This window comes from Thermobia domestica, chromosome 3 (genome assembly GCF_964235325.1).
Source record: "Thermobia domestica chromosome 3, izTheDome1.hap1.1, whole genome shotgun sequence".
NCBI classification, from domain to species: Eukaryota; Metazoa; Arthropoda; class Insecta; order Zygentoma; family Lepismatidae; genus Thermobia; species Thermobia domestica.
This window is the reverse complement of record NC_137456.1, coordinates 154,037,399-154,109,487: the sequence shown is the minus strand read 5'-3', so window position 1 is coordinate 154,109,487 and position 72,089 is coordinate 154,037,399. Positions and strand designations below refer to the sequence as shown.

The window sequence follows — 72,089 nt, the reverse complement described above, 5'->3', positions numbered from 1 at the left end:
GAAAAGAAAATATTTTGATTAAACTAATATAGGAAGATCTTTACAAAAATTTGCCTTTGCATAACCAAATTCACACTTGAAAGCTTACTTGTTAAAGATCTTAGGAAAAAGCATTTCAAATTTTAAGTTTATCCCTCAAACTGTGTTCTGGGGTCTTTTAGGCACCATCAAATATTCAAGGTAAGATATGTAAATTATACTTTGTTTAGAAACATTGGTAGTCTCGGTACCTTCAAATCAGTTCAAGACCAATGTGTGAAGAGAGTGGTTGCACGGTTTAGTCAGTACGTCGTTCAAGAAAGAAAAAAAAAAAAGCTTTTCTTTGTGCTGGTGCCAGAAATGACCCCACATCAGAGTTGCCGTTCACCTTTTTGTAATAAGACACTTTAGCGCTGCCGTTTATTTAGAAGTAGCTTTTTGTTTCAATTGTGTTATAAATGTGATACAATGACTTTCACTTTTAGAGAACTATCACCCATAATTAGAAAACTTTGTAACTTCCATTCTAGAGGACATAAGCGATAGAAATGAATCGGATGACACATATTCAGAACTTAATTCGGAACATGATACTGGGTCTGAGAGTGAGCAAGAATATAATAATTATTTAGACTGTGTAAACAACAACGTAGTAGACAGTTCTGAAAGTTAAGTGTTGTTTCATGGACGTGATGGATTCAAGTGGTCCTCGAAAGAACCTATACGGAATGTTATAACGACGGGTCACAATATTGTTGTCAAACATATAAAGTGCCAAACTGCTAGGTGATTCTTGTCCTCTATTACAAGCTAGGGAGTGTTCATTTACTGACGATATGGTTAGAGTCGGATTTAAATTTGATGAGCCCGTAAGCTATTGAAGGTAATGAGGCGCATTGCCTTTAATAAATGTCAATCAATAACATATTTGGACATCTTGGGCTTTCGTCGGAATTGCAGAAAATCTCTACAGAAATTTGTTCTTAAACTTTTGGAGAAAGCACCTTTAAGAAATAAAATGATTAAAGCTCTTTCGTGTTTGAATCTTAATGTTTCTGCAGGATCTGATATTCGAGCAAATCCCAAGAAGTCTCATTTAGCTGAACTAGTTGTAAATAATTCATTAGATGGCAATAGAGCAGTTGAGTTGTGAGGCACTTCAAAGAGTTCTGTTCGAATCCAAATTTAAAACAATTATGAGTCGATATTCTAGAACTGGTCAACGTTTGAATGACTTTTGGCTAAAAATTTGGATACTTCAGAGTAAACTGATGTAAGGGTGTTGAGAAGAGATTTAAGAAGTGCTGAATCAAGACGACGTGATTTCTATCATAAAAATTCGAATCTTGAAAGAGGATTTTAAATTATGCTCATTGTGAGGAGATTAGGTAAAAGAACAAACTTTAATAACACGCAGATTGTACAGTAGCTTCTTCTGATGACCTTGAGAAACTACACATAAAGAAATCCAGAATTCATTATGCACGAATGCTCATGCACGTTTGCAGAATCAACAAATCAACGACAGGAAGAAGAGGAAAAGAAACGGAAAGAAACTGAAGACAAGAAAATATAGATTAATTTGAACAAGCTTGAAGTTAAAATGACTAAAAGAATTCAACATATGCACAATATTGATAAATAAAGCGTTTGGAGAAGTGAAATGAATTACATGATATTTTAAATTGCATATTTTTTATCAAGATATGTCGTTAATTTAGAACAGCAAGTTTTATTTACTTACATCTACTCTTTTGAGGGAAGATGTTTACTTTCTTGCTTTCTGAATGAATTTCTATTAGGTAAGTGTTCTGTAATTTCATAATAAAATACGTTGTATTTGTTTTTATATTATTCATTTTCTAGTTTTCACAGGAATATCTGGTCCTAGTAACCGGAGGCTTGGAGAGAGAGATGTTGTCCAATTGAAGCATTCACGGAAAAGCCTCGATGGATCATAAAGCATTCAGAAAGGCACTGATAGGAGACCAGCTGAAGTTTGGAAAGACACAGTCAAGAATACGTGCCGGGCCAACTCCTCCAAAGCAGAAGACCAAAAGCGAAACTGACATTGTTGCGCAACGCAAACCTCAAAAAGTGAATAATACGAAAAGAATAAGATGTTGGGCATGTTCGCACGTGGGAGTAAAGAGGAAGCAAGTCTCGTTTCTGTGTTGTGCATGCAATGCTGTATTCTGCATGGACTACTCCAGAAGTAGGATAAGAAATAAGCAAGACGGGGACGGAGTACTAAGCACAATATGTCCAAAGGTAAGTACTTGTATAATGAGATATTTTTATTACACGCTTAGTTTGTTAGATATCGACATGATACTTCTAGAAAATATTAGTGGTATACAAAAGTTTGGTTTTTGATGGTTTGCATATGGCTAATAGCAGTGTTTCTAGTCATTAAAAATTTTAATTTCCGATTTTAGGTGAAAAATTCGAAAAAATCCCGTTTATCCCTCTGTAATTTCCCTCTTATTGACTACACTGGAACAAACCTACCAGCATCTGAAAGCCTCATCTTTGACCTACACAACGTACCATAGAAACTTCCAATTGGATAATTAGAGGAGATATACAGGTTTACAGTAGACCTTCTCAGAGTGGAACTTTTTTTTTTTTTTTTTTTTTGATATAATGAAATATTTTTTAATTACATGCTTAGTTTGTTAGATATCGACATGATATGTCGAGGATATATTAGTGGTGTACCAAAGTTTATTTTATGACGATTTTCATCTGTCTAGTATCAGTGTTCCCAGCCATATAATAATAATAATAATAATAATAATAATATTAATAATAATAATAATTATTATTATTATTATTATTATTATTATTTCCGATTTTAGATTAAAATTTCCGAAAAATCCCTCTTATCTCTATAATTTCCCCCTTATTGGCTAGTTTGGAACAAACGTACCACCATCTGAAGGCCTCGTCTTTGGCCAACACAACGTACCATAGAAAGTTTCAATAGGATAATTAGGAAGCTGCAGCACCTGCATAATATTTGATTTTTGCTTCTGAAGTGGGAAAAAACTGTAAAAATTTCGTATGTACGATGTAAGAGATTTTTTTCTTTTAATCTTTGTATGACAAGCAATGACTTCACGCTTTCACTGTTTGTTGTCAACATACCAAAGAATATTTTGAGATTGCTTGGATCCATGTGGCAATAATGGTGCCAGCTTCAAAAAGTCCTAAAATTCTGTTAGGGATTTTTTGTGAATTTTCTTTCCTACATTTTTCTACATAATTTCCCTCCTTTTGGCAATACTGCAATCAAACTTACACCAGAAAATTGCCACATCCTTCTACTAAAAAAGCAAGATCTTAACCATATCAAATGGGTAAATAGTCTTTGAGCTAGGGCTGGTAGCCTTTTGACCCTGTAGTGACTCAACCTTAATCCAGCGACGAACCGGCGGAACGTGCTTAGCAGGACGCCTTCTCCCATCACTGGTTGTGGTTGATCCACAACAAGGTCAGTTTTTATATCGTCATGTCCCTCTCCATCTACTTCCTCCTCCTCCTCCTCCTCAGCATCATCATCCATTACGTTTTCCTCAACAGTTTAATCTCCCGATCTAGCATCTCTTCCATTTCATCAGGATATTCGACTCTAAGAAGCTCGATGATCTCTGCCTGCGTCAAGAATTGCCTCGACATGATCTAAATGTTCAGTAAGACACAGCCACTCAAGTAACTAAAGTTTCACACCATATAGTCGGGACTCTCGGGCGAGAAGCGGATCGCACCAGATAAAAACACTCAAAGCACATACGATACATACTGCGAAGAAAGACTGCTTTGTTGGACATATTTAAGAAAGAAGGAAAATGACTTGTAATAAACACACACTAACAATAAATTTATTATCTTCAATAGTGAACATAATTTCATGGCGCCACAAGCTTATGTGTTGACAAAAGACTTCCACACCCACATTCGTAAATGCTTGTAAATTATGAACAGGCAAGAATGACTAACACGTGATAGCTGACCTGATTTGAATGTGAACGTTACAGATAATATTATAGAGAACGGTGCATCTTCGTGCAGATTAGAGGAGAAATGATCTCAGAAGGTACTTCTTTCATTTGTTGAGTTTTAATTTAAAAATAATATCTCAGAAATTATTTGTCACACCGCTTATACCTTACTTTTTAAAGAAAAGAATAAGCTTTCATCTTCAGATGCTGGTACGTTTGTCCCAATATAGCCAATAAAAGGAAAATTATAAAGGTAAAATAGGTTTTTTTAAAAAAAAAAAATTCACCTAAATTCGGGAATTAAAATTTTCTATGGCTGGAAACACTGCTATTAGATTAGATACAATGCAACTTAAAACAAACTCTGGTACATGACTAATATATCCTGGAAGTAACATGTCGCTATCTGAGAAACGAAGCTTGTAATAAAAAAAGAGTATATTATGGTAGACAGATAAGTAAAAAAAAAAAAAAAAAAATCAAATTTTAGAATCTAATTCGAATTTTTCGAGTGTCCCCTAATTACCTAATTATAACGACCTCTACTTTCTTTTGTTCAGTAAGGACTGATGCCCAACCGGTGTAAGTTGACTTGCGTTTGTACATATAGGTACGGTTTTATAAACATAAATATCAAAAATTTTGAATTTTTTGACCTAAAAATAGGGAAATAATAACTCCCTAGTTGGCAACAACTAATCGGTGTTCAAAATGGTCTAAAACATTAAATATCCATATGAGGTATATACCTGACAGCTCGTAAGTAAATCTCTCTAAAACTAAGGAAGCTATAATGAAAACAAAATGGAAATTTTCCGAATTTTTTATTTCGGGCTCACATTTGGGAGGGAAATTGGACACTCAGGAGAAAGAAAAGCATCAGAATAAATTTTGGTCCAACTACGTTTGGCATAGAACAAAGCTTCCCGATATCTTAATTAGTGTTCCCACAGTAGAGGATTAAATGCGAGATTCACCCGTGTGAGTTACTTTCGGCCTCCAATATCGAAAGGGTTAAGGAAAAACTATACTTCTTATGTATGATCCTTGTCGTGTTTTCTTGGACTTATTTTTCCGTGAATATTGGAAAGTCTGTAAGGATACTTACATATTAGGAAATATTTTCCCGTAAATTTTGTTGCCGTCCTGTGTATAAAAGAAAGTCAATTTCCTGATTTTGAGAGTCCACCTTTTCAATATACAGTACTTTATATCGCAGTCTGAGAGTAGATGGAGAGCTCAAAAGTTTTAAATAATACGGTATTCAGTACTTTGTTTTGAAGGCCTTAATAAAAGCAGCATTGCAATTCTGTTTTAGAATCGGTTTTGTCCTTATCGGAAGTGTCTGTGAAAGCCGTTGCTACTCCTAGAATCTTAAAAATGCATTAGAGGGGTACGGCTCTCAGCGGCAGAGCTTTCACCTCAGATGCAAGGTGCTCCTCGATTCATCCCAAGTTGGGCTCCTTCGTGGCTTAGCGGTTAGCGTACGCGTCTTTGGTGTGGGAAACCTGGGTTCGATTCCCGGCGGGAGCTCATGTGGTTAGGATTCCACGTTAATCAGTAGATCCCATTCCATATAGCCTCGCTGCTGAAAGGGACGTTAAACTCACACTCAACTCAACAATTCATCCCAAGTCAAGTGAGTTTATGGTGGGCACCATCGCATGTATGGACTTTCTCAGAATTCTCTCTTTTCCTTCCACATTTTCATTCTACCCATTCTTTCATAATCATTCACTTTTATTAATCATCCGTCTTTTTTTTAGCTCAAAGGTGTAAGATTTAGAAACATTTGAAAATATATAAGTACACCGAAGTCTTGTTCTTTTGTTTTAAAGTACTCTTTTATGAGCATAAAAGTCTTTCAAGAATAGAACTAAAACTTTTCAATGAAAAAGGGGTCGGTGATATTTATTTTCAAACATTAAAAACAAATAAAAGTTTGCTATTCATTTCATAATGCTATGCTGTCACTATCGACAATGGCATAATGTATCCTAAGTTATTGCCTTCCTCCTAAATCACATAAATAGCTCAAAATGTGGAAAAACATCAAGACTCATGTATCAATTTTTTGGAGCATGTGTGCGTATGACATGAACATAAGCATACAAATTTCTAACATCAACTCAGAGAAAGAAGATACGTGGAGAGTTCAAAACATTTAAATGGTGACGGATTCGTATCATATATTCTTCAAAAGCGTTAAAAAAATATAAGACTCGTTTATCTGAGGAACTATTTTTATAAGCACTAGGGTTTTCACCCTCCGTCCCCGGAGAGAAGTAGATGTGGAAGCTTAGTTATTTTAAACGGCAAAAGGCAGACATTGTATATCGTGTTAAAAATTTTGATGAAATAAACATTTTGGTACAGCATTCAAAAATGGTTATCTTGTCACCTTCCTAAAGTGAAGGACAATGTCTATTAACATAGTGGTGACAAACCTGGAAAACCGGGGAAAGTCAGGGAACTTGAGGCAACCAGAAATGGTCAGAGAATTCTGCTAAGACTCAGAGAATTTTCGTTTACTGAGAATGATATTTCCAAACATTTAAAATGAAAATTTTAAGACGATTTGAGATGTAGTTGAGTGCTTGTTTTTTAATTGTTAACTTCATACTTAGAACCTTATCTGTCTTTGCCATTAATGGTGTGCAGCAAATTTATGTTCTATAGTTGTGGGCATTATCTTATGATTTTTACATGTGCAGTGGAATATCATATTAGTGAATCATCCACAAAATTCAGTTGGATCAACGATCCAATGGTAAATTGATATTCGCCACATGCATAATTCCATTTTTGTTTCTCTCTCTCTCTTCTTTTTTCGTTCCCACTAGTTTCGATTTTATTGGAGTTGTCTGTCCTGCATTCCTGTCCTGTCCTGCACACAAATAAAAGGATTTTCGAATACGGTTACTGGTACTTGAGTTCTGTGTTTTCATTGTAACATATTGTAATTCCAGAGTTCCTACTTGTCAGGGAAATCAGGGGAGTCAGGGAAAATCGTGCAGGTCAGGGAAACTCAGGGAAAATTTATAAAATATATTTTTTCTAACATTACTTGTACACCAATTTCAGCTTAGCCAACCACTAATGATAACAGTGTGGAACGTTGCTCAAACTTTTATGGGTGATAAGTGGAATGTACGTATGAGCAATTGATTATTATTATTTGTCTCTATAGAATCAATATTCTCATATATAAATATTCATCATTATTTATTTCTCTTTTTATGTCAACGTCATCCAACACTTGTAATGAAAGTCAGGGAATTTCCTGCCAAAGGTCAGGGAGAAGTCAGGGAAATAAATTTCTCCAGATCAGTAGGAATCCTGAATTCTCAAAGAGGTTTATTTCGGAAGTGCTTATGGGTTTACGAGAATAGCTGATAAAGTTGCACATTAGCGTATGCATAGGGTCAATGTAGTTGAGTGCACTCTATCCACTGCCATCCACTCAGTGGATAGCCGGAAATTTAAATATGGGATACGTCTATATAGATACCAAAGTGCTACTTTGTGCTTATAATGCAATATTTATTTGTACTACCTAGTTTTTAATAATTTTCCATCACTAATTGTACACTTGTTATGATTTAATTATGATTATTCGTCTCATGAGTTTTCAAAACAAAAAAAAAAAAAACATACTGTTTATTCTTAATGTAATATTATCCTGATATTAAAATTGATGCAACAGTTTGCAAACAATATTTAAGAATGTCAGTTGAAATAAAGTTTCTTTCTTTTTTTTTTTTTTTTTTTTCATTCTTTGAGCCAAATTTTTGTACGTTTTTTAGTGCCAATACAACATGTTCATAGTTTTATAAAACAAAACATTTTCAGACAAGGAGTGTAAAAGATATTTTGTAACTGGAATGTAGCTTTTGAGAAAGGGGCTAAAAACTCCAAACTAAGCAGGTTGGAGGGTGTGGCCCCATGAGGACACCCCTGCTAGCATCCCTCATCAAAAATACGTAACAAAGACTATATTTCTTTAGCAATTCACAGGGAAATGAATGACGAGGAAAAAGGACGGTTAGAACTTGAGATTCAAATTATCGTAAAATAATAACTTGTTTCAAGTCACTGTGGAAGTATCGGAGTTTTGTAATGTGCAATTCCTGTTTTAATGTTGACATCTTCATACCTTTGCTGAAAAAAAAAAAATCTCCATCATGTTGCTATGTTACTGTTCCATATCTTGTTTTTCGCCAACATCCTTAAGTTTTTAACTAGAGAAGCAAACAGATTCCTTCTTACTAAGAGTCCATTATCACTTGTTACGATGAATGATGGAATCTGACCCAAGCGACTACTCATATTTCTGATTGTGGTTTGAAATATTGTGTATGTAGATACTAACTTAAACATACATTTGCTGGCGTAGTCTGTAGAACGTTTACTTCTGTAGCTAAAGCTTCTGCATTCAAACCAGTGGTACGTGATATGGGTTTTGTGGTAAATATATAAGTTTATGGAATATCGTTACTAGAAGTAAATTATTTCATTTGTTGAAGTAGACATAAATCTGCGATTGTGAAGTAATGCAAAGGACAAGTGTGCACGCGTTAATTGACTGGCATTTTAAGGGATTTCTACCTCTTCTACGTTTTAATCGCATTCAGAGAGACGCTTTCACTGTTGAACTTTGATTTAAATTTCAATGGATCGTCCTACTGTAAGCTTTACATTTGTGCATCAAGACATCGCTAAATCATTCTATAATACTTGATATAGGAAGCTGTAAGTTACTTTGCATGGAACATTGAAGACTGCAATTAAGATAGCGAACTGGAGATTCGTTGAATTCTTAAGAGCTCTTGATAACTTATTTAATGTATTTCAGCACGCCGTGCTGAGTAATTCTGTAGAAGCTCAGAAAATTTTCCAGTAAAGTTTTGTTCTGTGTTGGCTTAAAAATAGCAGTGTTGCCCAGCAAGCCGTTAAAATTTATCCGTGTATACTGTTGTACACTCAACATATATCAGGAAGGATAAGAAAATTCTGTGCTCTTGGAGCTATTAGATCATGGCTGGTATGTTGGAAAAAGATAAAATGCTTATTCATAAACCTTCAGTTTCTAAAGCACTTTCTACAAAAAGAAAACTTTTCCTTACTGAATTTCAGGCTGACTATCTTCTCAGTTCAATTATGTACAACACTTTATCGAACATGATAAAAGGTGTGATGCAAAATAAATTTGTAAAAACAGAAGTTTCTGGTTATCCGAGTTCATATACATGAATTGACTGGAAAATGACAAAAAGAAAAAAATCTTCTTCATGTGAAAAACGCGACATTGACTTTATTATGCATAATGTCTTTAAGAAATGTCAACCAATAATGGATTTGGACATATTTGATGTGTCTACAGAGAATCGTTTTCAAACTTCTGGAAAAGTCACTTTTAAATAATAAATTGACTAGAGCTTTTTCGTGTTTGGATCTTAATGTTTCTGATATTGATATTGGAGTGAATCTCGTAAAGTTACTTTTACTGAACTAGTTGAAAATAATTGGATAGATGGCAATAGAGCAGATAGAGTTGTGAGGCAGATCAAGGAGTTCTGTTCAAATCTAAATTGTAAAACAATTGTGAATCAGTATTCTAGAACTGGTCAGTGTTCAGATGACTTTTGGCTAAAGTTACTTGAGAGTGAAATCAGTGAAAGATGCTAAAATGTCTTGATTTTTTTTCTTATGAAAATTCAAATCTAGAAAGTGGATTTTTGATCAATGCACAATCTGTAACAGATAATTTAGAAGAATAAACTTTAGTAGCTCTCAGACTTGTGTACGATTCAGTAGCTTCTTCGGGCGGTCTTGAGAAGCTATCTATAAAGCAATCTAGGATCCATTATGCACGAAATGCTTGTACTTGTTTCGCAGAAGCATCAAAGGAACTGAAGACAGGAAAACAAAAGTCATTCTGAACAAGCCTGAAGCTAAGAGGATTAAAATAGAAGATACGCGCAATATGATCAGGAAATGAAGTATTTGGAGAAGTAAAATGAAACACTTCATACTATTAACTTTTTGTAAAGATATGTTGTTTATATACCTCAACAAGTTTTATGTACACTTCTGCAAAATGTAATTGCGCGACTGAATTTTTCTAAGCCCCTTAAAATTGCTAGTTTGGCAACAACAGGTTCGAAGTAATAGGGGTGGAAGTAATAACAAAAAAAAAATCGCGAGACTTCCGAACTCAGCTCATAATTTATGCTTGAAATACTCAGTTTCTCTTTAGTTACTTAATGTAATGATACTTTTAGAACAAAATAATGTCTTGGAAAATACAGAAAACTTTGTTAAAGAAAAATACATTCTTTTCGACCTCGAAAAAAAATCGTGATAAAAAAAGAGGGTTGAGTTGAGTTGAGTTGAGTTTAACGTCCCTTTCAGCAGCGAGGCTGTATGAGACGGGACAGGCACGTAGCCAAGGGGTGGGTCCGGGGGGTCCGGACCCCCCCCCCCCCTTCGAGACCAGAAATAAAAAAAAATAAGGAAGGATAAAACAAAATAAAAAGCTAAAAATAAAAATAATTTTTCATCATCGCTTCTCTGTAGTATTAAACATCTTATTTCAGAAACGGTTTTCAACTGCTCCTTTAACTTGTCATTTGGAACAGATAGTATTTGACGTATATTAAAAACAAAAAGTTATGTGGAAGAAAGTTCCGTTAATATTTGATTCAATAGAGAAAGGAGCGCAAGTATTGTAAAATATTTTACAAGATATTATTGGATACGTACTTTTTTTTAAATAGTTGAGGTCGTAATGAAAGGAAAATTGTTATATTTGGATGAACAGAAGAAGGAACGTAGATATTGTAAAATCTTTTAAAATCTTTTTAATATTCTTTTATTCGACATTTCTTCATAGTTTGTTACTAAAATACGTAGTATCATGTCCTCATTTTATTGTCCTAACAAATAGTGATCAAGCCCCTTGTGTGATAACCACAATATTTCATATGACACTGCCCCCCCCCTATTACGAAATCCTGACTAAACGAACCAATATATGTTACCAGTAAAATAGTTTAGAATAATCGAACTCTGGTGTGGATAACCACAGTATTTCATGTCTCGGACCCCCCCCCCCTATTACGAAATCCTGGCTACGTGCCTGGACGGGACCTACTGATTAACGTGGAATCCGAACCACATGAGCTTCCGCTGGGAAATGGTAAAAAGAAGGATCATGAAGGAGTTCGTTGTCTATTAATACAACTGAAGGAAAATTTTACAATTGTTTTGATATTCATGCGTATTAATTAGTTTATTTTGTGGTGATGCAATACTTTTGAACCTGGTTCGATTCCCACTGGATGATTTTATCTTTTTACCTAACTTTTCTGTTATTCTTGTCATAGATTTTTTTTTATGAATGTATTACGCAGGAGTAGTTGACAACTTTCTAATTTAATTAAAAATAAGAAGTCGCACAGGCGTGAAATCTTTCTTGTATTCCCCCAACGTAATCCTCCTTAGTGTAAGTCATTTCTTATATTGATCCATAAAATTTTCGTAAAGTTGGGGAAAAAATCTGGAGTTCTACTGTTCAGGGAATACCTGACAGCCATAATAACGGCTCTATCGCTAGTAGAACGTATTTCGTTATTCATTAGTTCGTTATTGTCAAAATGAAGTGACCTCGTTTTTATCCCTGTATTCAAACTTAACGGATACTTTTTAACACTGTTGCCATAAAGAAACATGATAAAAGATAGCTAGAAGTAGTCTCTTAATATGGGTTCAGGATCCTAAGAATAGGTTCTTTTTCCGCACTTATCTTTATTGAAAATCTTGAAGCTATAGAAATCTATGTAACTTCCGTTTTCAATTCTGATTTTGATGGATCAAAAATTGTAGTGAGTGCTTTCATATGGACTCAGCGTCTGAAGAATAGATTTCATCGTTAACCCCATTCTTTTATTGCAACCGGAAGTTATAGATTTATCACTTAACTGTTTCAACACTAAAACTCATAATTTGGAAATCTACCGTTGTTTCACAATACGCAATGCAGCTCACTTGTTCATTAAAGGGAAAAAGTTGAATTGAATAATAATTTGTCAGTTAATAGCACTGATAGAACTAGAAACTTTTAAAATCTTTAGCAGATAATCGCCCTGTACTATTCGTTTCACTCAAAAGGAATTCACCTGAAAAAAAAAAAAAAAAACTTTTCGTCGTAGTCGTCTTCGTCTTCTTTTTAAGTAAATCCTACACTAAATCATCTTTATCAAATTTCTTTGTTATTTCGTTTTGAATAGAAATCAGTGAGTCCATTCAAGCATTGTTGTTTCGTGCATATTCATAGGTTATTATTATTATTATTATTATTATTATTATTATTATTATTATTATTATTATTATTATTATTATTATTATTCGGTTTGAAAACTGCATTTCTCTAGACACAGCTGTAATAGAAATGGTGAGGAGAATGCGGTGGGTGACTAATATGATATTAGGATAAGAATTTCATAAGGTCAAGAATCACGATGTAGCATTTGGTGCGACAATAATTGGACGAATCGCTCCAATCTTAACTAACCGCTAACTTCCTGAACTCCTGCTAGATTCACCCTATATTTTTCTAACTCACTCGTTATAGATTTTAGCGCGCCTGCTCTATAAAGACTTCCCATATTCCATGTTCCAAATTTCATATCCATGTTACTTTTCTGAGGTAGTGCCAAGTTATTAGTTCTGATCCGAGACTGCTGTGAATGTTTTTGAACAAGTGCCTCTTTCACAGTATGAGGTTGTCAGCTTCACGCCAAACCCCAAATCGGAGAATCTTCCCTTGTCGTCTGTCCGCGACTGCCTGAATTCTAGTTAAAATACACAAATACTTTGTGTCAAAAATATTAATTATAAGTTTGTAATTAATCATTAATTATCATCATAATTTATTGCAGCCGTTCGTCGTCATAAAATGAAATTGGACGTGCAGTTTTAAATATATACATAAACATATATACAATTATTACATAAGGATTCTTCTAGATTCACTAATTTGCCGTACTATACATTGAAGTTTACGCATTAAAATTATCTTGAACATATTCTTCATACTTTTTAAGTTTGATTCTAAAGCTAGTTACAGAGACCTGATGTTTTATGCATGATGAAAGTAGATTGTATAACAGTACCTTTGTGAGTAACTGATTTATTGTATATGTCGGTTCTGTATGTATGCAAGCGAATGTCTCCTTTACTTCTTGTGTTATATCTGGGAATGACTGTTAACAATAAACTCACTATTATATTTTTTCACATATGGGTGAATCCATTCTAAGTGATCTAGCATGTGCCGCTCGACCATCTCCAAAAAAATCTATTTTTTTTCATGAATGTTTATCCTATATAAGAGTATTTCAAAACCACAATTAATTATTCGTTTCAGCATCGCATAACGACGCAGCGGCTGCCGCTATTTTGCGTTTTCTCGATTGTAAGCGTTTACATTGTTTTGAATATCTCAGTATGTATTTGTCCTACTAAATTGAAAATTGCTGGATGTCTCTAACTTGTACAGAGCTAAAACTCTGATCTCTTAACATTTTTGCCTAAAACTACTTAAAAGGGGTGAAATCAGGGCCTATAGTAGCAACATTTTTGGACATTGAAGATATGTTTGGGAAGAGGAAGCAACTGACGTAGAGGTCTGAATTTGTGTGTGCATGTAAGCCGGGGTCATAAGTTTATACTAAAAAATTTGCAGACCTGTAGCTGCTTCCAAAGGCCTGAAAAAAATCGTAAAGTTGGAGAATTATGCCAATATGACACATTTCACTGTCCAATATCTCCAATGGACCTGATAAGAAATCTGAAATTTTGGGAATAGTTACTCTTTTAGCATACCATAACACACAACAAAGCGCGTTTTGTGTTTTTGAGCGGAAGGGGGTCAAAGTATTAAGGAATGATGTCATAGCCTAGGAGGTGTTTTGTTCACAAATTCAAGTGGAAATTCGTTGTTGTGACGTAAAATAAAATAGGATGAATGGTAAGTCCAATCAAGGTTCTCAAGCTCGTTTCTTTCCTCTAGTTATGACTCACTGTCTTACCACACCCACAGCAGCACTAGTGAAGAATGCCGCTATCAGCAGAAGGCGAGAAAAGTCAAACTGTACACTTGACAAAAAGTCCGTAAGTACTCATTTCTCTTGCTGCTTACTATATCAATGATATTTAATCATGTTTATTCTTGTTTTAACTGACAAGTCATGCAGAAGACTCTTATCCTTTCGTTTGATCTACTGTGTTTACAGCGAATAAGTGTTCACTGACTGGGGAATGTAGATCAAACGAAAGGATAAGAGTCTCCTGCATGACTTGTCAGTTAAAACAAGAATAAACATGATTAAATATCATTGATATAGTAAGCAGCAAGAGAAATGAGTACTTACGGACTTTTTGTCAAGTGTACAGTTTGACTTTTCTCGCCTTCTGCTGATAGCGGCATTCTTCACTAGTGCTGCTGTGGGTGTGGTAAGACAGTGAGTCACAACTAGAGGAAAGAAACGAGCTTGAGAACCTTGATTGGACTTACCATTCATCCTATTTTATTTTACGTCACAACAACGAATTTCCACTTGAATTTGTGAACAAAACACCTCCTAGGCTATGATATCATTCCTTAATACTTTGACCCCCTTCCGCTCAAAAACACAAAACGCGCTTTGTTGTGTGTTATGGTATGCTAAAAGAGTAACTATTCCCAAAATTTCAGATTTCTTATCAGGTCCATTGGAGATATTGGACAGTGAAATGTGTCATATTGGCATAATTCTCCAACTTTACGATTTTTTTCAGGCCTTTGGAAGCAGCTACATGTCTGCAATTTTTTTAGTATAAACTTATGACCCCGGCCTACATGCACACACAAATTCAGACCTCTACGTCAGTTGCTTCCTCTTCCCAAACATGTCTTCAATGTCCAAAAATGTTGCTACTATAGGCCCTGATTTCACCCCTTTTAAGTGGTTTTAGGCAAAAATGTTAAGAGATCAGAGTTTTAGCTCTGTACAAGTTAGAGACGTCCAGCAATTTTCAATTTAGTAGGACAAATACATGCTGAGATATTCAAAACAACGTAAACGCTTAAAATCGAGAAAACGCAAAATGGCGGCAGCCGCTGCGTTGTCATGCGATGTTGAAAACAATAATTAATTGTGGTTTTGAAATACTCTTATATAGGATAAAACATTCTTGAAAAAATCAGATCTTTGGAAATGGTCGAGCGGCAATTTTCCATTTTTCTCGATCACTTAGCATGGATTGACAAACAAATACATTGAGGGAAGAGTCAGTATTTCAAGTTCCTTAAAACATTTCTGCAAGGAAAATTCCATTCTACTCCTGTTAGGGCCAATCCTACCATCTTCTGATATCTGTCTGATATAAATATCCTCCTGACATTTTTCCGATAAGTGTTCTACAATGTCCTGATAACAATCAGGTGGCTGATAAACCCTATCAGCTGGTTGGTACTTTGACAGGAAGTTCAATTGCCTGTTAACAGCTATCAGCTACTTGTTAGTTGTCATGTAGTGAATCATGGACGAAATCGAAGAATTGTTGATGGTGTCCGAGGACGATGAGGAGATTGTTCAATATATAGCGGGGCCTAGAAGACCATTTTAGCTCGAATATATGCCAATTTATAACGATAAGTAGTACCCGTTGGCTACAAGTGCCCGCACATAAGCGCCATGTAATTTGTGTAGTTAGAAGATGAAGAAATATATTCTATATAAAATATAGAGTTTAATTATTGAAATTGAATGATATATAAAAACATATCTACATTATTAATCTAATTTACATATTTTTAGAGGTGGAATATCAAATAAATGAATTAATTAAAAGCTCAGGTTGTAAGGACGAGCAGCAATATTTCTATGTATATAGTACCAATGCATATGTAAGTGTAACCTAAAAAGTGTTTATTACTTAAGTTTGTGTTTGCCTTTACGATAGTGTGCCCCTAGACAATAACGTGCATAACAAAAAATACTGGTACTCATTTCTGTTTTCCATGTTTTCAATAGGATAATTTAAACAAACATGCTGAAAATGCACTTGACGTTCTAATTGTTTTCAGTATGAGCAACAGAAAACCAACCAATCAAATGGTCCGTTAAAACCTTGCTTCGGGTTAACTATCTGACAGAGTATATATCAGGCACAGTATATTGTAGAACGAACCACGGGTTAAGGTAACTGACAACTTCCTGATATCTAATTCTGACTGATAGTAATCAGAAAAAATATCAGGATATTGTAGGACTGGCCCTTAGTATCCTTTCTTCTGTAGCCTAAAGATTACAAGACTTTTAGGTGTACATCCTCAGAAAATCAAGCCATATTTAGTATAGAATGAAATTAGATGTTACTACATTAATCTTATCTGTTAACACAGTTTAATTAACTTATTTCTTACATGTTCTGTGTGTAGTTCCCAGTTGATTTTTTTTTATATTTTAACTCCGAGGAAGCTACAGTTTCTACATATTTAACTATTATATGATGTATTTTATTGGTTTGATTACTTTTAACGTTGTGAAAATTTAAGGCTTATGTTTTATTTGCATTAATAATTAGGTCATTTCTATTCATCCAACTTGAAAGTTGGTTCATTGCCGTTTGGCAGTTTGAAGCTAATTCACTTTCATCTTTCCCACTAACTATTATATTTGTATCATATGCATATAAAGTCATACATGAACTGTTAATATTTTCGGAAAGATCATTTCCATATGTAAAAAAAAGAAATAAAGAAAGAGAAGTGGCCCTAGAATTGATCCCTGTGGTACTCCACGATTAATAATTTCTTCACTTGATACACATTTTTTATTTTTTATTATTAATTCCTGTGAGTTCAATTATTTGCCTCCGATCTTTAAGGCATAATTCAAACCATTTATTTGCTAGGTCTTTAATACCATAGCAACGAAGGGTTTTGTATGTATGTGTGTGTGTGTGTGTGCGTAACATATTATGATTTACTAAATCAGATGCTTTTGTTAGATCCAAAAATATTCCTATAGATAATTCTTTTTCATTCAACAACTTTCTACAGGTCTCAAGAAAATGAAAAATTGCTGTCTCAGTGGATTTATCTTTCAAAAAAACTATGTTGTGTATTGGACAAAATAGGGTATTTATAAATGCAATCCATTACTCGATCGAAAATTATTTTTTTTTTAGAATTTTTTGTTATGGGTAGCAATGATAATTGGTCTATAGTTTTCTATTTCATTGTGTTTATCTTTCTTATGTAATGGTTTAATTTTAGCAATCTTTAGTTTATCAGGAATGTGGCAAGTAAAATATTTGGGAGATAACAAGTTTAACTACATATTTGTAAGAATCAAATTGTTAGATATTTCATCATCCCAGCCGAATTCGATTTTTTCATTTGTTTTGTTATGATTATTTCACTCTCTGTTACAGGTTTTAGGAATACTTATTAAAAATTTATCACATTTTTTAAAAAGTAATTTCACTAAGTTAATTTTACTCGTTTCTTTGCTTTTATCTTACTGTCACATACCTGCCAGGAAGGACAAAAGAAAATTTTGTCATTTGAGTAATAAAAAACATTTTTAAAATAGTAGATGACTCTAAAGACTGCGTTTAAAGAAAACAAATCCTTTAAAATGAAATCTTTAAGTTTTACGTCCCACGATTTAAAGAAAATATTAAATGGCAATAAATGAAAACCAGAATTGAACTAAACTAAACGTGACTCCGTATGCTAACACCCAATCTTTAGATAAATAAATTTTAAAGTGAATTTTAACAAGATAAAAAGTAAACGTCAGGATAAACTTTCAAATAAAAAAGGGTGGGTGGAAGCAGCGGGGATTATTACATCAACTTAAAACAGTCGAGAATACTAAATAACAAGCATCGGACTACTGCCATAAGAATAGGACTGGAGGTTGTGGTGTGAGGTTTTTTTTTTTTTTTTTTTTTTTTTTTTTTTTAATCTTGAGCTGTGGATTAGGGTAGTAAAATTGGTATCCGGTGAGGAGACAATCTATACTATTTGTTACTACCACCATACTATTTGTTCATTCTGTAAGAAACGAAAGCTGCAACTAGCTCCTCCGTGGCCAAGCGGTTAGCGTACGCGCCTTTGGCGTGGGAGGCCCGGGTTTGATTTCCGGCGGAAGCTCATGTGGTTCGGATTCTACGTTAATCAGTAGATCCACGTTTCATATAGCCTTGCTGCTGAAAAGGGACGTTAAACTCAAAATGAACTCAACGAAAGCTGCAACTATTAATAAACATATTTTGTTTAAATTGAATTTATAATTCTATAGCTGGCCTTTGGTTTTAATTACCACCACCAAAGTTAACAGTTAAATATTGTATCTCCGAAAGATGTAAAATCAATTTATTTAAAGATTGAAACATTATATTTGTGAAATATTTATTAAAGGATGTTGCTATGTCCTTTGGATTTGTCGTATGTACGCCCTCATAAAAAATGTTGCTTGTATGGGTACTATGCGTTTGCATGTTGGCCCGTCCTTAATTATTTTACACATTGCTTTAGTTTTATTGTGTGACTACAGAATTTTCTTGCTATAATAATTTTTTTCGCTATCTTCAACATTTTTTTATAACCAGTTTTGTGTTATCTGTAATTAAATTCATTCATCCTAGTAGGGTAATTTTATTTAGTTGTATATTTAATATGTTTGCTTTAAAGATTTCAAGTGTAATCTATTTTGTTTTGTTGTTGTTTGGTTTTCACGAACATTAATTTTTCTAGTCCTTTCTCCTTTCCCAGTGAGAAAATAGATATCACCTTTGACTGAACAGTTGGAGTATAAGTCCATGAACAAAATAAAAACATCTGTGTCAGGTGAAAATACATCAACTTCTTTCTCAATATCATATTCCTGAGAAATAATGTCCAGTATGTGAAATAGTATCGAAGTATCGGCTTCTTCAAGTGTGTGCTCTGTTAAATTAGGGCTGAAATGACCTGCCTTATTGCTATATGTCTGGGTTCCATAGCCAACCACATTAAAATCACTAGCTGCAAAAGAATTTAGTACTGCTTTCCCAAGGTACAGGGCGCGAGGGATAGCATGAGCTATGACCTTGAAATCCGCAACCAACACACTTGAAAGGAACGGGCAATCCTAATAGTGTTGCTAACTGCCACAACAGTGAACTAGAATTAGGCGATTTGAAGCATTTCTGGGAAGGGCTGACAGAGACACTTTGAATCAATCTGCAGCCTTCCTTTTCTCATCTTCATTTAGAAATATCTGAACAATAAATTAGCCTATTTATTTAACAAGATGTAAAAGTACATTCCGTGCATTAAAGGTTTCCTTACTTTTTTTTAATGCATGATGATCGTAACGTAAGCTAAAGTAAGTAAAACTTACATCACATAACACAACCTATATATGCAATTCATTCATTCTGGGGACGACGAGTTGTCCTCGCTTTAGGGAAATCGTGGCTACAGACCTGTCAACTCCTTCCCCCCTCATACAAGGAAGTTTGTCATTTTTGCTGGTAAAACAAAGTGGTTCTATTAGTACCCTCCCTCCCGAGCAGGGATGTACGCAGGGTTGGGTCCTGGGGGTCCGGACACCCCGAAATTTCAGCATTTAGCCTAATTTTAGGGGCAATTTTAGTAATTTTAATATAAAATACTCTCATATTGAGTTTGGACCCCTCCCGAAATAAATTCCTGCGTACGCTACTGCTCCCGGGGTAGTTATTTATGACAAAGATGGGGGCGTCTTGAGAGACACATGAAGAAGCCAAACCGGACACAGTGTTCTTGTGTTCAGTGAAGCGTGGTTCTTTGTGTATAGTTCTGTGTTGTTTTCACTTATATTGGAGGTTAGTATCAGCATGGGTTAGAAACACTACCAAAAAATCTTCCTCCTCTCTCCACTGTCACCCTCAACAGCGAATAGCGTTCTTCCTGCCTCCCGCTTCGCATAGCTCATGCTATCTTTCGCGCTTTGTATTCTGTTAATTGAGCTTTCGTCTCATTGTGTGACAGAAAGTTTTTCATGGGAACTAGCTTTATGTTTGACGTGTCTTTGATGAGAAAAATTTTATGGAAATTGTTTGGCCTAGCCTTATATTGTAAGTTTGTTCTTTCAATGAATTGTCAATATCTGTCAATTAGGAATGATCATAAAAATGCATCAAAAGATTGCGATCTTGGCCAATAATTAGTTTTTGGATCAGGGGCCACAAAATTTTTGAACAGTCTCTAAATCGAGTTTTCGTATTTTCTACGGAATAAGCACATCATACTGAGTTAAGTGATAGTTTGGGTTTGGCTACACTATATGTAGTTCTCCAGATATAAGGCCTGCAAGAAAATTTTTGAATGAAACATATTGGATCTTTGAAATATATTGGATATATGATAGCCTGGCCTCATAACCAACTACCATATTTTGAATGAATTCAACAAATGCCTTTGCAAGATCTGCACAAGTATTCATTGATATCATTTTCCTTATAGACTGCACTATAGCCATACTATCAATCACACATTTACTCTTTTATTCTGGGGAGTAGCTGAAGAGCATTCTTGATAATGAAATGGCGATGCTTCACTGATAACTGAACATGAGGTTTACTTTTCTATGGCAGGAATGGAAAAGCTCTTGTTGGACGAAATATGAAGACAACCATCGGAAGAGAACAAGGACAATGGAATAACTAAAAAAAAAAAAAAACTCGTAATTTCCTATATCGTTTATGTGTGAAATACAAAACGCGACGGCCATGTTGGACGCCATCTTGGAAGAAATACGAAATCATTAAAGAAAAAAATGGCACCCAGAATTTTTGAAATTATATGCTGAAAAAATAAAATTAAACTTAGCATGTAAATCAAGTGGAAAAACTTATGAAAGAAAAACACAAAATCGTTAAAGAAAAAATGGCACCCATAATTTTTGAAATCTAAATACTAAATACTATACGCTGAAAAAGTAAAATTAAACTTAGCACTCAATTCGAGCGGGAGAACATATGACACCATACTATTATGATGTTGCTGGACAAATGACAGAAGGTCGTCAAACAAGATGGTGTATTTGTGGTTTCAAAATATTGTTTCAAATAACAATAACAGTATTCCCAATTTTGACCTTCGAAGGTTCAAAACTTTTTAGACAACCTAATAATAATAATAATAATAATAATAATAATAATAATAATAATAATAATAATAATAATAATAATAATAATAATAATAATAATAATAATAATAATTTATAACAAACAAAGAACACAAAAAAGCTCGTAAACATTGAAACAAGTCAATGCCAAATACATACAAGCTACCCCATTAAACTTCCTTGCAAAGATCTCCAAGCAACTTCCTTGTATGATACAGTATAACTCCTGTGTATTCAAAACATATATAGCTTAGAACGAACCTTAAATATAAAATAAATATATAAATTATCACAAAATTTCTACAAGCCGTACATTAAAACATTAAAAAGTAATAACAACAGTAAACTTTATTTCTACTAAGAAAATAACATAACCCTATAACAATTTCCGCACACATTATGATACTTCCATGTATTAACCACCTTTGTGCATTGTTGTAAGTCGGACCAAATGACACAGTGGAAATATTAGTCTCTGTGGAAATATAAGTTGTTATGTAGTCCTGTATACTATGATTCTGTTTTTGTATTTTTATTTTATTTATTTATTATGAAATGCAATTGTGACAATTAATATGAAGGTTCCTCAACTTCGTGAAGGTTATTGAATATTCACGGAAAGCTATGCAATGATGGGATTCATACACCTAAAAGAAACCACAAAAAAAAAATCAATAATGAATTAAAATAATATTCCATTAACATTATCCAGAATTAATAATCATCTCATGTTTGGCAAAAGTAAGAAGAATATACTATGTTCTAGAAATTCATATACCTCATTTCATAGGTTAAAACAGTTTTCATGTAATTTAGAGAATCTAAATGAAGAAGTCAAGGCTTAAATTAAATAAACATTAACCTTGCATCTTGGAGGAATACTCCGTTCTTTTATATAATTTCGATCTTCTCTGAAGTGTTCCTAAGTAACTCGTCTCTTGCTGTTATACCTTTTCTCGAATATTCATCCACCAGAGTAATATTCTAGTAACACCACAATAAAGAGTCTGACAAAATAGTAATAAGGTTCAAGTAGTTTGTAGAACCTCACATATCTTCAGTTTGGTCTGTCCTGAAAAGATGAATTTAAGCATCTAAATGATATAAATGATATACTGTAAATAAGGAAAATGTCTCCACTGAAAATTTTTATTCCTGTCTTTTGTTTAATTTTCGGAAATCAAAAAATGTTAATATTTTTTTCGCAATATCACTTAGTGTCAATCATTCTGCTTCTTTCAGTATTCTATGCTTGAGAAAGAAAGCTGTTTGTGCTTTTAGAAAAACACCATTTTGAGCAGAATTAAGAACCAGAATCAGATTAAATTTTTGCACAATGAAAGTTTTTTCTTTTTCGTACTGTTATCAATGAAAAATAAAAAATTCATATTTAAACTTGTAATTCTTTATAATTTTACTGCATTTATATATATATATATATATATATATATATATATATATATATATATATATATATATATATATATATATATAGTACTATACCATTTATGGTCCAAACTGTCTTAATCAAAATTGAGTTATGAGTTTTTTGTCCAGTTGAAAAAGGACTTAAACAGGGGTCTATTGGTGTTCGTATAACAAGGATGAAGTTCCATAACCTTATTAATATTATTCCCTGTTTCCCTTAAGTTCTTGGATAAACATAAAGTGGGAGGCTTCTCACTCCTCGATTACCTCACATGTTCTTTTACTCTAAGGAAAATATTCAGTGATATACAAGGGCTCTAAGTGATATTTCAAAAGAATATTACTGTTTTTAAATTCCAAAAATTAAAAGAAAAAAGGTAGGAACAAAAATATTCATAGAGGAAAAATTCTCTTTTAGATATTTTAACGAGAAAGTGTGGATATGGTAAAAAATGTTTTATGTAAACAGGATTCAATATTCGCAGTAGTGTTGGAAGAACATATGTAACTATTTGAACATTAGTACATAGTTTCTTACCGTTATTAATAGTAGACTTTATTAAATAATTATATATACCATTTAGATTGCTTACAATTCATTTTTCAATTACATAAGCCCAAAAATGGAGCTGTGTGAGGTTCTATAAACTATTTGAAAAACTCTACCACAGGCTGATGAAGGAAGTAGCATCTTCCGAAAGTGCTATCTGTTGCATGTAGAAGAATATTCTGCTACATATTTTTTTGCGGTGAGTAATAGCCTTTCCGCCTTTTCTCATTGAATATAATCACTGCTCGCAATATTGTGATACTTGAAAAAGTTATTACTGTTTTGTCAGAATCTTAAATGTGATGTTTCAAAAATGTTCCTTTCGTGGATGAATATTCAAGAAAAGGAGCAGTGGCAAGAATACTCCAATGAGGATCGAAATTATATAAAAGAAGAAATATTCTTTCGGGATATAAGATTAGTGCTTATTTAATTCATTAATATGTATATTATAGCATCCATTAGCAAAAAGTCAAGCCTTACACTAATTTATTCCCTACACCAATTTTTTTAGAAATGTTAAGATACGACTGTTTTTGTTAATTATTAAATCAGTTTTGCTCAATACAGTATTATATTATTTCAATACAATATATTGTCATTGACAGGTTACCACAAATCCAGAAAGTCAGTGATTAAAAAAAAAAAAAGAAAAAAAAGCGGATATACTGATTCAGTGCAGAAAACGAAGGTATGCATCTGATAATGGTTGTCTTTTTCACTTAATCTAAAGAATTTCTAAATGTAAAATATCTTTCACATGTGTCCTAACTTAAAATATTAATAATAATATAAAAGAGTAAAAAAAAGTGAACAAAAACAAGATTTCTCCCCCTTTTTTTCTCGTAAATAAGGAATGCACTTCTTAGATTCCCAAAACACCCTACAGAAAGTATATCCTTTGTCAAAACAAATCTCCAATAGGCTCATTTCATTTCGAAATCCTACACGTGATAGCCAAATGTGTACCATGACCACCTTGAAGTTGTATGAAAAAGTATATATTAAAGATAGACATGACCAGAATACAGAAACAAAATAGTTTTGGTCTCTGATGATTTGCAACAGTGTTGCAACCTCTTAAAAATCATCACAGATAGTTACTTTTGCAGCAAAGTGAGGAATTGGCGTTTTGAAGATATTATTAAGAAAGAACGAAAAGTGCTAGAAACCTTTTTTGTTGTTTATTTTATACTGTTTTCAACTCTTCCAAACCATACCAAACAGAGACATTATAGGTGTAACATAAACTGTAACAAAATTGTTGAACTTGGAAAAAACTTCGTTGTGCACATATTTCGGATATTTTCTGGGCCTAAATGAAAACAGATAAGATTTCTTTTATGCTAGGAATAAATACTATGGAAACATGGCATTACAATAGAAATATTATTTCTTACCTATCTGTACCCTACAAGTGAGAATTTAGCATGAAAAAAGTGAAAATTTTAAAATTGGACTATATTCAAAAATTAATATCTCAAAAACTCCATCTTAAATTTTCGTAAAAGTTACACAAAGCACGCACACGACATTTCTCTCCAATCCTGTAAAGACAGACTTCGTATTATTTTTCTACGAAGACAGATATGAATTTTTATACTGCATCTTACACAAGTTGTGAAATAATAGTAAAGTAGTGAACAAAGTGTAGGATTGGCAACACTGCTTTTGATTTAAATTCCACATTCAAAGTGTTATATCACCATAGTAAGAATGTAAGTAAATATATTGATCAAGAACAGGTTTAGTAATTACTAAGACTTATTTTATGTAAGCAGTCGTCAGTGTATCACAGCTGTGCAAAAACGTCTTCTGTAAGTTTTATTTGGGTTGCTGGAAATTTGTGAAGACGAGCAGAGCGTCCAGTGGGAATAGGGTAATCCATCTTGAGCAGTACACTTCTTATGGGAATTATACAAACATTTTACACTGAAGACCATTTGAAACCAGTTGCAGTACCATGTGGAGTCATGAGAGAGATCGAAACATCTTTCAGTTTTAGTGACACGTGCGTTGTCCCACCTACCATTATAGGTAAATAGCACCCGCGCTGTACGGGTGATGGCGCTCGAGCTCCAGGGACGCAGAATATATAGAAAGTAGGGGTGCATAACTAAGCGTTGCAGGGGTGGGACGCTGAAACTTTAAGTTACGCCACTGCCCACCACTGATTGTCTAATACACACGATACAAAATCACGTACACACAAATCCATCACAGTATATCGAGGTTTGGTTACGAAACTAAAAATAAGAGGTTTCTTTGTATGAGCAGCAGTTCTGGCAATGTAAAGTTCACGTGATGCAATTCAAAAGTGGCTGGACTGAATTCCAGTCACCTGTTTCACATTCACCTACTCTTTCCTTTTAATTGAACGATATTCTTCGACGACAGTACACTTGTCTAAAAACAGAAATGTGTTCTTCATGAATGTAGAGACAGTTTCAACGAATCCTCTTGCATCTCTATTTGCATCAATAGGCTATGTTACAGGTCAAATTTTATTACACAGTGTTTTACTAAACCCCCTACACCATCACAGGAGCATTTTCCATGCCCAGCACCTGAAAATAGCCATCTCCTTGTAACGTTGTCAAATAACTGAAATCTCTTTTTGAAATGGGAGGCTGCACTCTCAGATACAAATGCCTGGGTAGAAAACGCATGTCCATCACGCAGTACAGATATTTCACTCACGATCAACTGGACAGCACATAGTGCTTGCGCACTATCATGAGCCAAGTCATCGCTGACTACTGCAAAGCTATATGTGTTACCATGAAAGTATCCAACATATCTGAATATTGAGATTTTGGTCAGTGGTAGAGCGTTCGCCTCTGGTGCATGAGGTCCATGGTTCGATCCCAGTTCGTGCCAAGTGAACTTTGTGGTGAACAAACACCGTGTGCAAGCATACATGTGTGTATTCTCAACTAGTGAGTTTGTATTCTCTCACGTGCCGAAGCAAATGTGTTATTTTCTTTATGGGTGTTTCGATTGTAAACTTTCGTCGCAGATTTGGTTAGTAACATGAAGTTAATAATATCGAAATAACAAATAATACATATACGTAATATTTCAGATTGCCTTGAGGGTCAAATTACAGTAGTACCTGTCTTCAACGTCCTACGGTGAGTGAACTTTCGTTCACCGTCCTACTAAATATAGAGAGTCAAGGAGATTGAAGATGGTAATTCTGTTTTTTCAATAAAGTAATTGTTATCTAAATTTGGAGAGGTTCTGTTTTTAACGGTACTGGGTTCTGTCTCTTGCTCGGGCAATATTTTTATAGTAATAATTAGTATTTCTAATATGTCTATCGAATTGCTGGTTCGGAATCAATAATCCGGTTCCTGTTCCCAGTGAACGTAAATCCTACTATCCACGTTCAATTCGAGTTTCGTCTTATAAACTGTTCGGAATTTTATTCCATTTTACCACATTCGGTTTCGAACCAAGACCATGAATTATTCAGTAATTAACATGTTCAATTGCCCGAACACGCTATGAATCAGTATGTGAATAACTGTACGAAATACCGGTATGATTTTCGTTTAGTTATTCACATTAAAGCACAAACATTACAAAATTAGCATTCATGCAACATATAACTCATCATGTAATGAGAGAAGAACACTTTCATTAAACAATTCTTATTTCGTTTAACATATATATTTCTCGGGCTGTCGTTATGACATTTCTTTTCACTGTCCTTATCATACTTACATGAATTTTACATTATTATTACATTGTTGAATAAATATATTAATGTAACTTATTATTTCCAACCTTTATTTTGTTAATAGTAGTTTATTTAGCTCATGTTTGATCGCGAAACCGACGGGATCATGTATGCGCGAATACAGTCACCAACACGAATATTCACGAAAATCGAATATAGCCTACTTCACATTTTTATATCGTGCACTTTTTCTTAAACTTTGTGAATAATTTTAGATATTGCTTTATTTCACTTTGTTTTACAATTTCTTCATGTTTATGCTATTTTTCCATTGGGATGTTCAGTTGCTTCTTTACATTTTCACACCATCAGTCAGAGTGAATGCATAACTTGTCAAATTGTATTCTTCCGCCACTGCAAAATCGCTAACTCATGCATCCTGTACACGTAATATCACTAATTTACTAATTATATCTTTTGCCTGAAACTTGATGTATCAGTATGTAAGAAATGAGTGATTAATTTCAATATTTTTAGTTTAATGAATAATGATTTATAGTTTTTTTTATTTATTTATTTATTTACTTTTTTTTTAAGAAAGAAAGCGTCTTTATCCTCCACAAGTTCACTCATGGTTTCTTGACGCATACTTTCCTCATATTAGGGTATGCTTTTGCACCGGAAGATCTACTCACACTAATACACATGTTCACACAAGCTAAGCCACACATTATACGAAACAGAATGTCTTGTAGTTCACCAGAAGATGTCCTCATTCCGTACAGGTTTCAGATTTAAAACTTTTGTATAACAGGCTTGCACACTTACATGTTTAGGCATAAACCTTATGACTTATTTAACACAGAAACTTGATTCGACATAACTGGAGTGCACTGTATAAATCCCGACTGTGAAATTTTGAAATTTATTTTACTTTTTTTCTATTGGCTAGCATTATATCTTTGTGTATGCATTATGCAAAGTTTATAGGAGTATGAAATTTAGTATCCTTCCCCACAAACATTATTTCAGTATGTAGAAGGTGAGGGAAATAGATAATATTTCGGGGTTTTAAGATTTTTAAAATATATATATATATATAAATCTTATGGTAATTCTATACTAGTTACGATCTTGTCTTGGGTTTGTTTATTTTACGAATTCAACGTCCCTCTTTTCTTTCTCTATTTAGGATGCAACTTCGTTAGATTTAAAAGGTTTATATTTCTTTTTAAGAAGGTATTGATTTACCTAAATACCGATATTTCATACATTCACTCGTTCACTTATTTATAGTCTCATGTTTACTTATAATATAACAATTTTAGCTATTTCCTTTGTATAGAAGTTGTAAGTCTATTCTAGTTACATCGTACCTATGAAGGCTTGAGTTCCTTCGTTAGTCGTCATAGTATTGTGTCAACATACTTCTCTCTAGTTCCTTTCATAAACACCTATTCGTGTCAGTCCAACACCCAATTTGTCAGTGATTTGTCTTTAATATGTCCAGAGTTCAAGTCGAGTGGATTGCCTGTCTTATTCTCCCCTTAGGCTTCAACAACTGGTTCATGCGTATGGGATGAGCTCCGGAAGTGAATATACTTACAAGATATTGTTCGAGTCTGTACATAAACATTGTCACATAATCATCTAAACATTACATTCTACACACATACCGCATCTTATATATATTACACTAACATCTAAAATTTCTCCTCACTCGATACGTAAATACATACACATTAACGCAATCATATATACATTAAACAGGAATTACATAGGATTACACACATTACATAGATACCGGTATTTCAGATTTTTTTCTTTCCACTAATATTCGCCTTCGGCGAAGAAAATATATTTGTATGTAGACAGGGGCGCCGGAACCGGGGGGGCAAGGGGGCAGTTGCCCCTCCTGAAATTTTCAGATGGGGCAAGATACTCGTTTTGCCCCCTCACTTTCAGACTGTAAAAACATCACACAACACTGATTATAAGAACTAAATTTTGCTTTTTATGGTAATGTGAAAAAATTCTCTATTCCAGATTCATCTTTCTCTTTGAAACAAGGGACCGGGCGCTTTTTCTGCCCACATGTTAGACAGAAAGAGTTAGGAAAAATAATTGAAAATTCTCTTTATTTCCATTGGTGTACATTCTCAAAACACTGTAAATTCTTTAAAAAATTGTTGTTTAAGTAATCGTAAGTCTGCAATATGAAACGAGTCGTCGAGCGAGATTTTTAAATTTAAAAAATATAACAGTTTAAATGAATAACAGGACATTTAGGGCCTAAATACATTTTCCATAAAGTTAAATTAATGTTCTTACAAACAATATGCAGAGTGCAGTAAGTTTTATAGTGAGGAGGAAAAATGTATAAGGTAGGATTAATAATTCAGAGCACAAGAAAAATGTGAACTCCATTGTCGTTTCATTCGTTTAACCCTTTCACTATAATTTTTTTTCGGAGTGAGAAACATTATTATGGCTACTTTAAGTTGTTTTCAAACATATAAATATATATATTAAAAAATATTTTCCGCCGTTTCGTTTTTCGACGTGGGAAGGGTGGGACATTATGTATCCCACTGATATTTTTACGTGGGATCTATATGTCCCAGTGGTAGTGACAGGAATGGTCATCTTGTATTTTCAATTATGATACGTATATTGTCAAAAAAAGTCGTATTTATGATTACAAATATTTTACATTTCGGCATCCTTTTCCAAATGACAGTACATGCAACCACTGCTTTATCACTAGCACATTGTTCCTCAATTTCATTGTTCACGTTCACTTCCACTATTGTCTATTTGATAATGTTCATAACAATTCTGTGAACCATTAGCAGCCTTCTCTTTACTAGTGGAACTTCGATTCATAGCAATAGCATGCAATAAATTACCACGGGTCCTCTGAAAATGTATCGTGGGATACATATGTCCCAGTGGTAGTGAAAGGATTAAGATATGAGTGCAGAAACAGAACACCTGTTTCAACTCTCCTTTCAGACCAAGTTCGTAAACAAGAATAAGGAAGACAGTCACTGCTTATAATAACTAGTAGTCTTAGATATTTAGCTCGCAGTGGTCAAGCAATCAGTGGACATTTGCATAGTACGGATAATTTGATTTAACTCCTGGCTGAAAGAAAAATGGATGTGCCTGTTCTCAATCAATGGATTAATCGACGGGATAACTGGCTTAGTGCTGATTGAAAGAATGAAATTTTAAAGATTATGTGACATGCAATATAGAGAGACTTGGTAGCAGGAGTTAAAGAGTCTCCATTTTATGCAATCATAGCCGACTCCACGATTGATATTTCAAAGAAAGAACAGTTGTCTCTGTGTGAGCTGTATTGACTGATTCATCAAACCCAACAAAATATTTATGGGAATGATCACCCCACATGGCACAAACAGAATTCACGATCAAAGCTATTCTAACGAAACTTAACCTGAATTTAGAAAATATACGCGAATAGTGTCATGATGGTGCAGCTATTACGTCAGGACGAGTGAATGGTGTGCAGAAGATAATTTCGACTCAACATCCGAAAGCTGTATACATTCATTGCAATAATCATGTATTAGATCTTCCATTGCAGGAAGTAGCACGAAAATGCGAATCTTTGTGTGACGTACGGGCCATAGTGAAAGACGTTTGAAACATCAACCTGGATTCTGCAAAACGATAGACAACATATGCCGACATTGTTCTTGAACCCTGTAAAACTATCAACGAAAGTAATCCTAAACATTTGCTGCCTCTTTGTCCTACTCGCTGCTGTGTTAGACGAAAATCTCTAATCAGATTTCAATCTACTATAAACGAATTCAAAGCACCAGTAATACAAGTGGTCCAAATGATGATCAGAAAGTAATTCTAAAAAGGTATTTGAAAAGAATGAACAAATTCGGAATGATATTTTTTCTGTTAGTCAGTATATGTGCTTTTGTACCTTGGGAACAACTGGCGAAAGTGCTTCAAAATTCTGAAACTTCTGCTTCTGGAGCTAAAAGAGCAGCAGCAATTCTATCTAGAGGATACTCTGAGAAACCTACGAACGGACAGTTTATTTGAAAACATCTAAAAGGAAGCAAAGGAAAATGCAGACAGACTACACTTAAAATTGCCCACGTCATCAAGATCAAACAAAACGCCAATTAGGTTGCAGCAGACTGATACTCCTTCTATAGCAGGTACCCTAGAATCTCTATCAGATCTTCCAAAAATGTACTTCGAAATTATTGACTATTTGTTGAATGAAGTGCATCGTCGTTTCAATCAGCCAGGCCTCAAACAACTCATAAAACTCTAGTAGATACTTTGTGAAGGAGCTATATGTGCTGGTCGGCCTCTCTCCAGAGATTATTTGAAGCAGGAATTGAGAGTTCATGCGTCGGATTTTAACCTGGAGAGATTATGAGCTCAGCTCAAGCTGCTTCCACCTATTTTGATGACGACTGAGTCGCTGGCGACCACCAGAATATTAAAAACTATTAGTGCTGAAACCCCTACTGTTCGCAGTCTTCTCGACCAAGTTGTTCGTCTAGGGACTTTCGTTCTCACTATGCTAGCTTCTCGAGCATTTGCGAAAGATCATTCAGCTATTTGCGTCGTCCAAAGACATATTTGAGGACGTCCATGACGCAGGAAAGATTGGCTCATCTGCTGTTGTTGCATAGATTCTATGTGTAGCGACCAGACTTAGATTTAAACACCATTGCAAGATAATTCATATCAAAAGCAAACGAAAGAAAAGATACTTTTGAAAAGAAATAAATGTAGAATTGCGTAAGTGAAAATGTTGTGTGTTATATAACCAATTATTTAAATTACAAAATAGTACATAAAATTCAATATAAACTTGAATTATTCCCTATTAATTGTGTCGTACCTTATTAGTGTGAAGTGAAGTGAATATAATGAGATTAGGAAGAGAGGTAAATGTAATAACAAACTGGATATACTGAAGTAAGTGTTTTAAAAATACAAATAACTCTGGATAATTAGTGTAATTGAATTTTCTATATAAATTTTAAGAATTCTTTAGTGAAAATTCAATTTTTCCATTTCTGGCACTAAGTCAAGTAAGTAGAAAAAATATATTTTCTTATTTTTTACTTGATTATGTAGCCTGTTTTATAATGTTCAAGTTACTTTCTACTACAAAGTGCTACAAAGTTTGTAGTTCTAAATAGCAATTTCTAATATTACGGTGTACTGCATCACTAGAGCTGGATTTTTAAAAAATATAATTTTAATTTCCTCATTTCCAAGTGATTTAAGTAGCTTTAAGATTCTTTAATAGTGTCCGTGTGACCACGTTCAATACAGTTAAAAATATGTTCCAGTATATAAAATGGTAAAAATTGTACTTACAAATAGTCATTGTGAGCAGTACAAATTTTACAATTTTATGTGTTTTTAATTCTGATTTCAGTGGTTGAAAATTTCTTCACCACACCAAAATCCAGCACAAAACTGACACGGAATTAATTAATATAAAGATGTAAACTAAGATGCCTCTCATAGATGGAAATTCCACTCTCACGAAACTGTTTACAGCTTCATTAAGTTATATTCTTCTTCTTTCTCTTCTTCTTCTCCTCCTCCTCGTCCTCCTTCTTCTTTTTCTTCTTCTTCTTCTTCTTCTTCTTCTTCTTATTATTATTATTATTATTATTATTATTATTATTATTATTATTATTATTATTATTATTATTATTATTATTATTATTATTATTAACCAATCAAATCAAATTATTGTTACATTACAAACATATATTTGTATTCTTACCTATGTTACATTACCGTGTCTATTTTCAAGACAACAGTTTGCCCCCCCCAGCTGAAAAATACTTCCGACGCCACTGTATGTAGACATACAAAGTGGTGAAGATAAAATCTTACAAATCTTAGACTTTGTGAACATTCGGATTTCGAGCATTGATGAAAGTTTACGTTACCTGTTATTTGTATTTACTGCCATTGAGTGGATTGATGTCTGCATGATAGTGCGTCGTCACATTTTCAGAAATAAATGGTATTATAGTAACGTTTTCCATATTACATTCTAAGCTACTTAATTTTTAAATGTTGAAAAACTTCGGGTTTACAGGAATTAATGTAAAAATATTTTTATATCAACAGGCATAAATGAGGAATGGAACAATAATTGCTAACAGAATAACAGAAAAATATAATAATTTGAATAAAATTGTAACAATTGCATTAAATAAATTTACGAAACAATTAAGAAAAAATGATTAAGTCAACAGGAAATATATTTGGATAGTCGAACCAAAGGAAGGGGAGAAAACCACCTATCAATGGCATCATATCTAGTGTTACTGTTTGCTTTTCTACGCCATCCAATGATATTACACCTTATTTGTATAGTATGTCGTCCAGTTGTATAAATGTTCAGTGTTGTCCTTTGTGTTAGAGAAGAAATACCTCATCTAGTTCTTTTCCATGTGGTAAAGTGCCAAGAACCGACGACACATTGCCACGTTGGATAGCAATAAATATGTGTTGAATTAGGAAAGATGTTGGACGAATATCTCCAGTAACGATAGAAATGCATCTGTCTACTTCTCTAATAAAATCAAGGCTTGCAGATCCCAAAGCACCACTAGTCTCGATGGCAATTGGAGAAAAAATAAATTTATCAAGGAGATTGTTATATTTTCTTTGCTTTTCTACTTCTCTACGACCAGCAACAGCTCCAGCATTCATAACAGCTAAAGGGAGACTTGAATGGGCAAATGTATCTGAACACGTAAAGTCCCATACTAGTGATTTGTCTTTCAACCAAGGAACTAATGTCATGCCATCAGGTCGTTTACCATCTGAACGACAACATCCTGAAGGTTCACGTATTGAAGGAATTCCAGCTGTGGTAAGGGCTCGTAAAATGATATCATTCACAGAGGAGTGTCTAGCGTGTCTACCCATGTTCTTCATGCATGAAAGGCCATGCAGGCCACGTTGGTTAACTTGATCCCCGCAAGCTGGACAGCGATGTGGCTCACAAATATCTGCACCTAATCTTAAGGCAACAGAGATTCGAAATGCCTCATTAGTCATATGAAGACCTAATGGTTGGGAGGATATTGCATTCAACCATGCCCCAGCATGTAGGTATGAGGCAGCACGAATCCTGGCTTTATCCTCTGGAGCAATAGCTGACTGTAAGAGAAGTTCAAGAAAATGCGCTGCAATTGGTGTGTACCAAGATGCCTGAGAACCTATTTTGTTAATTTCTGGAAGATCTGTATCTGTTAAATTTTTCCATTTGGTAGAGCCTTCTTGAATTGTGCCATCTGGGTCTAGGTCGTAACCTTGCGGAAGAAGAGCCTCGACTAAACGAAGAGATCCGTGGTAGGACGCTAAAAAGGAAGGAATCGCCATATCCACGGATTGCCGAATACCAAGACCCCTAATCTCAAAGGTAATGGTGCTTGAATCCAAGATTCGTCGCTTAAGGAGCAGTTTAAAATTGGCTCCAGACCCATTTTAAGGATATGATCGTATTTCTCCAGTAGTGGAGTCTCAATCCAAGATGAAAAGCATCGTAAGAAGTACCGGTAGTTTAAACGAGGGATCGACAAAGAGGCACGTAGAAGAAAGAAAGCTGCATGGACAGAAATCGAACAGGACATTGGTAAAAGCTTCCTTTGTGAGAGCGGCTCCTAGAAGACAAGCATTCTGGTTAGTTAGGAGACGTATTCCTGGGGCAGATTCGTCAAATTTTTTAAATAATAACCCAAGAAAACCAACTTCACACTTTGAAAAATTTAAATATAGGCCGAGTGCAGATCCCTTCTCATTTATTTGTGCTAGAGTTGAAAGAACTACTTCAGGTTCATCAGCGATAGTTCCATCATCCAAATACCAAATGTTTAATTCAGTGTTGATTGATTTCACTAAAGAATGAATGGTTATAGCAAAAAGTGCTGGGCCCAGGGGATCGCCTTGTTGTACTCCTCTCTGGGATGAAATAGTGTCTTGACCTAAGAATAGATCACTGGGTTGAGCGTAACATTGGTAAACATATGGATAGATTGAAGGAAATTCATTCATCACTGTAGTGAGCATGGAGTCCCGGCGAAGCTCGTTAAATGCGTTGCGAAAATCCAGCTTTAAGATAGCCTTAGGAGCATTGTGAATGAAGGAAAAATAAACCCGGTTTGCACGAACAGCTGCTTCGGCTCCGTTGGGAGTACAAACACCAAGTTGATGGGGAGACAAAAAGTTCTTAAAATGCTCCCGTGTTCTGAAGCATATAATTTTTGCTTATATTCTGCGCCAGACATTACCAATGGCAATAGGTCTAATTCCACCAGATTTCTTTTTTAGAGCAGTAAGTTTGGCTCCGAAAAACAATGGCCGAACTTCCAAGGGAACTTTTCCTGAAATAATTAAATTAAACGTAGAAAAGCTACTTAATTATTTCTACGTATATTATTATTATGTCTAATCGTTTTCCTTTATATTCAAGGAGTTATTCACATTGTCTTATTATTTTTTTTATTTATCAATTTAGCTAGACGTTTTATTTACATGTTATCTTTGCTATTTTCGATCAGCAACTTCGGTGCATTGATCTTTTAAGATAAGCCGATCCTAAGAAAGTCTTGTTGTCGTATCCACCCTCCCCCCGCCTTTCATTTGTGCGAACTCAAATGTATTGGTGCTGCTAGAGTAGCCATACTGGAAGCAGCTCGTGGAGACTGAATCACGTTTTGTAATTTTCCCTGCTTTAGGATTTTTCTTAAAGTTTATGATTTATAAGATGTTAATAAAAGCAAGAGTATCCATATGGAAGATGTCCTGATGACGGCTGAAATGTAAATTGAAATATTAGTTTTTTTTTTCTTTTTTTACCAGCAGTTATGCTTAACACACGTGCCTGAAGTTGCCCCCCGCCCCACCTCTCCCAAATTACACCAAACGTTTCACATCACTAGTGCATCGTTAGTGCACTTTAGTGCACTAAAAACTAACGTTAGTGCTATCAGTGTTTACGAGATATTGAAGATTTTTGGTGTGGAGGGGCAACTTCATATAAAGTTAGCCCCCCACCCATCTTTATGCAGACAGATTTCCACAGAACTTAGCGCATCGTTAGTGCATCGTTAGTGCACTTAAACAGACTAAGCACTACCGTTAGTACTACCATATTTTGGGATTTGTTCAAGATTTTCGGTGGGGGCCAACTTCAGAAATATCAAATTTCATAAAAATTTATGTAAAAATATGGGGTTAACGGCAGTCGTTAGTGCATCGTTAGTGCACTTAAACGCACTAAGCACTAACGTTAGCATTACCATATTTTGGGATTTATTCAAGACTTTTGGTGTGAGCCAACTTCAGAAATATAAAAGAACATACAAACTGAGAGTGTTTTCTAGAAGCACTAGCGATGCACTAACGAATGGCACTAATTTTTTGTTAGTGCTTGAAGTTGTGGCAAGTTCACCGTGCCCTCCAAAGATATTTTACTTGTAGCACCTACACTAATGAAGTACTATCGTTAGGGGTTGGTGCACTAAGAAGCACTAACAATGCACTAATAATTGCACTAGAAGATATCATTAGTGCTTTTGAATTTGGCGGAAATTTGATGCAATTAAAAATTCCCAATAAATTTATTATGTGAGTTTCATGACATGTAATTGGCCATGACTACACTAATAGTGAAGTACTAACGAAACTGTTAGTGTTTACTAGAAGCACTAACAATGCACTAACGAATGCTACTAAGGTTTTAGTTAGTGCTTGAAGTGGAGGCGCCAAGTTCACTCTGGCCTCGAAATGTAGCACCTATACTAATGAAGCACTAACGTTAGGTGTAGATGCATTAAGAAGCACTAATAATGCTCTAACGATTGCTTTAGAAGAGATCATTAGTGCTTTTGAATTTGGCGGAAATTTGATTTAATGAAAAATTTGCCATAAATTTCTTATATGAGTCTCGTGATATGTAAATGGCCATAACTACACTAATAGTGAAGCACTAACGAAATTGTTAGTATTTTATAGAAGCACTAACGAATGGCACTATTTTTTCTGTTAGTGCTTAAAATGTGGGTGCGAAGCTCACGCTCACTCTCCCCAAAGGTTTTTTACTTGTAACACCTACACTAATGAAGCACTAATGAAGCACTAATGAAGCACTACTTCATATGAAGTTGGCCCCCCCACCAAAAATCTTCAATATCTCATAAACGCTGATAGCACTAACGTTAGTTCCTAGTGCACTAACGTGCACTAACGATGCAACGTTTGGTGTAATTTGGGAGAGGTGTGGGGGGCAACTTCAGGCACGTGCTTAACACTAGAAGTCCGCATTGAATATTGTAACGTTAAGTCCCCATGGAGTCAAATTCGACCCCACATTTATCTTAGCAGCAATTACGTTTGGTTATTTATTTATTCCACTGATTTCGAGTTAATTAAACATTTTAAATAATAGTAAGGCATATATGTGCATAACCCATATAATTATCGATATTTAATACAAGTAAATGTGTAAGAAATATCATAAAGTATATCATGTTAGGGTAAAAAAAAAAAAAAAAAAAAAAAAGCCCCCAAGCGGACTACTAGTGTTAAAGAACTTAAAGATACCGGACCTGCTTAGCAGGGTATAATTCCTTAGAGCTTATTTTCTACTAATACCTTATTTTCTTTTGTCCCTTCCCTAATTTTATCCGTTTTAATAATTTAATAACTTTCTTCCAATTAATTTTGAGATAAATTACATTAGTACGCCAACATTAAAACTGTTAAAAGGAAGAAATTAAAATTAAATAACTTAAATTCTGAATATTCAGCCACTGATTAAAGAATTGATGTATAATATATATAGGTAATAGTCTGGCCAGAGAAAGTGAAAACTATTTTTATGATTGGAAAAGGTGTTTTATTGTGTTTACAAATGTGGTTACATATCAGGTTGACTTTGTGGTTTATGAAACTATATGTTCAATAGAGTATGATGTTTACTTCAGTAGAAAGCTGTACTTTATCGGTGTCAGATAGGGTCGGCCTGAGATCTTGAGTTTATGACAATTTATTGAATTTCGCATTTGAATGAAAATGGAAATTAGACTTCGAGAGCGCTTCATAAATTGTAGGTTCTTTAGAAACTCCATATGTTTATAGTCATTAATGATAAAGCATAACGCCACAACTTTATGTATTTCTACGAATAAGCTTTAGGCTCCTACTATTATTGTAAATATTTATTCAACAGCGAAGATTTATGTATAAATACGAAGGAATAATTGTAAAATTATTGTGCCTCCGTGCAGATGGGGTTCTTATAAGATGATTTTTTTTTTAAATTTTATCTTCATTGTACTTGAAGTATTGTAAAGACAGGTCATGATCTTAGTGAGTTTCTCTAATTTCCTACCTCGTTGTCTTTTCTCTCTCGACTATAGCCATCGCTCTGTACTCATTGTAAATATGTATAAATTAAATGAAACTTTACAATTTTGTAAAGCCAAGTCCCCTCTCTGGTACTGCATTCATTAAACTTTATTAGCTTTGAATTAACGAACTCTTTTGTACCTAGCAACGAAATGCAATGCTTTTATACGATAAGCCCGAGTCATTCTGTTTGTAACTAAAGGAAAGTTGTGAAATTAAATTGAAAAAGGAAAGGTTACATATACTTCATACGAAGGATACAATTATTCGTAAAACAACGCTATTAAATCAGAGACTAAAAATGACTATTTTGAATTTCAAGTTAATCACGGCAAGGCAATATCATAATATTTCAATGCTCCTTGTTCATGGAAATTAAGTAAGGCGAGCTGCGGAACTAAGCCATTTTTGGATATCTTCAACGTTTTTCTTTTGTCTTACCTCAGTGAATATGTACTTAAAGCACGAGAAGTGGAAATTTTGACTAAAGTTACTTGTAACGTAATCAGTTTCAAGCTATTTCGAATCCTAAAGTATTTAATTTTCAACGTATAGTGATATCTTCTTCAGTGATGTGACGATATGTTATAACTCAGCTTCAGGCATATAAAGTCATTCATTTTAAAGTTTCTTTCATCTCAGTGAAGATATGGTTAACCACTTTCATTGTTTTTGTGTCTCTAAAGTAAAATAATATTGATAGTAGAAGGTGTCCCTAGTAGTGACGAAATATTTTCAGATCTTACGTTTCAACGATCAATAGGACTAGAAAAAAATTAATTGCGACATATCACCGTTACTGCTAGGAGACACTATTAAGTGGTATGATTCTACAACATCTTAAATATCATACTGGATGAACGAAATAAAATTACACTTGATGTGGACGAATCGAAACTATCTATTTTAATTACGAAACAAATTATTTTATTTTAATCTACACTTCTGTATTCTCTGTTTTCTTTCCTTTTGTCCTAAATGGTTAAGTTGTATCAAAGTTTGTGAAACACAATTTAATTTAATTCATTTTTTTTTCGAGACCCAAGCAGTGAAAAAAAACATGATATAAAATAGGAAAATTGAGAGTTGGGGCAAAGTGATTTTTTCGTACTTAAAGCTATATAAACTTTAGTATTTTAGTTAATATTGTTCAAATTATGAACGACCTTAATACAATATATATAATAACATATCATCATAATTATCAATATATACGAATTTATTTGTGTGTGTGTTTTTTTTTTTCTTGTCTTTTATTTTCTTCCATTTTATGTAATAAAATCTTATATATTTCGTACTTTAACTTATTTTATTTAACTTACAGTAAAATTAGACACTGCCTTCACCTCTAATGTAGTTCAAAGGTTCTAGATTTAAGTGATGTTAATAATCTCATTCTATTGTTAATTAATGACAATGTGCTCCAAGAAACTTCATTCACTTTTGTGGGTATCTACATGTGTTGGTAACTTTGTTTTATTACGGTACCTACTAGAATTCAAAGCTAATTAGGTAACCACAAACACGATGAAAGAAGGTCTCAAAAGAAATTTCTCGTCTCCATCGATATTTACAACGCATTCGAAAATTATATTCATTCTTTCTTTTTTCCTCAAAATTCAAAATTACCTTTTTTTATTTATTTTATTTTATTTTATTTGGTAACTTCCCGCTTCAATTCTTCTTGAGGCAGCACGATCGATTTCTTTTAAAATTTTGGTTATCAACACTCGTTATATATATATATATATGGATTTTAAATTTTTGTAATTATCCTTAGGTAGTTAGATTATAGTTACCTTAGTGATGAAACAATCTTGAAAGAAGAACAGAAGAGGGGAAGGGAAGTTACGCAAAACGTTTTCAAAGTCTTTCAAGAATTTTTATGTAGAAATTTTTTATTTTTTTATCTGCCCTGATGGTATCCACTTTTTACCAAAGAACGACTCCCCTTGAGTCAAAAAAGCACAAAAGCATGCATTTCACCTTGGACTTCGACACACTATTGCGCACTTTGACGTTTCGTTTCGGGGTCATATTGAAAACATCAACTTTCATCACCAGTGATAATTCTGTTCAGTAAATCCGGGTTAGATTCCACTTGATCCAACAAATCAGCCGCCACAGTCCTCCGGTCATGTTTTTGTTGCTGTGTGAGATTTTTCGGAACCAGTTGGGCACACACTTTTCGCATTCCCAAATTTTCAGTTAATATCAGACGCACTGTTTCTCGGTTCATGTTCAGTTCATTCGCAATCATTTTTACGGTTAATCGTCTATCCGCTCGCACAAGTTCCCTCACCCTGTCTGTATTCTCTTCTGTTCGTGTTGTTGTGGGTCGCCCACTGCGATGTTCATCTTCGATTTTTGTTCTTCCTTTCACAAACATTTTGTGCTAACGATAACATTTCATTTCCAAAGACCTGCTGAAGCGTCCGGTACGTTACCACGGTAGTTTCATCAAGTTTCACATAGAAGGAGATTGCGTAGTGCTGCTCAATACTACGTGCTTTCATTGTTGTGACGGGGGTCCAACAAACAGCCGCACTCTTCAACCTCTAACTCCATGATTAATAATATTTCGTGAGTGTCACGTGCTGTGCTACTAGAGCAGACCCAAGGTCACAAGCTGGCGGCGGTTTCAGTCTGCAGGGTTGCCAGCACCATGCCAGCATCAGCTGAAAAAAAAAATTCTCATTACTTTATTGTCGGACCTCACATAGTGTATATGTGCAATCAACATTTCTAGGTATAACTATTGATAACAAAATCGAATGTCATGAGCATACAAAAGTTATCTGCAATAAACTAGCCTCAGCAGCATACAAATGGATCTCTAGTATCAAGATTAGACATTATTTTATTCAAATATCATACATGGTTTGTGTTCTGGGTAACCTCATCGGATCTAAATAAAGCTTTTCGCATGCAAAAATGGTGGTACGATTTATCACACACACACTTCAGTTATCGGAAAATCTGTTAGGTAAACCGCGATCTCTTCAAGCAATTAGAGATATTAATAGTGCCATGTGCATATTGTGGCAACACTCGTTTTTCGAGTTGATTATTTTGTATATTTTCAATTTTGTTTTAATGTTTACGATATAAAAGTCATATATTAAGGTTAAGGTAATTAAATGTTGTGTATGAAATATAATGCAAGCTGCACAATGTTGTTAATTCCAGTGTCAGCAGTCTGTTGTAAATAAATGTGAATAAGAATGTCTTCGTTGAGAGTCTGGCAATGTAGGAAGGAAATGTAGACAATGCGTCTATTCTTGCATTAGCCAGATTCTATAAATTGTACAAAGAGAATCTGTAAGATTTCACGAATTTCACGAAATCACGGATATGCGGAAATTGCTTAGAATCGAGAAATCAGAGTGTGTCGAGAGTTGCAGTTTTTGAGTCTTGACACATGGAAGGAATTTGTCTTTCCATGTGAAAAGGGGTCGCACGTGTCACAAGCAGACGACAAGCAGACGACGGAGGTTGGACCCAGCTCAACAAAACCAGAGGATGAGAGAGGTTCAGGATCGAGTCCTTGCGGGACAGTTGATCAAGTCTTTAGGGTCGAGTTTTGGATCAAGTCCTAGAGATCAAGTCTTCGAGATCGAGTCTCAGTGATCGAGTCTTAGAGATCAGACTTTGAATACCGTTTAAATCGAGTTCTTGGTAAACTACGTTTAAAGTCGCCAGACAGCCAGATGACAGCGAACGGAAATACAGCGTAAAACTACACTATTTTAACAACGCAGAACGTCACGTCCAGAGAAGCTATTGAGAGGATTCATACCTCAATGCTCGTCCTCGTAGTCCAGCAATCAGAAGTATCATCATAGAGGAGCCAGGTTCGACGCCAGATCATCGTTGGAACAACACCAGATTTCCAGGTATGTGTTACACCGACTCAGGGCTCAAAGGCTCAATACTCGACCGTTGTTATACTCGTCTGGCAAATCGTTCCTAATATCCGTCATTAAATGCTTTACGAAATCTTACAGTAAACTCTTAATTCTGAGAAATACAGTGATATCAAATTAATGAAGTTAACGTATTCTTATTTGTTTTTATCCCCATTAAGAAACCTCTCGCAAATGAATATTAGTTTTATCCCACTCATTTTAGATGGTGAGTGGAAGGCATCCAGTTGCACTCAAAATTGCATCCCCAACTAGGCACTGAGTGGCTGGGTTGTCATGGTGGAGTATGCTACGGGTTTCGATCATAGTGAATAAAAGAATAGTAATTCATAGCATGGTGGAAATTGCTGGTTTTGGTAATAGGCCAATCAGTAGCGATCTCAGCGAATATATTTAAATAATTAAGCCCTCCCGACCCACCCATTTTTAAATGATATTATATTACGTTATATTAGTAAATAATCCCACCCATCCCACCCTCTTTACGAAAAAGTGTAACATTAAGGATTTTGAACGTATTTTCTCGAATTAGTTTAAGGTATTTAGTTATAAGTTGTTAATTAATGTAGTGTGAATTTAAGGTTTTGCAATAAGAAGATAATTTATCCGACCCTCCAGACCAATTAGTTAAAGTAGCTCGAAGTATACGTTTTATAAGAATAAATAATTAAAGTAATTAATAAGTAAATGAGTAACGAAAGTATTCGTACGAGAGCACAAAGAGCGGCAAAAGGAGTACAGGTCGGAAGCATATTTAATATTGCGTCCTCGAGTAAGAAAAAGCAAGAAAGCGTAAAACCTAGTTTGAAATTAGGACCCGTAGAGAACTTTCCGTCTAGTCCTGTAGCAAAATCTTACACAGAAGATTTTCAATCTATCTTTCCGTTTGAAAGTAGTGTAATAGGTGATAAGCATTCAAGTAGTTCAAAAGAAAATAAGATGGCGACAGGCGTAATGTTCTATTCAGATGTAAACAAACTTCCGAAGTTTGATTTAAAGGTAGATAATGATATAATTGGATTCTTCGACGAGTTTGACGACGCGTGTCAAATGGCAGGCGTGAGTGAGGATAAAAGAAAGGAACTGTTACCTAGCGTGTTTAAAGGGAATGGTAGACAGTGGATGAAGGTATTTTTAAAGAGAAGGAATGTTAGCGATATAGATTATAAGCAATTACAGAAAAGTATAATAGAGGAATTTACACGTACGAACGTAACATTAGATATAGAGGAAAGAATAAGAGAAAGGTTGCATCTTGAGGATGAACCTATTATAAATTATGTGTACGACATGTTAGTGTTGTGCGAAAGATTAGACGCTAGCATGGACGACAAAAAGAAAATAGGGATAATAGTAGGTGGCCTTCAGCCATACTTCATGGAAAGAGTAGGAACTAACTCGTATTCGACAATAGATAAATTTGTGGAGGATCTCCAGAAAGTTGAAAAGAATAAGTGTAAAGTAGAGAAACGCGTCAAAAGAGAGAATGGAAAAGTTACCGTCAAAGACCTTTTAAAGAAAATGCGAGAACAAGTAGAAGATGAGGATAGTGATGTTGAAATAGATAAATTGCTATTGAAGAAAGAGATTAAGAATAGGGAAGATGTTAAAATTAAGCAGGAACCACCAAGTATCACTCAGTTGGGTGAGCTAGAGAAAAAGATAGAAAAACTACAGTTAACATTAGCGACTAAGTTTCAGGACCGGAATAGTAGAGAAGATAAAAGCGATAGAGATTCGAAGCAACAGAAGAATAATAGTAGTAATTTTAGAGGAAACAGAAATTTTCGTAATGGAGGACGAAATTTTTATAGAAACAATGGAAATAGGAATTGGAATCGGGATAATAATAATAATAGCTATAGTAGAAATAGAGGTCCTAACGAATACAATAACAGAAGAGGATTTAGGAATAATTGGCGTGGTAACCGAGGGGGAAGAAGGACGAATTTTTGGCAACAACGAGGGAGGAGTTGTTGTGCTAACGGGTCTAATGGTCCATCATGGTGCCAGAATCATAGTCAAGTAAACGGTCAGGTTCAATACGTTCCAGTTGTACCGAACCAGATAAATGGCACAACGTACTATCAGGCTACAAGCGCAAATAATTTAAACTGAGTAATACTGTAAATGACAGAGGCGCATTTAAAGGAGGTAAATCAAAAATTAGAGAAATAGTAGCCTCTACGTTAACGGAGAATAACATGCTGTACGTTCCGATAGAAGTCGACGGGAGAAGTCATAAAGCATTGATCGATACGGGTTCGCAGATATCTATCGTAAATGAAAAGCTAGTTCCACCTAGCGCAAAGGTAATTCCTAGACCAACACGTATTCGTGGAATAACACAGAATGTGTTAGTAGTAAGTAAGATCGCTGTGATAAGATTTAAAATGGCCGGACAGACATTTCATTTGGAATTTCGCGTAGTGAAGGATTTTCCGTATCAAATTTTGATCGGGAATGATTTTCTACAAAGCCAGAATTGCCAAATAAATTACGGTCAGAATAAATTGACGTTGCAGAGATTTGGAAAGCCAAGATTAAGGAAAAGGGAAGAACAGGAATCTGTGACTGTATCCGATAAGGCAGCTTTAGGTATAAAACATTGTATTAGACCAAGATGGGTACTAGGTCATAAGGTACGGTTGTTACCTAGGACTAAGACTACTGTGGAAGTTAATTTGGTTAGTTCTTGGAATAACAGGGAATACTTGTTAGAGCCAGATAGAAAGATAGAAACCCAATACAATGTGTTGATCCCGCGCGCACTTTTATCGGCTGAGAACAATAAGATCGAAATCATTAATCCATCCAATAGATCAATTTTATTAAGGCCAAATATAACATTAGGACAAGCTGAGGAATGTGTAGATGAAGACCAATTGAAGAACGAAGGATTATCAAACGAGGATATAGATGGTATTTTAAGATCCCGTAGGAATTTTGACAAATCTCGATTGAAATTTGGAACAGAGACGAAACCTGAAATTAAGGAGCGAATTGAGAGCTTATGCTATAATTTTGCGGATGTTTTTGCATGGCAGGATGATGAATTAGGTCAGGTTAAACATTTCGAGCACCACATCGAGTTGGAAACAAAAGTACCGTTTAGAAGACACCAATATCCTATTCCCATCGCGCTAAGAGATAAAGTGAAGGAACAAATTAACATTTTGTTAAGACAGGGAATAATAGAAGAAAGTGCTAGTGCTTATAACTCTCCTATGTTGTTCATACAAAAGCCGTCAGGAGGTATTCGGGCAGTTCTCGACTGTCGCTTTTTGAACAAATGCGTGAAGCTGCATAGCATTGCGCTGCCTCCAATCCATCAAATTCTAACTTGCATGGGAGGACATAAATACTTTAGCATTTTGGACGTAAAGTCGGCTTACCACCAAGTGCCTATTTCTGAGGAGTCACGAGAGTATACCGCATTCAATATACCAGACGTAGGAGCCTATTCATATCGAGTGCTTCCAATGGGTTATTTACAGGCGCCCGCTATATATACAAAAATAATGGCGATGACCCTGGCAAACGTAAATCCGGAGTCAGTTTCCTATTATATGGATGATGTATTTCTTTATACGAATGATCAGGAGAAAATGGTAGACGTACTACAATCAGTTTTTAAAAGGTTGAGGCATTACGGTCTCAAACTATCAGTAAAGAAATGTCAGTTCATAGAAAGGAAAATCTTGGCTCTCGGACACATTGTCAGTGACGCAGGATATGAGGTTAGCCCGAAGATAATACAGGCGATTAAAGCGTGTAAGGCCCCGAATAATGTTAAACAATTAAAATCTTTTCTTGGACTAACGAATTACGTTAGAAAATTTTGTAAGGACTATGCCAAAATCACGTCAACGTTTCAACCAATTTTGAAAAAGGGTCACAAGTTCGAGTGGAATGAATCACATCAGCAGGCTTTTGATCAATTGAAATCGGCGTTAATGAATGCACCATTATTGGCCCCGTTTCGGGAAGATCTGGACACGAGAGTGTACACTGACGCATCGACTAGTTCGATTGGCGGAGTTTTAATGCAAAAACAGGCTAATGGTGAATGGACACCAGTAGCGTACTACAGTCGCGTGTTACGTCCACAAGAGAAGACCAGACATATAGTGGAGTTAGAAATATTGGCAGTGATAAGTTCATTAAGAGCATTTAATTATTACTTGTTCAATAAAGAATTTGAATTGTATACCGACTGTAAGGCGTTAAAGTATTTGCAAACGTCGCCGAAGTTAGCTCCGAAACTTGTGAGATGGAGTTTAGATTTAGCCCAGTATAAGTACACACCGGTGCATTGTCCTGGAGAAAAGAATCCTAGTGATATTTTGTCCAGGAACACCGACATTGAACCAACAGGAGATGACATTGAGGCATCATCATCACTTAGAAACATTGAAAGTGAATTCCGAAGATCTACAAGTCAATTTGACCTTTGACAAGGACATTGATGTTGGCGAGTTACAGCGAAAAGATTCATTTTTCGGTCCGATCATGCACGCAATTGAACATCCAGAAGATGCAGACGTAAAAGCCGAAAAGCAAGCTCGATGGTATACGGTAAAGGACAATAGGCTATACAGAACATAACGAATGGCAGGCGGTACAAAGTTGTTATTATGTATCCCTTATACATTAAGAGAACAGGTATTCAAGAACCTACATTGTTCTGTGTATGGTGGTGGACATTTCTCTTACACGAAGTGTTACAAACGTGCACTAAAGTTAATATATTTTCCGAACATGAAGAAATTCTTTATGGAGAAAATAGGAGAATGTATAAGTTGTCAGATACAGAAAAGGAAGACAGGAAGAGTACCATTTCACGCGCAGACGTACCCCTCTTATGCTCCATTCCAGTCAGTTGTGATGGATGAGGTCGGTCCTTTCAAGTTGTCTCGTAATAATAGAAATAAATATGTTCTAGTATATGTAGATAATGCAACTAGATTTGTTATCGCTAGAGCGGTACCCGGAGTAACGGCAGAGATCGTTGCGCAGGTAATATTCGAAGATCTTATTACGAAACATGGGGTCCCATCTCAGCTCCATCTGGATAGGATGTCATCTCATCGCAGCAAAATCTTGGAGGAAATGTCAGAGAAATTTGGAATGCAATTGCATTTTGCGAATACAAGCGCCCATTATTCGATAGGAAGCGCAGAAAGGGCCATTGGCTCATTACAGCAAGTAATGAAGCATTACATTGATAAGGATTTTTTAAACTGGGATGAGATATTACCAAGTTTGATATTTACTATTAATATGCAAGTGCATGATGGTACTGGTTTTTCGCCGTACTATCTATTGCATGGAGTCGAACCAAGAACGTTTCTTGAGCAGGACCTAGACATTCCTTGCGAGTTCGTCGACAATGAGGTGAGACTTCAGAGCATAAAAGAGGCACGACAGCTGGCGTATAAAAATTTGCAGAGAAGATTTAGATCTCAGAAGAAGCAAATAGAGAAAAAGTTTGACCAACCAAGTTTTGAGATCGGTCAAAAAGTGTTAATTAGGGAAATGCCAAGAGCAGGTTTGCCGGCATGTTTTGGAAACCGTTACAATATAAAAGGGGTAATTGTGGACAAAATAAACAATAATTCATACAAAGTGCAGTATGAAACTAAAAAGGGTGAAAAGAAGAGTGACACTATAGACTTAAGACGATTAAAATTGTTTGTAGAGAGTAAAAATGGTGAAAAGTTTGGTGATACAGCTCAAACATCGGATGGCGATGAATAAATTTAAATTTGGTGAAAAAAATTTTTTTTAAAAATATTTAACGTAGGGTCTAATGTAACTATGGTACAAATTGGGTCTACCGATGAAGTGTCAGAAAGGGGGCACTTTCTCAACCAAACCCTAAACCCGAGATTGGAGGAAATGCTAATCTCCATCAGGAAATTTCCCGAATCGATAGACACTTTTTGAATTGTAGTTGCTAGAGTTTTGAATAAATAAATAAATGTATGGAATGTGAAATTAAATTAAAATTAAAATCAGTTGACACCTAGAAAGTAAAATAAAATATAAAATACATAGGAATAAATAAATTGTTGACAGTAGGTTAAAACACAAATAAATAAATAAATGAATAGCAACAAGGAAATTAATATTAGGTTTTACTAATTACAGAGTTTTATTCGAGACTGAAAAGGAATCAGTATAAAATGGAATCAACAATGTTGGTCATCTTTATAAAGTTGATAGTTATGGTTCATTTTGGAAAGTCAGACGACCATCATCAAATAACTATGAAGGACGTAGGAATAGCCCTAACGCAAGATTCGTTGGCCGTTCATGCGTCAAATATGGTTTATACAACTATCCGATTACATGTAAACTTTCACGAAGCTGTGCCTATGCACAAAGTGTGTAGTGAATCATATGATATTTTAGAAGAGTATGCAGAAAGGGAAAGACAATTTAGAATTAATATAATAAATTCAATACCATGTCAATTTGTATTTATAAATGGCAGTTCTAAATGTATGGAGTCAACAAGAACTAAACGTTCAATTTGGTCTATGTTATTAGGTTTTGGGTCTATAGGTTTGTCAGCCTATAACCTAATACACACACAGCAATTGTCAACCTCGATTCAGAAATTGTCTGAACACGAAAACGTATTAGCTGAAGAAATTCACAAGTTAAAAATATCGCATAATGAGGAAATATCAATAATGCATGGTGTGGTAGTAAAGGTGCATCATGTTCTTCAGAATGTAAGGAGTAAACTGCAAGAGATGTATTGCTACTTGCAGCAAGCTCAAAGGAAAATTTTGACCAATCTATTTTCTCATTTAGCTAGAGAGAGAGTTAATAAAATATTTAACGACATACTTAGCAACTAATTATCCTATCATATTTTATCAAATTTAGATGTGAACAAATTTATAACTAGTCATGATATTTTGAAGCATTCAATTTATCGTTTCGACATAGGAATGTTTTATCGAGTGTCATCTATTTACTTAATGAAATACAACTATAATGAAAACAACATCGACTTATTACTAAAAACGCCTATTGTTTATGAAAATACTGTATCAAAGATGTTTAATGTAATTTCAATGGGTTTCCTAACGAACAATTTTCGAACATATTACAAGTTACCGGAAGTGGTATACTTAGCTAATGGAATGTATCATACGTTAGATCGATCGAAATGCGAATTCAAGAGTTTCTTGTATTTTTGCGAGCAGATATCATTAGATGATGCAGCTAAGTGCTTGAACAACATTGTGTTCAATGGATCGCTAAGTGGTTGCGAACAACAAACGGAGAAATACCTAGGCAAGGTAGTATACAAATATACTCATGCTGGAGTATTATACTCATCATTGGTAGAAGGATATGTAACTAAACTAGGAAAACATCATGAGGTTACATCGACGAAGGTAAATTTTGGGAATAATTGTTCGTACTTCATTGAATACGGTTCATTTGATAACCTAATTTTCGGAGAATTGGCGATTCCAACAAGGAAAGTAATAAGCGTAAATAATAAACATCTAAGTTTGATAGGAAATTGGGCGCTCAAGCAATTAAACTTTAGTATACACCACGAGGAACTCAATAATCTAGCGGAAAATTTATTAAAACTGAAAGTGGATACTACTGTACCACTATTAATAATTAAAACAAATTACATGATGTATGTAATAGCAGCCATCATATTAGTATTAGTTGTTTCAGTCATTGCATTAATAGCGTTGTACTGTAGACTGTATAAATCCATAAGAAAATATAAAGTAGAAAACAATGAACCATAATAATAATAATAATAATAATAATAATAATAACAATAATAATAATAAAATCATTTAGTGTCATATTGTATAAAAATGTTTTAATATTCCGTGCACTAGAACGGAAAAATCTAGAAAAGGTTGTAAACCACGTTGTAAACAATAGAATTAAGTATTGGTTATTTTGAAAAAAAAAGATGAAGTCGAATGTAAACAAACATGTAAATGTGTCAAAGTGTATACAAATCATGCATTCCATACTCACCAAACAGCCATCACCAATAGTAAACACCATCACCAAATGAAGGTATGAAGTCAAGTAAATAAAGTCTATACTCTATAATAGTCCATAATAGATCATACTACCCAAACCGAATAGGTTGTATTGTAATACGGTACCAAACGATGTCAAATTTCCGTATTAAGTGTGAAAGAAATGAAGGAAAATTGTGAAGTAAAGATAGGAAATAGATGAGAATAGATAACCTAGACGAATCTAGGATAGTAACATCAAACAAGGATAGATAAAGTCAAAAACATTCAAACATTCAAGAAGGGATAAGGAAAATAAATGTAGAAAGTGATAATATTAGTAATAATAACAATAGAAATAGTTAATAATAGATAAGAATAGACAAAATAGTAATAAATTACTATTATGGTAGTAGTAGATATATATATGCATAATTACTACAAGTGTTTCTATAAAATAATGAATAATGAATTTTATATAGTATGTACATGATAAATTAAAGGGTTAAAATATGCGAATAAGCTTAGATGAATCTAGAAATAGTTCACAAAGAGTATTGAAGAATGTTTAGTTTATGTAGTAATAACATATTTACTCATTATTTTTAAAATCCAAAAATTTTTGTAAGTTTTAGAAAAGAAAAGAAAAGAAAATAATATATTTTATTATAATTAGTAATAATCAATCAATATTGATTGAAAAGAATCATTAGAATTATTTATTTTATCGTGGAATGTAATTTACAAACGCTACGAGCAATGCTCATATATTATTCAGTATGGATTTACGTCAAACAGCTTTTGGACGTTCTGAGCAGCAAGAGGTAAGAATGTGAACAAGAGACCCGCGCGAGAGAGTACAGACAAGACCCTGTGAAGGCTAGGTTAGTCTCCACTCCAGGTCTCAGGGAACACTGCAGACGAAATACGAACGGTTCCGAGTGAACTCGGACGAACACGAAGGATTCATTGTCTATCCCGCCACGCAGAAAGCCTTGCTGGCTTCCCGTTCAGCTCAGTCCGAGCGTAAATCTATGAAATATATTTTTAAAAATTATAGAAAAATTAGTATTTAATAAAATTAATGATATTTAATCACGTAGATGATTAAAATAAAGTCTAAACTACATAAATACGTATGAAATAAGTAATAAAAGTTTAAATATAGAGAGATATAGCGAGTGTAACTTAGTGCTATATTTATGGTAGAAAAAGAGTGAAAACACGAGTTTTTAAGTGTGAAACAGAGTCTCCTAGTTATGGTTAGAAGGAATTCACACATAGTTAAAGTTTTAACGGTCATGCACGGGAATTACTGAGAAAGTAGCAAGTGTGCTCGACACAGAAAGAACAAAATGAGACTGCTTCAAAAATATGCGAATTTTAGGACGCAAAAAGTGTAAGCAGACACAAGATAGGAATATTAATTATTTAATTAACTATAATAAATGTAATTTTCTACGAATTTTAAGTAGGCCTATCCCGACTTTATCTATTTCTCGTCTATTTCAGATAATATCCAAAAACGAAGGAAATGGACATCAATACAATATTATTATTAATATCAGCGTTAGTTTTAGGAAGTGTATTAGTTGTAATAGTAATTATCACGTGTTATATTTTGATAAGATTAAATAGGTTAGAGAGAAAATACGAAAATAGTGTAAGAAATAGTAAAAATAATGTAAGATCAAACATAGGTTTAGAAGTAAGTGGTAGAGATGAGTCTGAGACTTACGCACTTTCACAAGTTTCACCACTCTACGCCACAATTTTAAATAAGAGCAAATCAACACTCAAAACTATGCCACAAAGCACTGATATCACTATTCGTAATAATTTGCCAGATCGTAGTAAAGCAGGTTGTAGTGAGAGCACTGAAACTGAGTGGGAAAACACACACTTGTACCACATCACTACAGAAGATGAGAAACACACTAATACATTAATGGGACACTATGAAACCACGAAAACCGACGTTTTTCTCGAAAATTCCGACAAACACGGAAAAACCGAGTGCCCGAAAAACATGAAAAGTGAGTTTTTTATCCATGCGATGTAATTGTGCTATAAAACACAGTGTTTTAAAACAAATAACAAAATATTTGGTAGTGAATATTAACATCCAGTGTTATCCGTACAAGAGTGACGCGCAAACAGAAATTGCTGGAGCGGATGTAAGATTAACCTTGGTCGAAAAATGATGAACCAGCAGTTACCAAGTTGGAACTTTCAGCAGCATAGCCAACGCCCTACAGCAAGATTTTATGTCCGTCAACTCTAAAATATCAGTGATTAAATTTTAGGATGAAAATAAAACAATTATATTTTCAGTTTTTTAGTGCTACGGAAAAATATCAACTTACTATGTTTTAATAATATGTTAAGAGTTTTTGTTCTTAGATTTCCAATCTGATACCAGTGGAAACAGATGATGATTAACCAGTACTAATACGGCCAATAAATACGTCAGTTGGCACGTATGGACAGAGAGAGTAGTGGAAATTTTTGTAACATGAAACCATAAAAGGGCTGTTGCGAAGGAAGATTAACCAAGAGTACTTGTAAATGAACATATATATAATTTTGCACAAGCACTCTTGTGCAAATGTGATGAGCAAGTAATTCATTGAAAACTCACTAGATGTCGTGAGCATATACTTTGCCAGTTACATTTTGAAGTTTTGTATTCTATAATTATATGAATTAAGTAAATGATTAAAGATTGAAATATATATATATTATTAATAGTTTAGGTGAAGGAATATCAATTATTGTTTATATTATTATTTTGCACAATTATACATGTTTTATTTAATTTCAAATTTACATTTATCGTTTACTACTAATTTATTTTGTATGTTGTACAGGGTGTTCATGGAAAATCGCCCTCTTACGAGGTCTACTTTGGTTTGCGAAGCAACCAAGATTTTGAGGGGGGCCATGTGGCAACACTCGTTTTTCGAGTTGATTATTTTGTATATTTTCAATTTTGTTTTAATGTTTACGTTATAAAAGCCATATATTAAGGTTAAGGTAATTAAATGTTGTGTATGAAATATAATGCAAGCTGCACAATGTTGTTAATTCCAGTGTCAGCAGTCTGTTGTAAATAAATGTGAATAAGAATGTCTTCGTTGAGAGTCTGGCAATGTAGGAAGGAAATGTAGACAATGCGTCTATTCTTGCATTAGCCAGATTCTATAAATTGTACAAAGAGAATCTGTAAGATTTCACGAATTTCACGAAATCACGGATATGCGGAAATTGCTTAGAATCGAGAAATCAGAGTGTGTCGAGAGTTGCAGTTTTTGAGTCTTGACACATAGAAGGAATTTGTCTTTCCATGTGAAAAGGGGTCGCACGTGTCACAAGCAGACGACAAGCAGACGACAAGCAGACGACGGAGGTTGGACCCAGCTCAACAAAACCAGAGGATGAGAGAGGTTCAGGATCGAGTCCTTGCGGGACAGTTGATCAAGTCTTTAGGGTCGAGTTTTGGATCAAGTCCTAGAGATCAAGTCTTCGAGATCGAGTCTCAGTGATCGAGTCTTAGAGATCAGACTTTGAATACCGTTTAAATCGAGTTCTTGGTAAACTACGTTTAAAGTCGCCAGACAGCCAGATGACAGCGAACGGAAATACAGCGTAAAACTACATTATTTTAACAACGCAGAACGTCACGTCCAGAGAAGCTATTGAGAGGATTCATACCTCAATGCTCGTCCTCGTAGTCCAGCAATCAGGAGTATCATCATAGAGGAGCCAGGTTCGACGCCAGATCATCGTTGGAACAACACCAGATTTCCAGGTATGTGTTACACCGACTCAGGGCTCAAAGGCTCAATACTCGACCGTTGTTATACTCGTCTGGCAAATCGTTCCTAATATCCGTCATTAAATGCTTTACGAAATCTTACAGTAAACTCTTAATTCTGAGAAATACAGTGATATCAAATTAATGAAGTTAACGTATTCTTATTTGTTTTTATCCCCATTAAGAAACCTCTCGCAAATGAATATTAGTTTTATCCCACTCATTTTAGATGGTGAGTGGAAGGCATCCAGTTGCACTCAAAATTGCATCCCCAACTAGGCACTGAGTGGCTGGGTTGACAATACATATTCGTGTACGAAGTACTACCAACAATTAAGGAACACAAATAAATTTCAAAAGAATTTTGATAGACAGACTATAATACAAAAATTAAAGATGATCTTGTTGTAATCAGACCGAAATCCTCTAACTTCTCATAATATATTATAGTTAAAGGAATTAACATATTTTGTCTCATCTTTCAACTGAGATAGAAGAGATACGAAATATAAAAAAGTTATGCAAAATATATTATTAAGAGGTTCATTTTATACTGTAGATGAATTCATGTTGTTAGATTTAAATGACCTTACATGAAGCAATTTTGCTGTATGTAATACATTGACGTGCTTCGTATCTTGTATCATTATGTACAAAATACATCGAACAGAATAAATGAATTGAATTAAATTGCTACATTGTCTTTAAATATAAATATTTTATTGTAACCAGGAGCAGAAATGGATTTTCAGAACTAAATTAATTGTCATTAATACATACAGTCTGTTAAGGATGCTTCACAATACCACGATTCTAGGAAGGTAGGAGAGCATGCAAACTGTCGTGGGCAACCTTTTTAAAATCGCCAGCGTTTGATACAGAAGAAATAACAACTAAACAAAATCAAGATTAATGATTACCGCAATATACTATCTGAAATTCTCTTGAATATAAATGTTTAAAAAATACACGCATATTATATTCATGAAATCTCAACATTAAGATCTAGTGCAGAGGTCGGCAAACTACCCAACCGGACAAAAAGAGGATAGGGGAAGTACATCCCTTTTTTTATTTTTATTTTTTATCTGGCACGCGAGATTCATTTTTAGTGTTTGGTGCCACTTACCTGTGCCAGTTATTTACAATCTGGGCCTACAAAATAAGTTTGCTGACCTCTGATTAGGGAATTATGTTCTAATAAGGTACGAAACAAAGAAAACATGTAAAGTCCTTTCTGTCTTCATATCTTTGCGTAATTCTAATCACTTTTTCTTCCATTTTCCTTGAACTTAAACTCAGGGGACTCCGTTCCCTCGCGTCCCTCCTCATTTTCACTTCTGATTGTAGCACAAGAGACAAACCTAGGGGAAAGTTCCAATCTGATTTATGAGTTATTTCTTGTTCTAATTTTCTTCAGAAGTTTTTCGGGGCTGCAATATTACCATAGAATCTGATAAAACATGTAAAATTAACTCGTAATTTTTATCATATGGAATGACCAAAATGCTCATTTTCTCCAAGATAAAAGGACACCATACAAATTTTAAAGACCCCTAACAAAGAATCTCTGATTTATCTGGAAATTTGTTAGAAATTGAATGTTGAACATGCAGTTTGCACAACACACTAGTAAAAAGGTTTGTGTTCGAAGCTCCACATATTCTTATGAAAGAGACAAAGTTAAATTTAAATAATGGAAATCTTAATAAACACTGATACCATATTACTCACTGATACGACTATAGTGAAAAGCAGTTCATTATTCGATCCTCATTTAAGTGCAATCTTAATCATCATAGTCTTAACCTTTCTTATTTATGAACCAGTAGTTTCATATTAGTTTCTAATTGACGGGAAGAATATTAGACCACAAGGACACCAAAAATTTTTGTTTCTGAAACAAAGGTAGGGAGCCTGCTGTAAAAGAAGAGGCATTCGCTCTGAAATTTCAAATTACCAGGCAATGAAGGTGAAAAAATCATCAAATATAATCGATTTATTTATTTATTGTGGATTTTCTTGATTTTAAAAATGTTTCTAAAGTGAGCTCTGAATCGCTTGTTTTCTTAAGGAATTCGAGCTTGGGTCTCTCATAACGAAAGCGGGTACGCTGATTACGTCAATGTTTATTGCACTTTCGTAAAAGAGCGGTACTTGATCAACTAAGAAAGAAGGGAAGGTGTGGTAATAATTTGGTTGTGACTCCTAAATATAATTTATTATCACGTTTAATTGTAATCCTAAATGACCAGAAATACTGTGAGCTTCAGTGGATTTCTAGAAAATCAAAAAAACATACTGGCCAGACCTTATTTTCCATTCATTCACTCCTGTGGTTGCGATTGATCCAATCTAGAAAAATAAGTGTCTTTACTTAGTTTTCCAGTGAATTTCTGTTCACATTTCTTACTGAATACAATAAACATTATCACATTACATTCACAATTTACAATACAAGCATGTTTGGTAACCGTGCCTTTAAGTAGAGGAAAAGACAGAATTACAAAAGAAAAAGTAAGGCAAAGAACTGAAAACTAACTGTGTATCGTCCAATCATGTTGAAAAGCACTGTAAGCTTATAGTGTTGCCAGGTTGAAAGTAGAATTAGTTTATTGGAGAAAGATAAGATTAAAGGGGCCAGGTTAATCAGTAAGAGTATAGGCAAGAGAAGAAATAATGCCGAAAAGAAGTCAAATAGTATTCACACTTTCACCATAACTCTCTTCATATTGTGCACATTGTCTTCACATGTTATAATGTTACTCTTTTGTGATAATGTTACAAGTTTTTGATCTTAATTGCTCTATTTGCCTTTTTTCTATTGAAAGAAAACATAACAACTCCACTGGCAGTGATCATGTGACAAAAAAGTACTTTGTTCAACAGTAGGTCTTGCCATTGGTGCGAATTTTTGGCTTGACAAACAAATTACTGCCTCTTGGACTGTTAATTGTACGCCCCTTTTGCAGATTTCTTCTAGTATAGGCCCTTTGAATCCCCAATTACGGTTAGCAACATCTTTATCGCGGAAGTTTGAGCCTTAAATTGCTTTTTTCATTAGTTATCCTGGGTACTTCCGCTTTGAAACAAACGCTTTGGATTCTAACTCAGTATGAGAACTCATATTCTTGTGACTATTCTGCTCAAAACATCGTTATTGTAGCAGTAGAGTTAGTTGTTGGCGTTTATACACCTTGTGTTACGTTTGTATGGCCTCTTTTTAAAATTTCTGTTCTCTCGTGAATTTTAACCCTTAACTCACATTCAAGCGAAAGAACTCTGCGCACAATTTAACCCTTTCACTGTGGAAGGCGACGGAAAGAAATTTCCCTAACCTGCGAATGTCGATTATAGTCGACGTGTTAAAATTTGTCTGTATCTTGGTTTTGTTTTAGTTAACTATAGTCGCCAAAGTTTTTCTGTGAGATTTCTATTGTTTATCGAAAACAATAAAACACAAAAAATTGAACGGTACAACTTTGGCGACTATTCTCGACAAAGCCAAGATACGGACAAACAAATTTTAACCTGTCGACTATAGTCGACATTCGCATGTTAAGGAAATTTGGTTTCTATCGACAAAAGTCGACTTCCTCTGTGAAAGGGTTAAAGAGACTTATGTCGAAAATGTGGATAATTTCTAACTTATCCTCGAAACTGAATAGGGGATTTATATTCTTATAATTATGCAAAAAAAATAATAATAATAAATAAATAAATAAATAAATAAAAATAGTGTGTTATAAAATATAAAATATGAATTAATGAAAAATACAAACAAGAAATTATGAATAATAATCAAAAGAGAAATGACAACAAAGAGATAATACCGAATGAAAAGTATGTAGAAAAATATTAAAAAATAAAAAAAGGAAATTGATGAAGGTAACAAAAAATAACGGAAAATGATTAAGATCAGGTGTGGGGTTCGCAGATAGACTGGTGATGCAAATTGTCTTACCTTTTTCTGAAAGAGAAGCAAAAGTTTTGAAGATTAAGCGGAGTGGTTCTATAAATTGTTATAATGTACTGTGTGTTCTAGGACAGATAGGTTGAGAATTTGAGAGCTACAGAGTATCGGTAATCGTTGATGGAGATCAAAAGAAGAGTTAGAGTTTCTCCAACATAGAATGCTGTCGGTAGTTACATTTAACATAAATGAGGTTGAAATACTCAGAATTACCATATGATAATAATTGTGTGTTATTTCTATGAGAGATATTGGAAGATCAAGTTGGTGTCGAATACAATACAGTCTGGTGTGTACAAAGCAATCAGGCAAATTTAACTTGTGACTTGCTCTTTAAAACTATGGAAATAGTCCCAGTACCAATTAACCGTGGGTCCACATGAGAAAAGTCAGTGTTGGGTAAGTTACTTGTAAAATTGTAATGCGTTACAAGTTACTTTACTTTCCCTTAAAATGTAGCGCGTTACTTGCCCCATAAAAGTAACTGCTACCCTATTTCAAAAGTAACGCAAATAACGCGTTACTTTTAGCTCCGAAACTTTGCTATATATATATATATATATATATATATATATAAAGAGGGTTGATTAATTCGTGTGTCAATTTCATTTGTTCATTGTGCAAAAGTGGTATGAGGTAAAGCCGTGAAATTTGGTGTAACTTTAGACGACGGACATAAGTTTGGTTTCACCATAGAAGCATGTCACTTGTACAGCGGGGGACACTTCTAAATGGTACACCTTAGCCGTAAATCTCCATATGGCTGTACCATTTAGAAGTGTCCCCCGCTGTACTAAAGATTAAAGAGATATAGGGTCAAAGGTCAAATTTCGATTTTTTTCGTTATGGGACTGCAATGGTAAATTCTGAAAGAGCATGAAAAAACGTAAATGGAAGTGATAAAAAAAAAAAAGTTGTATTGTATGAGTCTATGTCGCAGGCCGACCAAATATGCGTCAATCAAGTGTCAAGGTCAGAGGTTACGGTCAGATCAAGGTCCCAGGTCATCTTGAGAACCCATTTGAATACACTGAAAACAATGTCCGTACCTCATCATGTCAAATGGGTTCTCAAGGTGACCTGTGACCTTGTAACTGAAACGAACATAAAATAAACTTAATTCGGTATACAAATTATTTCACATCAAGATTTTATTCAATTTTTCAGTAGTTTATCTCTAACATTCTGAGTCGCAATACGTAAAAGGTGCCACAGTTCACATCCTTAAGACATGTTTGGTCATATATTAGGTAAAAAAAAAAAAAAAAAAAAATGCAAAAGGATGCATAAGGTTGCTCTTAAGAAAGAATATTAGTGTTCTACATCACAACTCCTTTTTGAGAATCACCTTATTAGCTGATTTGTCTTATATACATAATTCTATACTATATGCAATAGTATCATATATACTTGTATTTTCATATTTATATTGTCAATGTAAATAGCAGCAATACAAAATATCAATATCGATATTGAAAAACTTGTATGCATTTTTGTAGTTTCAACAGTGATGCCCCCCCTTATGTCCATGACGCCCCCCCAATTGTCTATCCGTAGGTGTTCTTCCATGAAAAATCTTCTTTTCGATTAATTTTTACACCTCCTCAATCATATTTATATAGATTTTTATCCCCCCAAATATTTCAATGACGCAGTTTGCGTCATAGCCCCCCTCTGTGGGCACCCCTGGTTTCAATCAAATCAAAAGGTCAGATAATCGGGGATAAAGGCTATCTTATGCATCCTTTTGCATTATTTGCTTAATATATGGCCAAACTTGTCTTGAGAATGTGAACTGTGACACCTTTTACGTACTGCAAGCAGTGACGATGTTAACGGGTAGGCCGGATAGGCACGGGCTTACCTTAAAATTCTGAAAAATATATAAACACTAAAAGATACAATAAAGAGTAAATATATATTTTCCACTTTTTACATTAATGGTAAATAATTATTTAAAAAGCAGTATCAACCACTACTGTAAAAGTAATTTCCTATTGTCATTAATCAATCAAATGTGCATATGTATCCATACGCGAGGGAGCGGGCCTACTCAAAATTAAAATCATAAAGCCAGCGGCGTAGCGAGCATTACAAGATTGGGGGGGCTTGAAACTTGAAATTGCCAAGTCTTGATTAAAGAAATGCCGTCTTGGTAAAAAAAAAAAAAAAAAAAAAGAAAAGAAAGAAAAAAAGAAATGCCAAGTGTTTAGAAAATCTTAGTCTCACTTTTACCAACCCTGCGGAAAACTTTACAGCAACCTTATTTTCAAATTCGTCCCATTCCGTGCCCCATCTGAGATACGAATACGAACAGCCCCCGGTTCCGAGTAAAATTTCACACCTCAACTCAGAATCATTATCATTTCCCACGATGCAGAACTGTTAATTTGACAACTTATGGCTAGTTTAGTTAATCTGCGCCAGTCAATCCTCACCAGAAATGCGCAGTTTTCTTCTCTTCTGTCCTCCAGTCTCCTCCCACTTCGATTTCATAATTTCGCACTCTGATGAAAAGTATTAAATACCGGCAAGAAAAATACAAATATAAAACCTCCCTTTTAGGCGCCTTTCCAACCACAAGCCCGGGGCACGTGCCTTGCTTGCTCCTCCATGAGCTACATAAGTAACATACAATGGTTACTTATAAATACTATAAAGAAAGGAAAAATTGCAATTTTGTTTTACTTTCCGAAAGAAGCAACTACTTCATTAAAAATAAAGTAGGAAAGGCATTATAGGCAACACATTTGTATGAAAATGAAGTGAAACACACACCGGTCTATTTTTTCACCCAACAGACGTATTGTTTGGCCTCCCAAAATGTAACTTTTGGAATCATGCACTTAGGCTCATAGCGGAAGCGACAGGATGACTTGACTCATCCATTGTACGAGTCAAGCTCGTAGCTTTCGTCCATCGAACTACATTTCCAGACACCTACTGTGCCCCCCTGTGCCGTGCCATGGAAAATCAGCACCCAGGGCGAGAGTATACGACGTCGGCCTCGTACATATGAGTTAGCGCGACAGGTTATCCGCGAAGCGCCACCATGGTTGGCGCGAAGCGTTAAAAAAATTTCAAAAATAAACCCTGCTTTTCCTTGATTTTTAACACCTTTTATAATTTTTCTCCTTTCATTTTATATATGTGCACATATATTTTCTAATATGAGAAACATTATAGGACCACTTCCTGAAGCAGAAAAAGGATTTAAGTAAGCCTACATACTAGTAATATTCCAAGTAATTTTTCCTTTCTCTCTTTTTCTTTCATTCTCTTTTTCATTTTTCTCCCCAATTTTGCGCCCCCTTTCTTCGGCGCCCGGGGCTATCGCCCTCCGTTATGCAAGGTACTGATGATGCCATTCCCAAAACACACTTTTGTTCAGTTCTCCCTACTCGAAAAGCCCTGTAAATAGAAAGTCTTACTGCAAAACAGAACTGAAATAAGTTATTCTTGTCCTCTGTATTAATATGAGTACCTTTGTTTCAAAGCGAAAGGTTTATTCATACACAAAGCATACACGGTTACACAATACAAAGTATATTCACTCTGGTGTCAAAATTTACTTGCCTTTGAAATTTTACTATTAGAAAAAAAACTTAAATTTGTCAAATTTACATACTATACATAGTAAAAAGTTTATACTAATAAACTTGCCATGTTTTCTTGGTGGGAATACGGGACATCTTAGATCCCCTTCCCCCCAAACTTTCCAACACAATCCAATAAACTGTACCTCTGGTTATGAATGACAGTATAATAGGCCGCGGTGGCACAGTGGTATAGCGTTTACTTCTGGTGCATGGGGTCCTTGGTTCGATCCCAGCTCACTTCAAGTGAGCTTTGTAGTGGAAAAACACCGTGTGCGTGGGTTTCTCGGGTTCTCCCGTTTCCTCCCACTTTTTTCATTCATTTCTTATCATCACCGTCTCCTTTAGCCTAGCCGACATTTATTTTTTCAACAGTATAATAGGCTGAAGTTCAACAGTATAATAGGCGGAGACTTTTCTCTCGTCGTTCCCTGCAACTAACTTTACGGACTGAAGATGTTTACAATCCAACTAAAAAAAAAAAAAAGCCTTAAATCTTAAGATAATGTCTTATAAAAATGCTTTACAGAAAAACAATATGCAAACGGTTTAAATCAGTGATACAATTTACATTCAATATTCTTCGCGCGTTTAGCAATATTTATTTACGTGGTAGTATTTGCCAAAATTACGTTTGTCAGTTTAATCTGATGAAAAGTTGATTTTTCTCCTTGTGTCGTGTATAATTGTCAGGGCCAGATTTACATATTTCTAAGCCCTGGACCAAACAATTCTGTGCCCATAACCTCTCAAAAATATTATAATTCCTTTTACTTTATTTAACGTCTCTCTGAAAAAAAAAAAAAAAAAAAAGACACTCATCTTTCCTGTGCTTGTACATGTAGAAACCAAGGATGTTATAAATAGAGGATCTGTCCATATGTATCTTCATCCTATTAAATCTATGAAACCAAAAAACAACCGAGCATCGGCACGTCTGATTGGCTACTCTCGTTTCCGCCATCATCTGATTGGCTACTTTCGTTTCCGCCATGATTGTTGGCTCAAAACATTGCGATCCTATTGGGCGGAGTGGGCAGAGTAGGGGTGGCGAAATTGTGACGTATGGCTTCAAGATTTTGTCCTCTATTTTATAAGATCCTTGGTAGAAACACTCAAAGCCATTTTACCTTTTTTTTATGTTGGAAAGTGTCCGAGTTTCCACCGGTACAATGGAAAAAGCAGTGTTACAAATTTCGCTCGCTATCAAGTCGGACAGGGTATTGTGATAACTTGATCAAAACTGTTACATGCTACACTTTATTGTTCATTCGAATTATCCCAGCCAATGTCAGAATTTTTGCTTTTTTACTTTTCGAATAAGCTTATATTGATAGCAGAAATAGGATGGAATTAAAATATAGGACATTTGCCTGTCCCGACTAAATTTATTGGAACGCGGGATTCTCGGGCCCAAAATCGGGACTGTCCTGTTTTTTTACAGGACGTATGGCAGGCTTAATACTAACCAATCACTGCCTTGTTATTGTTTTAATAATATCAATTCTGTGAGTCACTACCTTTTGCCTTGTATACGCTCTTGTAATGCTTTTGCGTCAATGCTCTACTTGCCACCGAAACGCCTCTTCTGTCTGTCTTTGCATGCCAACTCTATTCTGTTTTTGTCAGTGGTACAATTTCCGATTTTTATTAAAGATTCTTCAAAATGTTTATGAATATCAAATGAACAAAAGTGAAGTGTAATCACTTGCAACAAGTAAAGGAACTTTAAACGAATATATCAATTTATTTCAAGATTGGAAACTACACAAAACTTATGCCAAGTCTATACGAGAACTGATAATAATTTGCAGCAACTGGGTACCTAAGAAAATGTTAAACTGAATAAGTCAATTGAACAAAACGGCATTCTTCAAATTGCCAATATGTATTTTAATTTGCCAACTTGTCAAGAGATTGGTAACTTTGGGGGGGAGGATCCCCCTTTATCCCCTCCTTAACTACGCCGCTGCCTAAAGCCGTCTCTGACTGCGAGCCTTAGCATGTTGGAGGTGAACTACTGGAAAACTGAATAAAATTTTGTTGTGAAATGACTTGATACTAGACCAAAGTAAGTTTGTTTTACCTTCGTTTCAGCTACAATGTCAAACGATTTTCTTGCAACTGAGTCAATCAATTTTCCATTTCTCTGAAGGTAACTTCTTTTTTTTAAATTACATTCATTTTTACTGAAATAGATGTGAATAACACTGTTAATAACAGAACTGTATCTATTCATTTTTTCGAGAAGAACAAGTAGAATAACATAAAAAAAATATGATAAAACTTAAATAAATAGTTATTCTTCTTTCAGAATGTTACAATTACTAAAGAATAATTCTCTTGAAGAAATCCCTCCCTGGACAGAATTCCTCGTCTCAAAAGATTAAACAGAACGGGAATTTCCGTTCTGCCTAAGGATAAGATCATTTAAACTATTTTCTACAAAGTGCTGGAGAGTCTTTAGGCAGAACAGGAAGACACGATTAAAAATCTTGCTACTTTGGTTTTAGAAGATTTTTAATTCTTGCTTTTATGTACCAATTGAATAAAACAACTTACTTTCGACAAGATAAATTTTCAAGCAAAGCACGCAACGCAAGATTGAATGGAAATCAACCTTTACAGGACTATGATCGTCACAACAACGTTTGATCAATCGATTGCCAACGATTTCATTTCTACGTCACACCAAGCATGAGAAAATCGACGCTAATTGGCTCTGCCCGAGGAAGGAAATCCAATGCAATCGTCCATTGCATCAAGGAATTTTAAAGTTTGTATTTTAAAAAAACGCTAATTAAAAAGACGATAATAGTATACTACCTTATAGCAAGATTGCACCCCCAAGATTTTTTTAACACCTATCTAAGTTCAAAATTCTGGATAAATCACTGGTCTCTGTTTTGATCGGTTGTCTCGTTAGCTAAAGGCTAACCAAATAAAACTATTAAAATATAAACATGCCAATGCAAGGCTATGTGTTAAATAAAATATTAGCTTTCTTTTTTCTCAAATAAACCTCTTTAAAAACATTTAAAATATGGTTGCTTACTCACGTGTACTGCTTGCCAGGGGGGGGATCCAGGACCGACTTCCGGGGGGGCGGGGGGTTATCATACTGCTATTTTTAAGGGCTCCAAACTTTGGGATGGGTTTTATTTATACATATAAAATAAGAAAGTTTCCTTTTCGGGAGGGCGATCGTCCCGATCCCCCCTTGGATCCGCCCCTGCTGCTTGCTAATGTTCACAGGCACCAAAGGCTTAATGTTACTTTAATTGATCGTTAACAACGCACTACTACTTATTAAAAAAACTTAAAATTAACTGTAAAAGTCCTTGGTTCAAACCCACCGGAAATCTTTTCTCTTCTTATTTGGCGCTGCCTCGCAGTCTTAATTTCACTCGCTGCTCGGTGCGGCTCGTTATGGTCCTTGGTTCGTTCTCGCTAACGACTGTCCTTGTTGTCTCCCTCTACGATTCTGGACTTGTAAGTTAAAAGTACCCCTTGGAGGTCGTCTAGTACTAACATCTCTTAAAACTTAAACACGTGCCGGCTCACCTTCTTTAACTTCGGGTGCTAATAAGTACATCACCAGGGCTAGGCATCGGGTTCACTTGACAAATACACGGCACAAAGTAAGCAACATACACTCTTTAAAAAATAAACAAAATGAACGAGTAAACTTTTTAAAACTTAGTTTTTTATATTAATGAGCATCCGTGTTTACTCCGTTAAATATTTAATTTTAAACTGATAAAAGTATGTTTTTGTGTGACATCCGTGTGCTTGTTTCTAAATTTAGGCTGGTTGTTTTCCTTAAATAGCTTGTCTATTCTAAAATCACAACACTGTCCAAATGTTTACTGTTTTCAATTTAAAAATGCTAGTTTCTTAATAATAACATTATTTTAAAATAAAGATATAATTAAGCCCATTCCGGCTGCATGTTTGCTACAGTTATCATTCGCTAAATACGGCTCCCCTGCGGATGATACTTTTCAGATAGTTTTCTTCATTTGAAATACCGAAGCAGATTGGTTGGTGACATTTTGATAGCATACTATGTAGCACATTTTAATAGCACCAAGATCAAATTGTCCCATGTTTTTATTGTGTCTTTGATTTTGCTCAGTTCAGTTGAATGTCTTTGTTCTCATGACGGCATTTTTCCTTTTTCTGGGATCAATCGTTAATACATAACATCCCTTGATCGTACTGAATCTTATTACGATATCAAATTTGCCAAATAATAAAAGATATGCCACCTGAACTGAGCCTTAGTAGTACCCTACTTTAGAGCATCTTCTTTCTTGTGGAAGAGCAGGAATTGCAGAATAACATTACTGTACTCAGCTGACCCCTTTCGTGTTTTAGACTTTCTATTCACATTTGCATGGAACGATGTAGTCCAAGCTTCTACTGAGAGTCTCACTACATGTATCCAGTTGATTTACCTCCTCAATCTGCTTCAAGAATATTTTGATGTGGTATCTCACAACGCTCTGTTACTGGTGAACACCTGCTACGATGAAGGACAGATCTAATGCTCAGTGGTGCATCCAACCCGGGGCCTAGGACCTCCCAGTTTTTTGAGTGACAAAAATAATTTAAGCTATTATTTATATATTTTTTGAAAGTTTATATTCACGTTTACGTGTATAGTAAACTCATGATATATCAATCATAGTCTGTGTTCTGGCTGCCCCCTCCCCCAGTTTTTACTTTAAGACCCGCCACTGTTAATACTACCAATAAAATATGAAATGAAATCTTTCAGTTTTACGTCCCACGATTATGCCGGTTAGGCTAAAGGAGACGGTGATAATGAGTGATGAATGAAATGGTGGAATGAAGAAAGTGGGAGGAAACGGGAGAACTCCGAGAAAACCCACGTGACCGGTGTTTGTCCACCACAAAGTTCACTTGGCGGGGGCTGGGAGCGAACCCGGGACCCCAAGCACCAGAGGTGAACGCTCTACCACTGAGCCACCGCGGCCCCTACTACCAATAAGTCTCATCAAGCCAGTTATCAACAATGCATGTGCAATAAATTAACTCAATATAGGGGTATATAATAATTTCTATACTATATTTCGGAATGCATGGAGAGGCCCGTATCCAGGGGGATCTAAGGGGTCGGCCCCCCTAAAAAATTTTGGATTGGCTACGGGCCTGTGCAGGGAGTATTTTATTTATTCCTTAATTATAAACTTATATTTTTCAATTCATTTTTTGTTCCTTTCCTATTATTTTATATGATTATACATGTATACGTTTGCATCTTTATTTGTTATTGTTTACATCACTTTTGCTCTTACCAACCAGTCTGTTCTATTAGTTCCACTAATGAGCACCTACCTCAAAATGGTCCAAAACTGCCTTAGAAGCTTCAACTCGTTTCTTATCATGATCTTATCGAGACAATGGCCAGCCTTGATTCGAGTTATCGAGATTCTGAAGGTGCTGTAGGAAAGACACTGCTATCTAAATGTTTGCGGTATATCAGTATTGACGTCCCTTGCAGATTTTTCCTAGAGAAACGAAACCTTCGTGACGTTCCGACACTCCATAGCTGTAAAACTTGCTTCAATCATCACTACCTTAAGCCTGAAAAAAAGTGTTACATTAATTATAAGAAACTATATTTTCACTATTACATACTAAGTTGTCATATTAACCTATATATGCAAAGTTTTATGTGGACGGTAGGGGGCAAAGCCAAGAGCTTTTCAGCACTTCTTGTATGTATATTAGGAAGTCTCCTTTTTCTTCATAAAAGACAAGTGGCTCATAATCTGTGCACGTAGGTACAGTACATTCAATGATATTGCAGCATTTAACTTATTACGATACAAATGTTTCCCGCCCTTTGCATTTAGTAGACATGTATAACTTTTGGATCTGTAACGTAATTTCTGACAAATTATGTGCATTCGTTTCAAGTTCGTAACTTATTGACAGTGTTACAACAACGACTTATCAATGAAATCGGCTTTCTTTAGATTTTCAAAACTTTCGTTGATATTTCTTTCTTTTCCTTTCTTTTTAAACAGATGGCAAATGAGAAACGCATGTAAAAAATGTTCTGAATATGTGGTTCATAAGCTTTCAAAAAATTTTGGAACTAATTCTAAAATATTTCAAAATGAATTTGAAGTTTAACGTCTCTTAGTTATGCTCTGTAAAGTAAATTAGAGGGATTATAAATGCAAATGAAGAACGATGAAGTAAAGAAAGTAGAAGAAACAAGAGAAACATGAAAAAAACTCTCGGACACATGCTATCATCAGGAGTAGGGTAGAGCAGGGTCAAGTTGCGCTCTCAAGTTTACGAAACATGCTTTTTAATAAATTATATACGAGGTTAAATCAATAAGTATGTGCACTTGTTTTTAATCGTCTGTAGATTAGCTGTACGGTCTTCTGCGCTAACAAACCGATAGACGACCCTGTATCTGCACAGGGGCGGATCCAGGGGGCGATCGGGGTGATCTCCCCCTCCAGAAAAGGAAACTTTCTTAATTTGTATTTAAATAAAACCCACCCCAAAGTTTGGAGCTCTTTAAAGTAGCTCTAAGTAGCAGAATTACAACCCACCGCCCCCAACCAGAAGTCCGTCCTGGTTCCGCCCCTGTATCTGCACTTGTTGCAAGTTTCAGCGTTTTATCACTTCAGTTCGATTTGCGTTGTTGCGAAGTAAGTATGACTGCGCCACTATCCGTTTGAACCACAGAACAACGTCCAATAATCCTACTTTTTGTGCTCTGAAGATGTAGTACCAGGAACTGCAATCTATATAATAGAAGATTTTGAGCACAACACTGGACAAATGTTTTACCATAATGAACTGCTTACCAATGGATTTAAAAGCAGTGTTGCCTACGAGGGGAGAAATTTCTCATTAAATTCAAGACAAGACAATCCTCGAATCGTTTCGGAGATTACAACCGAGATGACACGAGATATTTCTGGTTTCTATTAAGCAACACTACTTCACCCAAGTTTTAGATCTCAAACATTGTTTTACTGTTGTATGGTTCATAGTAGTAAATGAATAAAGTGATTGCACGAACACAATGAAGAGTATTTGAGTTGATTTTGGGTTTAGCAGCAAGGCTATATTAGACGGGACCTACTGATTAACGTGGAATCCGAAAGACATGAGGAATTGAACCCGAGTCTCTCACGCCAAAGTCGAGTACGCTACCCGCTTAGCCACGAAGAAGCTCTTGAAGAGCATTTATTAATGTTTAAAGATATTCAAGTCATTGCACAACATACCGCAAAAGTGCTCAAACATTGTCTAACTTGTTGTTCATCAATGTTAATTTCCCACCGCTAGACAAGCTCAAAGTAGACCAGTTATTTATTTCTTGGCTGAAGGATGGACATCATTCCACTGCGGATGATTTACCGCCAAAAAGTTACCAACTGGAAATAAATCCGATTTCAGATTTGTTTTAAGGTGGAAAATTACGTGTTACGGAAAATGTATACTTGTATTACTAATGGCTTATTTGTGTTATTCAATTTTGTACCTAATTTTTAGTAAGTCTCTTCTTTGCTTTAGGTAAACTACTTTGAATAAATATTCATAATAATTGCAATTATGCATATTTGTAACTTAAATTTAACATGGTGTTTTAGTGATTACACAAATTACAATTATGAGCATACTTTATGGAGATGCTCTCACAGAGGGTAACCGAGCACCTTTATACCCTATGAACAACTGATTTTTCAAGTCTTTTGTGAGAAAAATATTGTGAACTGAGAAACCATAATCTTTTAAATATTGTACAGGGGTATTTTCCTGCGAATAGAAGTTTCTTGTGGAATGCGTTCAGAAATTAACACTTGAAAGAATACTCTCTTAGTACAAGTATATTTTAGGCACACACTAATTTCCCCCCACCTCGAACTGTTTCAATTTCCTCACTAACAAACACTTTACCATTTTATATCGTAAAGGTCAGATCCACTGTTATTGTAACAAAGTGGTGCTTGAGCGATTGACTAGAAATTCAAACTCCGGTTAGTGATAATTTCACAGTCTTGTTTTATTACAAGTGTAAACTCCTTAGTCAGTTTAGAAGAGGCCGTGGATCGTGTTCAGAGTTGGTGACGATGGATTTTGGTGAGTCAGAGTAGGTCAAAGTGGATAAGAGTGGTTCCTGATGGGTGGTGGGTCAGAGTGGGCCACCGTGGGTGGTGGGTCATGGTGGGTCAGAGTGGGTCATGGTGGGTGGTGGGTCATGGTGGGTCGTGGGTCAGAGTGGGTCACGGTGGGTGGTGGGTCAGTGGGTCGTGGGTCAAGTTTTCACTGACCCACGCCAACTTTGCCTGTAGGTGAAATTAAGAAAAAAGATCAGGTCACAAATTTTGTAAATGAATTTACAAAAGAACATGAAAAATTCTATCCCAGAATTGAGATTCGATGAGAAACAATTATTCAAGAATCGAGACAGGCTTCTACAAAAATTTACGAGAACGCAGGGCGTCGATTTCTCTGTAAATTTGGGGGGCATTCAGATGCAGAAGGTATATATATATATATATATATATATATATATATATATATATATATATATGAAGATTTTAAGACAAATTGCACTCAAATTATTAAAAATATGGTATATTCATAAATACAATAGGGGGGCCACATGAGCTTTGGAGGGGCCCTCGGCCCCCCAGGATCAGCGCCCTTGCGAGAACGAGACCAAAAAACCTTATTTCTAGTCTCTTTGGCAACAGTATTTAAAAGTTCAAAAGCCTGCTTTGTCCAGGTCCCAACACTTTGTCGTGGTAGAACATTACCCCCATATTGTGCTAAAAGTGTTCTATGGATTTCAGCGCCTTTTATACCTTCAGACCAATAATAATAATAATAATAATAATAATAATAATAATAATAATAATAATAATAATAATAATAATAATAATAATAATAATAATAATAATAATAATAATAATATAGAAACGTTGTTCTGTGGTGCGAATGGACAGTAGCGCAACCTTGTTTACTTCGCAACAATCCAAAGCGAACTAAGATCACAACATTGAAACCTGCATCAAGCAAAGGCCATCTATCGGCATGTGAATCCAGAAAACCAATAGCCAACCTAAAGACTACTAGAACAAGAGTATATATACTTATTGACTTACCTTTTTTTAAGAAACTAATGAAAAACATGGAACTCCTATATCGGTGGACAATCTTCCGTCCTACCCTTGCAAAAATTGAAATAACTCTCTGGCAAGGGGTGGGTCATGGGGGTCCGGACCCTTCCCCCCGAAATTTAGACTTTTGTGTAAATTTAGCCTAATTTTAGGGGAAATTTTAAGAATTTTAATATAAAATACCCTCATATTGAGTTTGGACCCCTGCCCCAAAATAAATCCCTGCGTACACTACTGTCTACTGGGTATCAATAATCTAACCCATATGGACTGGGTTCAGATAAATTACGTCTTGTACCGGAGGTAAGCATTCTACCTTTTTTTTTTTTTTTTTTTTTTTTTTTTTTTTTTTTTTACTGTTGAATTGTACAGTACTTGACAGGGATTTGAGCACAAAAACATCGAGGACAGTTAAATACGACCATGCTCTTCAGAGGGACTCGAATCCCTTATGGACGTCGTGTCACGATCATCAATTTAATGCTTCAGAGTGCTCTATTCCAACACATTAGATAACTGATGCACCACGCCTTATCTAAAACATTTCAGACAATCAAATGTAGGTAATAAAGAAATAGGTACCTTAAGAGCTTCATTGATCTGAAACTTATTTTGGAGCCACTTGGCTTTCCAAAGACGCCACTACCAGTGAGCACATCAAAGCGAAGCAAGTAAATCGTCACTGACACAGATACTTAACTTTCTTTTTCAGTACCTAATAACCCTTTGTCATGTTTGTGTCTCAAGTTTCTCCTATTCGTGTTCTGGTGGCGGTGAAGCAATTGTGCTCTTGTGGATGCTGGCAGGCACTTATCTTCTAAGTCAAAGTTCACTTGTTCCCTTCTTGTTATCTTATTGAACCTGTCAGTCGTAAATATCAGCTATTTAACTCTTGTTGATTCTTGAATGAACACACTACACTATTACATGCGGTCATAATTTTAAATGGATGTTTCCCTCTAATTGTTTCGCTCGTGTATAACTAAATCAGTTTTCTGTCTCCTGTAAAATTAGAAGTTTAAAAACTGTTCCAAGAAAAGAATGCTTACTAAATAAACGTACGTATATAGCGTGTAAATATAATTGTCTTTTGGTGACATACAAAGAGATTTTGAAATACCGGTATGAAATCTACATATGCATTCTATGCATTTTATTATTTGTTTACTATACTTAAAAATGTATATACTTTACTTATACATAGGCGTAAAGGAAATAAAGAAGGAGCAGGCTCGAGACTCACTGTTCAGAATTGATG

General features: G+C 34.9%; 1 long non-coding RNA gene across 1 annotated transcript; it reads right to left on the bottom strand.

Annotated features, from left to right (window-relative positions):
• Positions 1–21,532: 21,532 nt before the first annotated feature.
• Positions 21,533–71,607, bottom strand: LOC145681536 (uncharacterized). Its single transcript, XR_014130802.1, has 4 exons — positions 71,414–71,607; positions 67,011–67,259; positions 40,113–40,991; positions 21,533–21,843 (listed from the first exon to the last, which is right to left on the bottom strand). It is a non-coding gene; the product is annotated as an uncharacterized LOC145681536 (long non-coding RNA).
• Positions 71,608–72,089: the final 482 nt, after the last annotated feature.